This window comes from Leucoraja erinacea, chromosome 8, assembly GCF_028641065.1.
Source record: "Leucoraja erinacea ecotype New England chromosome 8, Leri_hhj_1, whole genome shotgun sequence".
Lineage (NCBI taxonomy): Eukaryota > Metazoa > Chordata > Chondrichthyes > Rajiformes > Rajidae > Leucoraja > Leucoraja erinaceus.
In genome coordinates, this window is record NC_073384.1 from 73,709,163 (window position 1) to 73,781,251 (window position 72,089).

The window sequence follows — 72,089 nt, forward strand, 5'->3', positions numbered from 1 at the left end:
GACTCCAATTATACCTCACGCTGCCTCGGCAAGGCCAGCAGCATAATCAAGGATGAGTAATACACTTGCCACTCCCTCTACTCCCCTCTTCCATCAGGCAAAATGTATAGAAGTGTGAAAACGCACACCTTCAGATTCAGGGACAGTTTCCTCCCAGCTGTTATCAGGCAACTGAATCATTCTACCACAACCAGAAAGCAGTGCTGAACTACTATCTACCTCATTGGTGACCCTCGGACTATCCTTGATCGGACTTTGCTGGCTTTACCTTGCACTAAACGTTATTCCCTTATCATGTATCTGTACACTGTAAATGGCTCGATTGTAATCATGTATTGTGTTTCTACTAACTGGTTAGCACACAACAATAGGTACACGTGACAATAAACTAAACTGAAACTGAGCCATAGAGAGTCAAAGTGATACAGCGTTGAAACAGGCCCTTCAGCCCAACTTGCCCACACCGGCCAACATGTCCCAGCTACACTCGTCCCAACTGCTTGGGTTTGGCCCATATCCCTCAAAACCTGTCCTATCCATGTACCTGTCTAACTGCCTCAGTGTTTCAGGGTCCCCACAGCTCTGGATCCCCGCAGCCCAACAGCACTAAGGACTTGGACATTCGGTAATTTTCAAGGTCCTTCTTTGCATCTATTGTCGATCCTCAACAATCCTGGACTGCCTGTTGCTTCTATTGACCCTGCCAATAGATTCATTTTAGTTATGACAGCAATGAATGTATTAATTGGATTAAATAATGTGGGCAATTTGCAAATTCATTTGTAGTCTGTCATGTTTAGAGATTGAGGGTTTAGTTTTTAGTTTAGAGATACAGAGTAAACAGGCCCTTCGGACACCAAGTCCGCGGCAACAAGCGATCCCCACACATTAATACCATCCTACACACACTAGGGACAATTTTACATTTACACCGAACCAATTAACCTACAAACCTGTACGTCTTTAGAGTGTGGGAGGAAACCGAAAATCACGGTGAAAACACTCGCAGGTCACCGGGAGATCGTACAAACCCATACACACAGCACCCGTAGTCAGGATCGAACCTGGGACTCTGGCGCTGTAAGGCACTAGCTCCACAGCTACTCTACCATGCCAGTTATCTGATCAGGAAGTACTTCTAACACAAGTGTATATGATCTGTAGGCTTATTCTCACAAAGCCCTAAATCTTCTCATAATATTCTTATCAAAAAGGTAAAAGAACAAAAATGTTTTTCTCAATTTCTTAAAATACCTCCATACCAAGTATACGTTGTAGTATTCCTGGGACTGAACCAATGACACAAAATTGTTCATTATTTGGCATGAGAGTATAGCTTTTCCAATCGATCCTTTCCAATGAGGTCTATTCCGAACTATAACCATATAACAATTACAGCACGGAAACAGGCCATCTCGGCCCTACAAGTCCGTGCCGAACAATTATTTTCCTTTAGTCCCACCTGCCTGCACTCATACCATAACCCTCCATTCCCTTCTCATCCATACGCCTATCCAATTTATTTTTAAATGATACCAACAAACCTGCCTCCACCACTTCCACTGGAAGCTCATTCCACACCGCTACCACTCTCTGAGTAAAGAAGTTCCCCCTCATGTTACCCCTAAACTTCTGTCCCTTAATTCTGAAGTCATGTCCTCTTGTTTGAATCTTCCCTATTCTCAAAGGGAAAAGCTGATCCACATCAGCTCTGTCTATCCCTCTCATCATTTTAAAGACCTTTATCAAGTCCCCCTTTAACCTTCTGTACTCCAGAGAATAAAGACCCAACTTATTCAACCTTTCTCTGTAACTTAGTTGTTGAAACCCAGGCAACATTCTAGTAAATCTCCTCTGTACTCTCTCTATTTTGTTGACATCCTTCCTATAATTGGGCGACCAAAATTGTACAGCATACTCCAGATTTGGTCTCACCAATGCCTTGTACAATTTTAACATTACATCCCAGCTTTTATACTCAATGCTCTGATTTATAAAGGCTAGCATACCAAAAGCTTTCTTTACCACCCTGTCTATATGAGATTCCACCTTCAAGGAACTATGCACGGTTATTCCCAGATCCCTCTGTTCAACTGCATTCTTCAATTCCCTACCATTTACCATGTACGTCCTATTTTGATTTGTCCTGCACCTCACATTTATCAGCATTAAACTCCATCTGCCATCTTTCAGCCCATTTTTCCAAATGGCCTAAATCACTCTGTAGACTTTGGAAATCCTCGTCATTATCCACAACACACCCTATCTTGCCTAACACTGCCCGACAATTACTACATTGACTGCTTTGTATTGGACAATCTGAGTTTAATTTTGTAAAAGATAGAGTGGCTGTCAAGACCAATTAGAGGTCGCAGGTCGAGAATGTGGAAGGTAGATTTTATGAAGGATACTCTTTCTAAAGGATGGGACAAAGAATGGTTACTGGGAGAATATAAATGGATGTGAGAAATTGTGTACCGTCTGTATGACGGGGCATAGTCCTCCTGTCCATCGACTCTAATTGGAGGAACAGCATCTCATATTTCGCTTGGGCAGCTTACAGCCCAGTGGTATGAATATTGATTTCCCTAACTGCTGGAAGCCCCGGCATTCCCTCTCTCTCCATCCCTCCCCCACCCAAGTCGCACTAGCTTCCCATTTTCACCCTACAAACAGCTATCAATGGCCTGTTTCCTTTATCATCGTTACCTTTTTGCACATCTTACATTCATTGTTCTTTATCTCTCTACGTCACTGTCTAAACCTCTCGTTTCCCTTATCCCTAACCAGGTCTGAAGAAAGGTTTCGACCCGAAACGTCACCCATTCCCTCTCCAGAGATGCTGCCTGTCCCGCTGAGTTACTCCGGCTTTTTAATCTTTGAAAAACGTTTTTTACCCAGAGAGTTGTGCATTTGTGGAATTCCCTGCCACAGAGGGCAGTGGAGGCCAAATCACTGAATGGATTTAAGAGAGAGTTAGACAGAGCTCTAGGGGCTAGTGGAGTCAAGGGATATGGGGAGAAGGCAGGCGCGGGTTATTGATTGGGGACGATCAGCCATGATCACAATGAATGGCGGTGCTGGCTCGAAGGGCCGAATGTCTTCATGTCCATATCTGACGATTGATGCTTTCGAGCAGGTGCCTCATCAGACAATAAAAAGGTTGGCTCCATTTGCAACTCCAGGGATTCCTCTCCGGAGAAGTGAAAGTATTGCCAGTGGCAGCATCAGTTCCACAGTGCACGTTACCTACGGATGTCCTTGCAGTACCACCATTATTGGTCCCCATATTGAACCTGCTGCCAACGGCTTGGATTTGCTGCAAACTGAGCTCCACGTGTGTTCATGGTTGTACACTCGGGGTTGTTGCTAGGCAACCACTGAGTGCCTCTAGTGCAGCCTGACTTGCCAGGTATCCTTGTGCATCTCCCTTAGTTCTTCCAAAAGCCGTAAGGAGGAATCTCATTCAATAGTGCATTGTTCAGTTTAGTTTATTGTCATGTGTACCGAGGTACTGTGAAAAGCTTTTGTTGCGTGCTATCCAGTCAGCAGAAGGGCAATATGTGATTACAATCGAGCCATTTACAGTGTACAGATACATGATAAGGGAATAATGTTTAATGCAAGGTAAAGCCAGCAAAGTCCAATCAAGGATAGTCAGAGAGTCACCAATGGGGTATATATTAGTTCAGGACTGCTCTGGTTGTGGTAGGATGGTTCAGTTGCCTGATAACAGCTGGGAAGAAACTGTCCCTGAATCTGGAGGTGTGCGTTTTTACACTTCTGTACATTTTGCCTGATGGGAGAGGAGAGAAGAGGGAGTGGCCAGGGTGCAACTCATCCTTGATTATGCTGCTGGCCTTGCCGAGGCAGCGTGAGGTATAAATGGTTGGTTTGTGTGATGGTCTGGGCTGCGTCCACAATTCTCTGCAATTTCTTGCGGTCTTGGATGGAGCGGTTCCCAAACCAAGCTGTGATGCATCCTGATAAAATGCTTTCTACAGCACATCTGTAGAAGTTGTTGTGAGTTGTAGGGGACGTGCCAAACTTCCTAAGCCCTCTAAGGAAGTAGAGGCATTGGTGTGCTTTCTTGGTCGTTGCTTCAATATGGGTGGGCCAGGAGAAGTTGTTGGTGATATTGACTCCTAGAGATTAAAACATTTCAACCATATCGTCTTTGTGCAATTATGCAAATACAATGGACACTCTAAACATCAGGCATTTGCCACAAAGCAATGAGCAGGTCCATGAGAAGTGATCAAAAATCGGTAAGAAATATTCATGACTCCGGGCAATTGAAATTGCAGCTCTAATTCTGCAAAGGCGTACATCTAAATCTTATCGTCGTGTGTGATTTAAACTATGCAACTATTATTCCACTTCCATTGTCACTTAAATATCTGAGCAGGTAAATAAGTGGTTGATGAAATGTATAGAGATCCAGAAATAACCTCTATTTCATATGTGTGGAATGTGTATATGTGTGACATCTACGAGTCAGTCTTTATCCCTGGATAGAGGAGCCTAAAGCTGGAGGGCAGAGGTTTAAGGTAAAGGGTGAAGATTTAAAGAGGACCTCAGGGACAGGTTTTTCACACAGAAGAGGGTAAGGGAGACACAAAATTCAAGTTCAAATTAACATTATTGCCACATGCACCAATTAAGGTACAGTGGAATTTGATTTACCATGCAGCCATACAAACAAAATAACACAATACACAATAGAATATAACATAAACATCCACCACAGTGGAATCAACATTCTTCACTGTGGTGGAAGTATATAACGGTCAGTCAGTCCTCCTCTTTTGTTGATCCGTGATCGGGGCCATGAACCCTCCGCAGTTGCCGCTATGGATGGCCCGATGTACAGGCCCTCTCGCCGGGATGCTCGAAACTCCGACGTCCGGACGGACGGACGGACGGACACTCCGTGCTTGGAGGTCCCGAATTGGCCACTTCCTACCGGAGACCACGGCTTCACAATGTTTTTGGCCGCAGGACGGCAGTCGGAGCTCTTCTACGGCGAGGGATCCCAGAATCCGCGATGGAAAGTCCACGCCGTGCCCGCGGCTGGAAGCTCTGCAGAGCGCGGCTTCAGGATGTTATAGTCCACGGGCCAGCGATCGGAGCACTTCTAGTGACCCCCGGCCAGGGATCGCCCGGCTCCACGATGGAAAGTCCGCGCTACGCCCGCTGCTGAAGCTCTGGGCCCGACTCCGGAAAAAGCCGCACCAATCCAAGTTGTTAGGCCACGACGGAGGGCAAAAATGCTATTCCCCACCCCCCACACTGAAACACACTTTTAGACATACTACAAACAAAAAAAGGTCGAAATCAAGAACAGCTGCTGGCGAGCTGCTGGCGCCATCTGTTGGATGGAGTAACTCAGCTGGGGTAACTCAGCGGGACAGATTGCATCTCTGGAGAAAAGGAATGGGTAACGTTTCGGGTCAAGACCCTTCTTCAGACTGGCTAGGGATAAGGGAAATGAGATATATCGACGGTGATGTGAAGAGATAAAGAACAATGAATGAAAAATAAGCAAAAAAGTAAAGATGATAAAGGAAACAGGCCATTTCTAGCTGTTTGTAGGATGAAAATGTGAAGCTAGTGTAACTTGGGTGGGGAGGGTTAGAGAGAGAGAGGGAATGCCAGGGTTACCTGAAGTGAGGTTAGGTATATGGAACAAATAGCCAGAAGAGAGGGTAGAGGTGCGTACAATTATAATGTTTAAGAAACATCTTACCACCATCTCCTCCACCCCTTCTCCTCCCCCCTCTCTTATCTTCCTTTCCTCCGCCACCATCTCATCCCCCTTCTTCCCCCCCCCCTCACTCCCTCTCTCTCCCCCACTCTCTCTACCCTCTCCTTCCCCCTCACCTCCACCCCCGTCACCTCCCTCCCTCCACCCCATCACCAACCCACCCTCTTACCACTTCTCCCGAGTCCCGCTGAGTTACTCCAGCATTTTGTCCCTCTCTTACCACCATCTCACCGCCACCATCTCCTTCCCGTCATCTGGTTCTCTACCCTCTCCTCTCCCCCTCTTACCCTCTCTTTCCTCTCCCCTCCCTCTTCTCCTCCCTCCTCCCTCCTCCTCTTTCTAACCCCTCCTTCTCTCACCCTCCCTCTCTCTTCCCCTCACCCCTTCTTTCAAAATTACTCTTCACCAACGTCGACCAACATCAGTCATCTGCCCTAAAATCACTTTGTATAACTGATCCCCAATTTTCACCTGGCATTTAATATATGATTTAATTTGATAGGATGGATGAACTTTGGATGATGGCGTGCAGTGGGAAAATGGAAGTTCGGGAAAATAGAGAAGTTACCAAAAGAGAATGTAATTTCATTTGAACCTATGTTTAAATGACAATAAACGGCATTCTGATTCTGATTCTGAATATGTTCATTGAAAACGCTCAAAAGATAGCGGAGTCAAGGGATATGGGGAGAAGGCAGGAACGGGGTACTCATTGGGGACGATCAGCCATGGTCACATTGAATGGCGGTGCTGGCTCAATTGAATGGCCTACTCCTGCATCTATTGTCTATTGTCTAAATCAATTCTAAAAGTTGCTATGATTATATGCGACAGCATTAGTATCTAGACAGAATTACACCACAGAAATGTCAAGAGGAGGTGGCATTAAAATTCATAGTATACATTATTTTTAAATATGTTTCGATACATGCTATGTTATAAAAATGAGTGATGCAGATCAGTGCCCAGAGTTTGTTACATAAAATAAACTGTTATTTCACTTGGATAATGGAGTCTGAAGTCGACTTTTCAACAAATCAAATAGAATACAAAGCAAGTAAAAGCTGGTTAGAATAAAGTTTGCATAATATTATTACTTTCTTAATCAATGTTTTATCATGTATAGCTTGTTTAAATGCATTTGTAAATACTGACAGTATTATTATTTGTTACACGGTGGCGCAGCGATAGAGTTGCTGCCTCACAGCGGCAGAGACCCGGGTTGGATCCTGACTACGGGTGCTGCCTGTACGGAGTTTGTACGTTCTCCCCGTGATCTGTGTGGGTTTTCTCCGAGATCTTCGGCTTCCTCCCACACTCCAAAGACGTACAGGTTTGTAGGTTAATTGGCTTGGGATAAAATTGGAAATTCTCCCTCGAATGTATAGAATAGTGTTTATGTACAGGGATCGCTGGTTGGTGAGGACTCGGTGGGTCGAACGGCCACTGAATTAAACTAAAATAAAATCCTTCAGTTGCATTTCTGGCTCTTTCCTTTTCCCCATGTCATAAATAGAAAAGATTTAATGTAGAATCTGAGGGGTATCTGTTTTCACACAAAGGGTGGCGGGTGTATGGAACAAGCTGCCAGAGGAGGTAGTTGAGGCAGGGACTATCCCAATGTTTAAGAAACAGTTAGGTACACAAAAATGCTGGAGAAACTCAGCGGGTGCAGCAGCATCTATGGAGCGAGGGAAAAAGGCAACGTTTCGGGCTGAAACCCATACATGGTTAGGACAGGTTTGGAGGGATATGGGCCAAACGTGGGCAGGTAGGACCAGGTGTGGACGTTTGGTCGAAGGGCCTGTTTGGCCGAAGGGCCTGTTTCCACGCTGTATCTCTCTATGAAGCATTTTTGCGTTCCCAGATGGTAAGAAGGGAAGGGATAAATGGACATCTTCTGTGGTTGCACGAAGACAGGGCACTAAGATGGAAAGAGAAGAGCAGAACAGAGAAAGGAAGGCAAGATGTCAGCCAGGATAACATTGGATTCATGAAGCCTAAAGTAACACGGGCACGGTGAGATTTACTACAGCAGATGAGCTGAGGTCCATTCTCTTTCTGTCAATTGAAACAACAGTATTATGAATAGTCAGACGTTACCAAAGAGAAGAATGGAGTTAATAGCTCGTGTAGATGCATGGAACTGCAGATTAAGTTTAATTTAGAGATTTTAGTTTTGAGATACAGGAAGCCAGGAAACAGGCCCTTCTGCCCACCGAGTCCGAGCCAACCAGCGATCCCCACATACTAAAGCTATCCTGCACACACCAGGGACAATTTACAATGATACCATACCAGTTAACTTACAAACCTGTACGTCTTTGGAGTGTGGGAGGAAACCAGAGACTCTGGAGAAAACCCACGCAGGTCACGGGGAGAAGGTACAAAATCCATGCAGACAGCAACCGTAGTCAGGATCCAACCTGGGCCTAATTAATATTCGTGGTGAGAAAAATGAATTTGATGATTCTAGCACAGCAGCAATGTGCTCACCACTTGTACATAATGGGAACAGCTGTCATGCAGAGGTTTAGGAATCTCTCGGTGGTGTCGATGTAGTGTGAAAAGGCTATGGCCTGGTTTGACAAATGTGGAATGAGTGTTACAATAGACAATAGACAATAGACAATAGGTGCAGGAGGAGGCCATTCGGCCCTTCGAGTCAGCACCGCCATTTAATGTGATCATGGTTGATCATCCACAATCAGTACCCCGTTCCTGCCTTATCCCTGTATCCCTTGACTCTGCCATCTTTAAGACCGCTATCTAACTATCTCTTGACAGCATCCAGACAATTGGCCTCCACTGCCTTCCGAGGCAGAGAATTCCACAGATTCCCAACTCTCTGGGTCAATTTTCCACGTCTCCGTTCTAAATGGCCTACTCCTTGTTCTCAAACTGTGGCCCCTGGTTCTGAACTCGCCCAACATCGGGAACATGTTTCCTGCCTCCCTTAATAATCTGATATGTTTCAATAAGATGCCCTCTCATCCTTCTAAATACCAAAGTGTACAAGCCCAGACGCTCCATTCTATCAACATATGACAGTCCCGCCATCCTGGGAATTGACCTTGTGAATCTATGCTGTACTCCCTCAATAGGGAGTCCTGGGCCAGGCTGTTACTGAAAGGCTCAGAGCTCACTGTTGTACAGGGCTCAATGCAAGGGATGAGGCGGATTCAGAGGCACAGGCTGGGCGGGATAGGAAGATATCAAGTGGTGGTTTGGTGAGTTTCCAAGTGGCCCAGTTAAGGTGCATGGGATCAGGAAGAAGGGTCGCCAATATTTAAAATGTTGAAAGGAGACTGATTGGGTCAAGGTGCGTGCACTGAAACTCAACCTGCCCAACGGCATCCCGATCCCACAAAGGCTGCAGTGGCTCGGAGTCAGGAACGGCCGGGTATAGATATCCACAGGCACAGTTTGGAACTAAATGATCCAATGTGTGGGTCGCATGGGGAATTGCATCATCCTGTGCATGGCTCTCTTTCAAGTTACTGCATCAATGCAATGTTGATTCGCGGTAGGTAGTGCAGAGTGGCAGGTTGTGATGCGGTATGTTCTCATAAGGTCATACGTGATAGGAGCAGAATTAGGCCATTCGGCCCATCAAGACTGCTCCGCCATTCAATCATGGCTGATCCATCTCTCCCTCCTCACCCCATTCTCCTGCCTTCTCCCCATAACACCCCGAATCCCATACTAATCAAGAATCTATCTATCTCCGCCTTAAAAATATCCATTGACATGGCCCACACAACCTATTGTCTATTCTGTGGCAAAGCATTTCACAGTACTCATAGTCAGGATCGAACCCGGGACTCTGGCGCTGTAAGGCAGCAACTCTATGGCTGTGCCACCATGCCTGTTGTGGTATGACTCTGGGCGTCATGGGTTATGGGGAGAAGGCAGGAGAATAGGGTTGAGAGGGAGAGATAGATCAGCCATGATTGAATGGTGAAATAGACTTAATGGGCTGAATGGCCTAACTCTGCCCCCTTTCACATATGAAATGAGTTGGCTGTATTGACATTCCACTCTCAAAATTTAAAACATCTGATTTGTGTTAAAAAACCCAACACTTCTTGACCATACTTCTAGTTCTGAAGAAGGGTTTCGGCCCGAAACGTTGCCTATTTCCTTCGCTCCATAGATGCTGCCGCACCCGCTGAGTTTCTCCAGCACTTTTATCTACCTTCTAGTTCATGATTCCTTACATCAAAACTTTGACTTTCAAATCCATTTTACCCTTTCATTCCTTCATGTCAGAAAACTTCCTTTCCCAGTTCTGTGACTGCCATGAACATCCTGTTTTGATCCTAAATGGCCTAAAGCTGCCACAGAAATGTCAAGAATGCACAAGCTTTAAACGATAGCTGAAGCTGTGCCTCTTCTCACGGTTGCTTCCCAGTACATCAGAATACATTGTCAATTGATCTGAATTACATTCCAAGGGCGGCACGGTGGTGCAGCAGTGGAGCTGCTGCCTGACAGCGTTCGCAGTGCCCAAGACAATAGACAATAGGTGCAGGAGTAGACCATTCGGCCCTTCGAGTCAGCACCGCCATTCAATGTGATCATGGCTGATCATCCACAATCAGTACCCCGTTCCTGCCTTCTCTCCATATCCCCCTGACTCCGCTATTTTTAAGAGCCCTATCTAGCTCTCTTGAAAGACCTGTTTGAACCTGACGACTGGTGCTGTCTATTGTATTGTATTGTATATCTTCATTGTCATTTTCCTGAGTATTCACATACCCAGAGGAAACAAAAAAACGTTGCTCAACCAGTGTCCATTCAGTGTGCATTAAAAATAAATAGAAATAAAAATACATATATCATGAACAAATTAACACTCTACTAAACATCAACAGGCGTTCTGATCGGCAGCGGCACGACAGTGGCTCTGCTGCAGTGTGTCCAGGTTGGTGGTTGGTGCGCGAGTCTATACGGAGTTTGTACGATCTCCCCGTCAGTTTTCTCCGAGATCTTCGGTTTCCTCCCACACTCCAAGGACGGACAGGTTTGTATGTTAATTGGCTTGGTATACCGTAAATGTAAAATTGTCCCTAGTATGTGTAGGATAGTGTTAATGTGCGGGGATCACTGGCTGGTTGGGTTCGATTGGCCAAAGGGCCTGTTTCCGTGCTGTATCTCTAAACTAAATTCCAGTTTCGATGTTTTTGATAGATATAACAAATATTATAAAACATTTCTACTATCTTCACCTTGTTAAGAAGATTAGGATTTTTGATTTCAAAGATTTTTGATTTCCGTTGTTTTTAGCCATCACAAACAAATAAATTACCTGGATTTGAAATATATTTAAGATGAAAATAAAGGTTTTTGTATTTTATTGATCATGATGGATGAAGAAATGGTTTATGGATATATAATGTTGACTCCTTTCTCTCTAAGTATATTTATAAAAGTTATGGATTCTCCTTAATTTTATCTGCCAGAGCTACCACAAGTCCTCTTTTCGCCCCCCAAATGTGTTTAAGTATGCCCCGTGTGCTTCTCCAGGGATACACTTCATCTCAGCTGCCTAGTTATACCTGGCTCATGCATCCTTCCTTTTCCTGACCAGAGCCTCAATTACTCATAACTTCCTTACCTTCCTTCCCTGTCTTGTCTTTCACTTTAACAGGAAAATGAACTCTTTCTCCTTTCCATCTACCTAACTAACCTTCGCTCCATAGATGCTGCCTCACCAACTGAGGTTCTCCAGCATTTATGTCTAACTAATCTATCTACCCACTTATCAAGCCAACTACTATCTTCCCATTTGGTGACCCTTGGACTATCCTTGATCGGATTTTGCTGGCTTTACCTTGCACTCAACGTTATTCCCTTATAGTCCGAGAATCATCATAGAGGTAGATAGTAGTTCAGCACTGCTCTCAGGTTGTGGTAGGATGGTTCCGTCGACTGATAACAGCTGGGAAGAAACTGTCCCTGAATCTGGTGCTGTGCGTTTTCACACTTCTATACCGTTTGCCTGATGGGGCAGGGGAGAAGAGGGAGTGGCCAGGGTGCGACTTGTCCTTGATTATGCTGCTGGCCTTGCCGAGGCAGCGTGAGGTAGAAATGGAGACAATAGACAATAGGTGCAGGAGTAGGCCATTCGGCCCTTCGAGCCAGCACCACCATTCAATGTGATCATGGCTGATCATCCACAATCAGTACCCCGTTCCTGCCTTCTCTCCATATCCCTTAACTCCGCTATCCCTAAGAGCTCTCTCTAACTCTCTTGAGAGCATCTAGAGAACCGGCCTCCACCGCCCTCTGAGGCAGAGAATTCCACAGACTCACACCTCTCCGTGTGAAAAAGTTTTTCCTCATGTCCGTTCTAAATGGCTTACCATTTATTCTTAAACTGTGTCCCCTGGTTCTGGACTCCCCCAGATTTGGGAACATGTTTCCTGCCCCTACCCATGTCCAAACCCTTAATAATCTTATATGTTTCAATAAGATCCCCTCTCACCCTCCTAAATTCCAGAGTATACAAGCCCAGCCACTCCAATCTATCAACATATGACAGCCCCACCATCCCGGGAATTAACCTTGTAAACATATGCTGCACTCCCTCAATAGCAAGAATGTCCTTCCTCACGTTTGGAGACCAAAACTGCACAAAACTGCCAATACTCCAGGTGTGGTCTCACTAGGGCCATGTACAACTGCAGGAGGACCTCTTTGCTCCTATACTCAACTCCTCTTGTTATGAAGGCCAACATGCCATTCACTTTCTTCATTGCCTGATGTACCTGCATGCTTACTTTCATTGACTAATGAACAAGGACCCCCATATCCCGGTGTACTTCCCCTTTTCCCAACTTGACACCATTTAGATACTAATATGCATTCCTGTTTCTGCCAATAGAAGTCAATTGAAGGGAGGTTGGTTTGTGTGATGGTCTGGGCTGCGTCCACAATTCGCTGCAATTTCTTGCGGTCTTAGATGGAGCTGTTCCCAAACTAAGCTGTGATGCATCCCGATAAAATGCTTTCCAAAATGCTCCATTCCTCCCTCCACAGGTGCTGCCTGACCTGCTCTGAATTTTCTTTATTTTTTTAATTATTTAGGTTTCCAGCCTCTGGGATATTTCCCTCTTGTTTGGTTCCTTAAGCCCAATCCTTTAGCTTATTTACTTCTTCTCTTACCACCCGTTTTTGTCTTGTATTGTAATTTGTTGATTTGTTCTCCATTATGTTCCTTTATTCTCCCCTCTTCAACTTATAGATCACCGCTTAGCCCTTGAAGATGGACACAAAATGCTGGAGTAACTCAGCGGGACAAGCAGCATCTCTGGATAGGAATGGGTGATGTTTCGGGACCAGTCCGAAGAAGGGTCTCGACCCGAAACATCATCCATTCCTTCTAACCAGAGATGCTACTTGTCCCACTGAGTTACTCCAGCATTTTGTGTCTTATATCCCATGTGAGCCAGCATCTGCAGTTCCTTCCGACACATTTCATCCACTTAGACCTTACTGTTCCAAGAAGAACGTTCAGACATTTCCATATGATCATGGCTGATCATCTAAAATCAATACCCCGTTCCTGCTTTCTCCCCATATCGCTTGATTCCTTTAGCACTAAGAGCTAAATCTAACTCTCTGTTAAAAACATCCAGTGAGTCAGCCTCCACTGCCTCCTGTGGCAGAGAATTCCACAGATTCACGACTCTCTGGGTGAAGTTTTTCCTCATCTCAGTCCTAAATGGCCTACCCCTTAATCTTAAACTATGACCCCTGGTTCTGGACTCCTCCAACATGTTTTCTGCATCTAGCCTGTCCAATCTTTTAAGAATTTTATGCGTTTCTTTCAAACCCCTCTCATCCTTCTAAATTCCAGTGAATATAAGTACAGTCAACCTATTCTTTCATCATATGTCAGCCCTGCCATCCTGGGAATTAACCTGGTGACCATCCCTCAATAGCAAGAATGTCCTTCCTCAAATTAGGAGACCAAAATTGCACATAATACTGCAGGTGCGGTCTCATCAGGGCCCTGTAAAACTGCAGTAGGACCACCTTGCTCCTAAACTCAAATCCTCTTCCAATGAAGGCCAACTGGCATTCTTCACTGCCTGCTGTGCCTGCAAGCTTACTTTCAGTGACTGATGTACAAGGACACCCAGGTATCGTTGCACCTCCCCTTTTCCTAATCTGACACCATCCAGATAATAATCTGCCTTCCTGTCCTTGCCACAAACGTGGATAACCTCACATTTATCCACATTATTCTGCATCTGCCATGCATCTGCCCACTCACCCAATCTGTCCAAGTCACCCTGCAGCCTCATAGCATCCTCCTCGCAGCTCACACTGCCATCCAGCTTTGTGTCATCCGCAAACTTGGAGATGTCACATTTAATTTCCTTCATTAAATCGTTAATATATATTGTAAATAACTGGTGTCCCAGCACTGAGCCTTGCGGCATCCCACTAGTCACTGCCTGCCATTCTGAAAAGGACCCGTTAATTCTTACTCTTTGCTTCCTGTCTGCCAACCAGTTCTCTATCCATGTCAATATCCTACCCCCAATACCATGTGCTCTAATTGTGCACACTAATCTCTTGTGTGGAACCTTGTCAAAGGCTTTTTGAAAGTCCAGATACATCACATCCACTGGCTCTCCCTTATCCATTCTACTGTTACATTCTCAAAGAATTCCAGAAGATTAGTCAAGTATGATTTCTCCATCATAAATCCATGCTGACTTTGACTGATCCTGTCACTGCTTTCCAAATGCACTGCTATAACGTCTTTAACAATTGACTCCAGCATCTTCCCCACTACCGATGTAAGGCTAACTGGTCTATAATTCTCCGTTTTCTCTCTCCCTCCTTTCTTAAAAAGTGGTGTTTCATTGGCTACCCTCCAGTCCACAGGAACTGATCCAGAGTTGAGAGAACATTGGAAAATGGTCACCAATGCATCCAGGATTTCTAGGGCCACCTCCTTGAGTACTCTGGGATGCAGACCATCAGGCCCTGGGGATTTATTTGCCTTCAGTCCCAACAGTCTACCTAACACCATTTCCTGACTAATGTCAATTCCCTTCAGTTCCTCCCTCCCACTAGATCCTCGGTCCCCTAGTATTTCTGGGAGATTGTTTGTGTCTTCCTTAGTGAAGATAGAATCAAAGTACTCATTTAGCTGCTCTGCCATTTCTTTATTACCCATTATCAATTCACCTGTCTCTGATTTTAAAGGCCCTACCTTTGTCCATTAATCCTTTTCTTTTTACATATATAAAGAAACTTTTAGATTCAGTTTTTATATTCCCTGCAAGCTTTCTCTCATGCTCTTTCTCCCCCCTCTTAATTAACCCCTTTGTCCTCCTTGGTTGAGCTCTAAATTTCTCCCAGTCCTCTGGTTTGCTGCTTCCTCTGGCCAATTTATATGCCTTTTCCTTGGATTTAACACTATCGTTGATTTCCCTCGTTAACCACGGATGAGCCGCCTTCCCCGTTTTATTTTTTCGTCAGACAGGGATGAACAATTTCTGGAGTTCATCCATGCAGACTTTAAATCTTTACCATTACATCTCCACCCTCAACCCCTTTAAGTGTGATTTGCCAGTCTATCCTAGCCAATTCCCTTCTCATACCTTCAAAGTCTCTTTTCTTTAAGTTCAGGACCCTAGTCCCTGAATTAACCATGTCACTCCCCACCTTAATGCAGAATTCCACCATATTATGGTCACTGTTGCCCAAGGGGCTTTGCACAACTAGATCGCTAACTAATCCTTCCTCATTACACAATACCCAGTCTAGGATGGCTTGACCTCTAGTCGGTTCTTCGACATCACATCGGTTCTACTACATCTACATTCTTTACACCAAAGATAGACACAAAATGTTGGAGTAACTCAGCATCTCCAGTCCGAAGAAGGGCCTCGACCCGAAACGTCACCCATTCCTTCTATCCAGAGATGCTGCCTATCCCTCTGAGTTTCTCCAGCATTTTGCGTCTAACATTGCGTCTGTAATAAGGTAAAATGTCTAGGGCATATTATTACAGAACAAATGTCAGATGATGAGGATATTTATAGGCAACGACGCATGCTGTATGTACAGGCAAATATTCTATTGCGTAAATTTGGGGCGTGTGCAGATGTGGTGAAGGTGTCGCTATTTAGAGCATACTGCACACCACTCTACACTGCGCACCTGTGGTCGAACTATGGAAAGACATGTTTGCAGAGACTAAAGGTGGCATATAACGATGCCATGAGAACACTGCTAAGGAAACCTAGATGGTGTAGTGCCAGTAATATGTTTGTGACTGCAGGAGTCAGTACTTTAGAAGCTATCCTAAGACATCACATGTATAAATTCATTTGCAGGATAAATGACTCTAAAAATGTGCTTATTAGGTCCTTGTCAAACATAAGGGCTAGCACTACACGCTACAAATCCCAGCTGCGGAGACACTGGTATCGTTGTCTCGTTTTAGGATATTGATCATTCTTTTAATCTGGATTTTTAACATGTATTGTGGTTTAAAAAATATATAATTTATGATGCTTTTGTAAGTGATATACTAAGATTTCATATGTATTTATGATATTTAATATGCATTTTTAATGTAATGTTGCCCCTTGTCTGGACCTCGTGTCCGTAATAAAGTGTGTTATTATTGTTATTATTAACATCTTTCCTGAGGTATGTTCCCAGAATTGTTCCCAATACTCTCACTAAAAGAATCAGTGGTCCACATGTAAGGGAGTTATAATGGCATTACAGGTGGAAATATTGCATTCACTTCTCTTTCATCTAATGGCTACAAGATTTTTGTGTTAAGCTTTTTATTATCTGTATTATGCCACTGTTGCTCTGTATAATGTCACAGGAGGATAAAATAGTCACATTATATCACATCAGGATAGTGGGAAAGTAACGGACGTGCTCCTACATAACACAAAGCAAAATACTTAAAAGGCAATTTTGCACACACAAGGAATAGATACTGACACTTCAATGAATAATTCCTATTTATGTGCGCTCAAATTAAGTCCCATCTCTCAGAACTGCAGGTCACCCCTAGAAAGCTCCAGCCCACTAACTGCTATGCTTATTCCGCAGATGCTGACGGATATACTGAGTATTCTGTTACTTCTGGTTTTATTTGAGATTTTCATAACCTGCATATTTTGTTTTCTTTCTCGCTTGCATTTCCCATTCTATAATTGTCTTAACCCGAATCCACTTCATCTCTATCATTCTACAACTGTTCCAAGCGGGTATGTTGAGAGATGGCCAACAGCAGAAAATGATGCCTCTTCTTTAGGTATTTATAGATGCACAAGGTTCTCCCCTCCTTTTGTACAGCTTTTGGAGAGGGAGTTGTGGAAAGGTTAAAAAAACTGGACCTTGACTGGAAATAATTAATTCTCACAAGATAAGCTAGAGTCGGGCTGATGTAAAACCCCTTATGCTTTATTAGTACTCTTCAGGGATTGCCATCCTACCCAGTCCGGCCTATATCTGACTACAGACTCCCAATAACGTAACACACAAACGCCCACTTAAATTGTCCAGTCGGTCAAAGAGTTGGTGCCACAACTGGCAGATTGACACAGACCAAGAATAAAATCAGATGGACCTCCCGACATCAACGTTGGCACTAAATTCAGGACGGTTCAACTTGGAGGGGATCTTCACGTTCACAAGTTATAGTAGAATTAGGCCATTCGGCCCATCGATTCGACTCCGTCATTCAATCATGGCTGATCCCTGCCTCCTCATCGCATTTTCCTGTCGTTGTGCCTTGTACCCATAACCCTTCACACCCATTCTAATCAAGAATTTGTCTATCTCTGCCTTAAAATTATCCACTGACTTGGCCTCCGCAGCCCTCTGTGGCAATGAGTTCCACAGATTAACTACCCTCTGACTAAAGAAGTTCCTCCTCATCTCCAGTCTAAAAGAGCACCCTTTAATTCTGAGGCTACGACCTCTAGTCCTACACTCTCCCACCAGTGGAAACATCCTTTCCTCATCCACTCTATCTAAGCCTTTCATTATTCTGTAAGTTTCAATAAGTTTCAATTTGACAGCATTGGGCCTGTACTCGTTGGGGCTTAGAAGGTTGAGGGGGCAACCTTATAAACTCCAGTGAGTACAGGCCCAGTGCTGTCAAATGCTCATCAGATGCTGACCCACCCATTCCTGGAATCATTCTTGTAAACCTCCTCTGGGCCCTCTCGAGAGCCAGCACATCCTTCCTCAAATATATAGTCTAAATTTGCTCATAGTATTCCAAATGCAGCCTGACCAGCACCTCGTAGAGCCTCAGAATTACATCTCTGTTTCTGTATTCCAGTCCTCTTGATATAAATGCCAGCATTGAGTTTGCATTCCTTACTTCTGATTCGACTTGGTATTCCAAGTAAGACACTAAATGCTAAAGGCATTCACCACTGCCTGGTCTGCTGAGTTACTCCAGCATTTTGTGTCTTCCCTTGGTAAACCAGCATCTGCAGTTTCTTGTTTCTGCAGGTGTTCCAGGAGTACCTTCACCAATAGGACTGCAGCACTTTAAGAAGGTTGCTCACCACTATCTTCTAGACCAGGGCCTCCCAACCTTTTTCGTCCCCTTTACCTCTGGCAACTTTAATAGCACAAAACAATGTTATTTCATTTTATTATGAACAACCAATGATGAACAGATATACCCGTATACCAGAACCAGTTAGTCAATGAGAAAAAATATGCACAAATCCAGAATCAACAAATTTACCCCCGGAGGTAAATTTACCCCAGGTTGGGAACCCTTGTTCTAGACGGTAGTGCGATGGTAGTGAGGTTATCCATTTGGTGGCAAGAACAGGAAAGCAGACTATTATCTAAATGGTGGCCGATTGGGAAAGGGGGAGATGCAACGAGACCTGGGTGTCATGGTACACCAGTCATTGAAAGTAGGCATGCAGGTGCAGCAGGCAGTGAAGAAAGCGAATGGTATGTTAGCTTTCATAGCAAAAGGATTTGAGTATAGGAGCAGGGAGGTTCTACTGCAGTTGTACAGGGTCTTGGTGAGACCACACCTGGAGTATTGCGTACAGTTTTGGTCTCCAAATCTGAGGAAGGACATTATTGCCATAGAGGGAGTGCAGAGAAGGTTCACCAGACTGATTCCTGGGATGTCAGGACTGTTTTATGAAGAAAGACTGGATAGACTTGGTTTATACTCTCTAGAATTTAGGAGATTGAGAGGGGATCTTATAGAAACTTACACAATTCTTAAGGGGTTGGACAGGCTAGATGCAGGAAGATTGCTCCCGATGTTGGGGAAGTCCAGGACAAGGGGTCACAGCTTAAGGATAAGGGGGAAATCCTTTAAAACCGAGATGAGAAGAACTTTTTTCACACAGAGAGTGGTGAATCTCTGGAACTCTCTGCCACAGAGAGTAGTTGAGGCCAGTTCACTGTGTAACTGTGTAAATCTCTGTGTAAATAAACTAAATCCATACATCTCCTTTCTGCTTTGCCCCTCTCACCTTAAAGCTATGCCCTCTTGTCCTTGACATTTCCACCCATGGAAAAATGTTATTTTTGTCCCGCTGAGGTACTCCAGCTTTTTGTGTCTATCTTAAGAATACGAGGTAGGCCATTTCGGACTATGATGAGGAAAAATGTTTTCATCCAGAGAGTTGTGAAGCTGTGGAATTCTCTGCCACAGAAGGCAGTGGAGGCCAATTCACTGGATGTTTTCTAGGGAGTAATGCCCCTGTCCCACTTAGGAAACCTGAACGGAAACCTCTGGAGACTTTGCGCCCCACTCGAGGTTTCCGTGCAGTTCCTGGAGGTTTTTGTCAGTCTCCCTACCTGCTTCCACTACCTGCAACCTCCGGCAACCACCTGCAACCTCCGGGAACCGCACGGAAACCTTGGGTGGGGCGCAAAGTCTCCAGAGGTTTCCGTTCAGGTTTCTGAAGTAGGACAGGGGCATGAGATTTAGCTCTTAGGGCTAAAGAATCAAGGGATGTGGGGAGAAAGCAGGAACGGGGAACTGATTTTGGATGATCAGCCATGATCATATTGAATGGCGGTGCTGGCTCGAAGGGCTGAATGGCCTACTCCTGCACCTATTTTCTACGTTGCTATGTAAACCAGCATCTGCAGTTGCTTCCTACACATCTCACAGTACAGTTTCTAGGAGGAAAGTTATTCGTACAAGCACATGCAAGACACCAGTGGGAAAGCTTCAGAATTTCTTGCCAAATGTACCTGGCAACGCAAAATGTTAAATTCCAATATTTACACTGTCACAACCAAGTTGAAGCAATATTTTATCCCTGATCTCTCCGCATCCTGAAGCTGTGGGATTTCTAGGTTAATTGCACAATGAGTGTGTGCCAGAAAGTTAAGCTTCAAAATGAACAGCTTAAGCACCCTATTAGTGATGTGATAATTACGAATAAGTGCCATTCAATCTCGCTGGCCTTGAAATTCTTTGCCATCTGCCAATGTATGTACAGTGAATGTGGTGGTGTGGGCTGGGGCCAGGCAGCCATTCATTTGGCCCCCACTGCATGTTCCACAGATCTATTTCAAGATGTAGATGAGTCGTGCACACAATGCACTGAGCAGTCACGGTGGCACAGCGGTAGAGTTGCTGCCTTACAGCAAAATGCAGCGTGGGAGACCCGGGTTCGATCCCCACTGCGGGCGCTGACTGTATGGAGTTTGTACGTTCTCCCCGTCGCCTGCGCGGGTTTCCTCCGAGATCTTCGGTTTCCCCCCACATTCCAAAGACGTACAGGTTTGCAGGTTAATTGGCTTGATAAATGTAAAAAATTGTCCAGTATAAATTGTCCAACTTCCAGTAGAGTCCCTGGTGGACTCTTCAGAAGGTACAAGGTGCATTACAAAGGAAGATGTTTCTGGGAGGTAGTAGGTGGGAGGGGAAGAGAGTTGGTGCACAAATGGAGAGGTGCCTTAGGATAATCATAAGGTCATGTGATAGGAGCAGAATTAGGCCATTCGGCCCAAAAAGTCCACTCCGCCATTCAATCACGGCTGATCTATCTCTTCCTCCTAATCCCATTCTATTCTCCTGCCTTCTCCCCATTACCCCTGACACCCGTGCTAATCAAGAATCTATCTATCTCTGCTTTAAATATATCCATCAATGGCCTCCACAGCCTTCTGTGGCAAAGGACACCACAGATTCACCACCTTCTAAAGAAATTCCTCCTCATTTCCTTCCTAAAGGAATGTCCTTTAATTCTGAGGATTTGATGGACCTCAACAAAGACCATTGCATCCTTTTCCAGACCTTAACACATTCCAGAAGTGGGTGGATGATGGTCTTCTCCCCACTGGAGCAGCAGCTTGCATTTCCATCCAGACTCTAGGAGCACAAAAGATGATCTGAAGGAGAGAAAACCTCACCTCCAGCCACGCAATGTCGAGGGCGACACGGTGCCACAGCGGTAGGTTTGCTGCATTAAAAAGCGCTTGCCGCCTCGGAGGCCCAGGTTCGATCCCGACTACGGAGTTTGTACGTTCTCCCCGTGACCGCACGGGTTTTCTCCGATATCTTCAGTTTCCTCCCACACGCTTACCTGGGCACTCCAAAGACGTACAAGTTTGTAGGTTAACTGGCTTGTGTTTGTATATTTGGTCTGAGTGTAAATTGCCTCTAGTGTGTGTAGGATAGTGTTAATGTGCGGGGATCGCTGGTCGATGCAGACTCGGCGGGCCGCATGGTCTGTATCCGCACAGTATCTCTTAAAAAAAAACTTGTTCTGGTAATGAGGCATTATTTTGAACGTTTCTGAGAGTCTACTTGGGGCACCAAGTGACAAGATTCACCATCTCCTTGTCACACATGGTCCTGAAGACATTCTGCAAAGACCACTTACGGACAAGTGGTTAAAGGTGAAACTTTCCTACAAGGAGTAGATGCTGCAGTCAGTTCAACCCAATGGAAAATTGTGCAGAAACATGACCAGACCCACCCTTCTCAACGGCGGCAACTGATGCAATCTCAGCATCTTATGAACTTAATGGTTGAGTACCCAATACAGGTCATTAGACTGAGGGCTTCATTGGTAAGTGTAGGAAGGAACTGCAGATATTGGATAGACACAAAAATCTGGAGTAACTCAGCGGGACAGTCAGCATCTCTGGGGAGAAGGAATGGGTGATGTTTCGGGTCAAGACCCTTCTTTAGACTGAGAGTCAGGGTCTGCAGAAGGGTCTCATCCTTAAAGGTCACCCATTCTTTCTCTGCAGATATGCTGCCTGACCCGCTGAGTTGCTCTAGCATTTGTACAGTACATCTGGCCCACCAGATGAAATGGAAGATGGCTCAGGCAAAGAACAAGGAATGAGCCACATCTGCATTGCATTACCCCGGTTCACCCTCATACCAGCCCACGCTCCTATTAAAGCCCCTGTCCCACTTAGGTGATTGATTTTGGCGACTTCAGGCTAGTAGGCCCTCGCCACATGGTCGTGGGGTGACGCCCGTATGGTTGTGAGTCGTCTCCTCAAGTCGCCCAAAGAGTCGTAACGTTTTTCTGGTCGCCGCTGGATTTTGAAATGTTCAAAACCTTTTGGCGACTGTGGGCTTGGCGTAGCTTGTCTTCTCCTGTCGTAGGTGCTGTCGCCGGTTGTCGCCAGGATAACGCAGGTTGTCGCCAGGGGACGTTGGTTGTCACCGGGTGCTGACTTTGGTGAATTCCATTGGCGACTTCCTACGTCAACCCACATCAACCGGCGACTGAATTGTCTTCAGTTGTCCCCGACAGGGTCGTTGCTTGTCGTAGCTTGTCACAGGAGGATGTAGGTTGACTTCAGTTGTCGTAGGTTGTTGTAGGTGTGGTCGTAGGTGGACGTCCTAATGGGTCGCCGGTTGTCGCTAGCTTGCCGTAGCTTGCCGTCGACTAGGTGATAGGCTGTCGTAGCTTGTCGTAGGGGCGGCCCAGTTGCCACTTTTTCGGCGACCTGCTATGACTGTGACAGTCGCCGAAAAAATCACCTAAGTGGGACAGGCCCTTTAGAGACGATACTGTGTTGAGCCTTCTACCTGTTGATTAAGTACACTGACATGGGCACACTAGTAAAATTCCACTTCTGCACTGTGGTGTAGCGGTAGAGTTACTGCCTTACAGTGCCCACAGCGCCAAAGCCTCGGGCTCAATCCTAACTACAGGTGCTGTCTGTACGGAGTTTATACTTTCTCCCTGTGACCGTGTGGGTTTTCTCCGAGATCTGTTTCCTCCCACACTCCAAAGGCGTACAGGTTTGTAGGTGAATTGGCTTGGTGTAAATGTAAATTGTCCCTAGTGTGTGTAGGATAGTGCTAGTATGTGGGGGTCGCTGGTTTGTGTGGATTCGGTTGGCCAAAGGGACTGTTTCCATGCTGTATCTCTAAATTAAACAATGAGACGTCCAGTCAATATTGGGAAATTAAAATCTTCCACTAGTATTACCTTATTATTCCTACAACTATCTGCAATCTCCGGACACAAATAATCCTCTAATTTTGCTTACCATTGGGGACTCATTAATGCAGTCCCATCAGAGTGATCATTCCCTTCCTGATTTTAAGTTTCGTTTCATAAAACCCAAGTAGACAATTCCCCAAGAATATCCTCGCTGACCATTTAGTTATGTCCTTCCTGATCAGGTATGAGATCGTTCAAACGCTAATTTCCTCAATCAGTCGAAGGCTGTAGTAGCACATGGAAGATCATGGTGAATTTCACCCTCAATGTCCTGCCTTCACTGGGATAGAACTTCCAAGTCATAGAACTTCCAAGACCCAGAGAACTTCTGCAGTAACTCTTCCGTTGCGGGACAATGGGAGAGTTGCTGCCTTACAGACCCAGAGACTACAGGCACTGTCTGTAGGGAGTTTGTACGTTCTCCTCGCGACCGCGTGCGTTTTCTCCAGGATCTCTGCTCTCCTCGCACGCTCCAAAGACGTGCAGGTTTGTAGGCTAATTGGCTTGGTGACATTGTAAATTGTCCCTAGGGTGTGCAGGACAGTGTTAGTGCGCGGGGATCGGTAGTCAGTGTGGACTCAGTGGGCCGAAGGGCCTGTTTGCGCGCTGTATGTGTAAACTAAACTAAACTAAACTAAATATGAGAAGTCGTCTACATTTTCCAAGGCCACACTCTGAACGACAGTGTTGTACTGTAGGGTCAGATTATGTTGAGTAAATCATACATACTCACTGGTACAACAGTATCTATTGAGTAACTCATATAACACACCTACAGCATACACCGACTGCCCATGTTGGGTTGTGATGATATGAATAGTGTGGTAGGCGGCGGAGCTTATGATAACAAAGCATTACATTGGTTAGTAAGTAAAGTGACCAATCTACAAGTTTCCTTGTAAGAATAAAAGTGAAACACATCTAAATTAAAGTGAATAAATACGAATAAACACATCACTAGGTGCTGACTGATTAATACAGTAACCAAAATGCTAAGATTCGCATCTCCTCGCTTCACCGGCGAAATAACCGGGGACTGATGAACTCGGCGAGGCAGGTGAGCGGGGCACCAAATGTGGTGGTGAGGGATTGGGGGCACAACCAATGGTTGGTCTGCAGCAGCAGGGCGCGAGGGAAGAGACATGTCCGACAGAAGATGGGTAGATCGGACGCGTTGCATCAGGATACGGGACAGCAGGACGTGGTTCATTCACAGGAAGGAGATGTTGACGGTTGCGTCTGTAGATCCCTCCGTCTGCACTCACCAGGTATGAGCGCGGCTCTTTTGCGGGACTGTGGATGTAACCCAAACGGCCATAGCCCTTGTTGGTTTGAAGGCGAACGACTTGCCCACTGGAGAGAGGTTTAAGTGGTTTGCTGAACTTATCAAAAAATCGCTTTTGGGTGTAGCAAAGTGGCCGAAGTGTTTACAATACGTTCGGCATTTCTGATAGCGACTACCAAGAGCTAGCAGCGCCTCCTTCAGTTTCACTCCCCGAACATGAAGATGACAGTCAGAACATAAACTCCCTGGTTGCTTCCACTAACAATCAACTCGACCCTGAAGTCTCACTTTGTGTCAACAATACCATTAATGTTGCAAAGATCGACATTGGAGCCAAATGCAATGTCATGTCATTATCGACATTTACAGGGATCAGAAATGCCAAACATATTGTAAACACTTCGGCCACTTTGCTAGCCTACAGAGGAGGGGAGGTGCTCCCACTTGGAGAAGCTGAGCTGAACTGCCGCCTGGAGTCACAAGTTCACAAGCTGAACTTTTTCATTGTCCGTGGGAAAGTTGCAACTCTGCTTGGCATTAACGCTGGCCAGGATCTAGGACTGGTAACTTTTGGGCCTGCTGTCCATCAAATATCTCCTGCCGAGGGCTCCACCCAGCAGATACTTTCCCAATACAAGGAACTATTTGACGACAAGCTTGGGAAGCTACCCATCAAATACAACATCGTCACTGATACAAATGTCCTACCATTGGTTCAAGCACCACACCGCATTCCACATGCTATATGCGACAGAGTACACAATGAGCATGAGCAGGTGGTGCCCCTGCGAGTCATGCCGCCATGGTGTTTGCAACAAAGAAGAACAAGGAAGAAATCCAAATCTGTATCAACCCCAGAGACCTGAACACAGCAATCAAACGCCCGCACTACCCAATGCACACAGTGGAGGAAGTTGCTGCCCAGCAAGGCAGTGCCTCCGTGTTTTCTGTTCTGGATGCCAAAAGTTTGTTCAAGCAGATCCCACTTCTGACACCATGTTGAGTAAATCATACATACTCACTAATCTGATCCATGAATATTTATTGAATAACTCATATCACACACTACAGCATGTTGCTTCAACTGTATAGCAGCACTGACTGACTGCCCATGTTGGGTTTGCGATGATATGACTGGTGTGGTAATTGGCAGAGCTTATGATAACAAAGCTTTACATTGGTTAGTAGGTAAAGCGGCCAATCGACAGATTATGAGGATCTTTTGTCTTGCAGATGCCAATCCTCTTCTATATTTTGGTGTAGAAGTTTAGTTTAGTTTAGTTTAGAGATACAGTGTGAATAAAAGGCCCTTTGGCCCGGCAAGTCTGCACCGACCTGCGATCATTCATACATATGTTCTGTCTTACACACTGCAGACAATCAGCAGAAGCCAATTAACCTACAAATCTGAAGCAAGACACAAAAAGCTGGAGTAACTCAGTGAGTCAGGCAGCATCTCTGGAGAAAAGGAAAAGGTGATGTTTCGGGTCGTGACCCTACTTCAGAGTGTTCCTATTCCTTTTCTCCAGAGATGCTGCCTGGCCCATTGAGTTACTCCAGCTTTTTGTGTCAGCCTTCAGTTTAAACCAGCATCTGCAGTTCCTCCCTGTTCTCGTCTTTGGAATGTGGGAGGAAACCGGAGCACCCAGAGAAAACCCACGTGGTCACAGGCAGATCATATAAACCCTGTACAGACAGCACCCGTAGTCACGATTGAACCCAGGTCTCTGGCGCTGCAAGGCAATAACTCTACCAATGCGCTGCTGGGCCACCCTTGATAATAGTTTGGAACATGTCCCTTAGCCACCAGCAAATACGGATGTATAGATACCACAGTTAAACTGTTCAGTTGGGATGACCTTGGCTTTGGAGTGTGGTCACAAGACATTGAATAGCTTCCATTTGTTCTAATGATTAAGTTCACTCCCACGTAAGAGTTGGCCGAGCGGAGGTGCAACATTGCAAAAGGTATCGTGGCAATGAAACAGCCTTGTTTAATAGCTCACTTCAACGAGACTGCTCCTAGTTGTAGATCCCATTCATTGCGATCATGTGCGCACTCTGTTCTGAAGCAAGGTGGAGATGGAGATAAGATGGAGATGAACGTCACGGGACAGCGGAATCTGAGGAGAATGTTTCACAGTCCCTCCCAGATAACGGATTTAAATGCTTAACTAAGATTGAAAAAGGCTGTGTACACTGGCTGGGGCTACACCCTGTGTTTCTCTTGGAGTCGTGTAGTGAAGGTCATACTCACTGCACCTCTGGAAGAACTGAATCCTTACTGTGATTCCGGGATTAGCTCTTCGCCCTTTCAGTCATAGAGTGATACAGCATGGAAACAGGCCCTTCAGCCCATCTTGCCCACACCGGCCAACATGTCCCAGCTACACTAGTCCCACCTGCCTGCGCTTGGTCCATATCCCTCCAAACCTGTCCTATCCATGTACCTGTCCAACTGTTTCTTAAACATTGGGATAGTCCCAGCCTCAACTACCTCCTCTGGCAGCTTGTTCCATACACCCACCACCCTTTGTGTGAAAAAGTTACCCCTCAAGATTCCCATGATATCTTTTCCCCTTCACCTTAAACCTATGTCCTCTGGTCCTCGATTCCACCTACTCTGGGCAAGACCTTATATAACTTATATTAAAAAATGAATCCACCAACAATCTCCTGTGCCCTCCCAGGTGGTCTGGCCCCATAACCCAGCCAGTTTTATTTGAAGCATGATTTTGAGTGATAGTTGAACGATTTAACTTTCTGGCTGAGGAATTGAGCAGCCCAGCTGGTAGTGACATAACTGATCGCACTCTCTGGCAAGTGCCAGGGTGGAAACGATCTCACCATAGGGAGGGCATGTTCTAACAGTTATCAAGTTGTCCGACATGCATTCATGTTCCCCACAGCCAGCATTTCTCCCCCTGGCAACAGCATCCTGTTGGTTTGTGTGTGTTTTTTTTCCAAAGGAGAGCTCCATTTAACTGGAAACAAATGATCAGCGCCAAGCATTTGTTGGCAACGTTAGAACGAATATGGTCGGCACATAAAACAAAGCACAGTTCAATGCCAGTAAAATATTGCCGGCCAAGTGCAAATGGGGCAGACTGATAAAACAGACTAAACAGCATGGGAAAAATGCCAAAAACACAATCATCATTACATGCTGGTTTAAACAGTGACCAGCATGAAACATTAAATATTGATAAAAGTGGAAGTGGCCTGGTGCCAGTGGGCAGTGAGTCCGAGACACCAGCAGTAAAAGATGTAAAGGTTAATTTGCTATAATTATTATTATACACTTTAGAAAGAAGGCAATTAAGGCTGGAGCTGGATCTAATTTTGTAATATGAACAGATGAACTGCGAGCGAGTTATTAATAAGGTAATTAATTTATTAATCAGGTCCAGGCTTATGAAAGCATTTGAAAATTATAATTGCAAGGTGAAGTTTAGACCACGCAGGCAGGAGTCGGCAGTTTAACTCTTGGTGCAGGGTTTTAGGTCCCTGAAGCTGTTGGAAATAATACATTTAATATATTAAAAATAAATTACCATGAGGTAATGCAAGGATTTTAAAATCATCACGGCTTCTTTGCAACTGGACCATTGGGTAAATGTACCTTGGAAATGCAAAAAAAAAAAAAAAAAAAAAAATTGCTGAACTAATCTGAAATGGATTGTGTGTTCATTATATCAGACACCACCGCACTTCACACAGCTGAGATTGCAGAGGCAAAAATGCTTCCAAGGTCATTTGCAGTAAGCATTTGCAACGAAAATAGTCTGGAACACATAGTCAAAAATATCTAGAGGAAAATGATTTTTTTTACAGCATTTTCACTGTATGATGTAGAAAGGTCTGAAACAATTCTGTGAAAGGATTTATATACATTTTCAAAGGCAGGCTCAGGCAGGCAACTTTAATCATTTACTGAGGGAAATGTTATTTCTTTCGATAAGGAGAGCAGAAGAAAGCTTTCACAAAGAAAGATGACATTCCATTTGAGATGATGTCCAGCGCAACACAGAGATGAAAAATCACTCTGCGTTATCTGTAAGTCGAAAGGCACGAGCTCTGGATCAAACGTTAGGGAAATCATTCATGTACGGTACAAATAAAAGTAGGCCAAGGACAGAGCCCTGAGGGGTGGCAACTAATAACTGATAGAAGCTGCTCAACGCTGGATATATTACGTGCGAGAAAGAACTGCAGATGCTGGATAAAATCGAAGGTAGACACAAAATGTTGGAGTAAATAAATCAGCGGGACAGGCAGCGTCTATGGAGAGAAGGAATGGGTGACGTTTCGGGTCAAAACACCCCCCCGACTAGTGCCGGGGGGGGTTGGCGGGGGCGGGAAAAAGATCAAAAGTGGGCGGAGACAGTAGGACTTGTAGGAGAACTGAGAAGGGGGAGGGAAAGGAGGGAGAAAGCAAGGGCTATCTGCAATTAGAGAAGTCAATGTTCATACCGCTGGGGTGTGAACTACTTTACGTCCTGCAGTAATCCAGACTTGGAGCAAATCCATCAAGAGTGGACAAAGCAAATAGTAACTCTCCTGCCAATATCAGTGACTGATGGCATCATAGAGATATACAGTGTGGAAACAGGCCCTTCGGCCCAACTTGCCCACACTAGCCAACAATGTCCCAGCTACACTAATCCCACCTGCCCGCGGTTGGTCCATATCCCTCCTATACATGTACCTGTCTAACTGTTTCTTAAACGTTGAGAGTCCCAGCCTCAATACCTCCTCTAGCAGCTTGTTCCATACACCCACCACCCTTTGTATGAAATAGTGGGAATAAATTATACAAAAATACTTGAGGATAATCTGTGAATGCGTGAGGGAACATAGATTACAAAATAAAAAACTCTGCAGGGAGAGTTGCCTTTAAATACCATTGGCAAATATTAATCCATAATAATATTCAATCATGTGTGAAGCCCCTGTCCCACTTAGGAGACCTAAACAACAACCTCTGGTGACCTTGCCCGCCACCCAAAAAAAAAATCAAGGTCGAGGTGACCTGCAACCTCCTACCACCTCCCGCATATATGTTGAAAACCTTCCTCGACTATGAAGAAAACCGGCTTCGACTAGACCTGCGACTAAAAAACTATCGATTATTAAAACGGCAACCTATTTTTAGGCGAGGCCGGTTTTAATCATGATGAAAAAATAGCAGCAACCTAGATGAAGCCTCGACCACACGGAAACCACTTTCGACCATTAGGGAGAGTGACCAAAACATCACGTGACCTCATGGAAACCTTGGGTGGCAGGCAAGGTCACCAGAGGTTGCTGGTTAGGTCTCATAAGTGGGACAGGCCCTTAAGACTGAACTGCAGATGCTGGTCTACACCATGGGTAGACACAAAAAGCTGGAGTAACATAGAAACATAGAAACATAGAAATTAGGTGCAGGAGTAGGCCATTCGGCCCTTCGAGCCTGCACCGCAACAATATGATCATGGCTGATCATCCAACTCAGTATCCCGTACCTGCCTTCTCTCCATACCCCCTGATCCCCTTAGCCACAAGGGCCACATCTAACTCCCTCTGAAGCCAATGAACTGGCCTCAACTACCCTCTGTGGCAGAGAATTCCAGAGATTCACCATTCTCTGCGTGAAAAAAGTTCTTCTCATCTCGGTTTTAAAGGATTTCCCCTTTATCCTTAAGCTGTGACCCCTTGTCCTGGACTTCCCCAACATCGGGAACAATCTTCCTGCATCTAGCCTGTCGAACCCCTTAAGAATTTTGTAAGTTTTCTATAAGATCCCCTCTCAATCTTCTAAATTCTAGAGAGTATAAACCAAGTCTATCCAGTCTTTCTTCATAAGACAGTCCTGACATCCCAGGAATCAGTCTGGTGAACCGTCTCTGCACTCCCTCTATGGCAATAATGTCCTTCCTCAGATTTGGAGACCAAAAACTGTACGCAATACTCCAGGTGTGGTCTCACCAAGACCCTGTACAACTGCAGTAGAACCTCTCTGCTCCTATACTCAAATCCTTTTGCAATGAAAGCTAACATACCATTCGCTTTCTTTACTGCCTGCTGCACCTGCATGCCTACCTTCAATGACTGGTGTACCATGACACCCAGGTCTCGCTGCATCTCCCCCTTTCCCAATCGGCCACCATTTAGATAATAGTCTGCTTTCCTGTTTTTGCCACCAAAATGGATAACCTCACATTTATCCACATTATACTGCATCTGCCAAACATTTGCCCACTCACCCAGCCTATCCAAGCCACCCTGCAGTCTCCTAGCATCCTCCTCACAGCTAACACTGCCCCCCAGCTTAGTGTCATCCGCAAACTTGGAGATATTGCCTTCAATTCCCTCATCCAGATCATTAATATATATCGTAAATAGCTGGGGTCCCAGTACTGAGCCTTGGGGTACCCCACTAGTCACTGCCTGCCATTGTGAAAAGGACCCGTTTACTCCTACTCTTTGCTTCCTGTTTGCCAGCCAGTTCTCAGTAACAAGCGAGACAAGCATACTGACACCAGAGATGCTGTCTGACCCGCTGAGTTACTCCATCTTTTTGTGTCTATCATTATGTTTAATCATATTTGTTTCTCCCAATGTAAAACTTGGTTTTGCATTGATCCTGGATCTAGGAAAATATCTGTATAAATCTAAATATTATAAATCCAGGATGTATTCTGGGAAAGAGAGGAAAATGTGTTGATGTCTCCACACTTTAGGGAAGTCCCTTTGCTCCATCTATACATTTGAAAATATTTATGAATTAACACCCAGTGAGAATCCAGTGCTCGATTCACATTCATAAATGATGGAAGCACAATTAGGCCATTCAGCCCATCAAGTTCACTCTGTCATTCAATCATGGCTGATCTATCTCTCCCTCTTAACCACATTCTCCTGCCTTCTCCCCATAACCCCTGATTCCCGTACTAATCAAGAATCTATCAATCTCCGCCTTAAAAATATCTATTGACTTGGGCTCCACAGCCATTTCAGTTCAGTACAGTTCAGTTCAGACTCCCATTCCTTCTTCAGAGATAAGAGTCAAGAGTTTTATTGTCATATGTCCCAGATAGAACAATGAAATTCTTACTTGCAGCAGCACAACAGAATATGTAATCTGTGGATTGTCACCTTGTCTTCGTGGAGAAGCTTGTGTGGACCTGAGGTCCTGAGATCCTGAGAGCGATGCCGACTGGAGCTATGCTCCTGGTAGGGCCACCCATGGCAGTAAGGTTGAGGGAGAGGTCTCTGACATAGAGCAATCCAACCAAGACCTCAAGGGTGGAACAGACGGGGGACGATGGCTGACCTTAGTGGAGCGTCGCAACGGCTGGGAAGGCGGATGAAGGCTGCAGCAGAAAAGGGTCTCCGGTCGTCTTGGACTCCATGCCGCTGGAAGCTGACCCAGATACGTCAAGGACCATGTGGTGGCTGTCTGTGCACCAGTCTCCCCACGTTAAACAAAGTCACACACAGGCGTCCTCCAACCCTGGAGTCACCCATGGTCAGCCATGGCCGAGAGGGGTCTAAGTCCACAATATAATAACCGAGAGAGAGTATTTATACACATACTCACAAATACACATATATATATAGATCATATATATATATATATATATATATATATATACACACACATGCACACATATGCACACACACAAAACAACCTAGAATAGTGCAATGATAGCAATACCAGTCTATGTAGTTCAGAGCCTATTTGAGGTGGTCATGTTTAATAGCCATGTGGTTGCAGGGAAGAATTTGACTGGAAGAGAATTCTCACCATATTTGCTGTTATAGCCCTGTCCCACTGTACGAGTTCATTCCAAGAGCTCTCCCGAGTTTAAAAAAAATCAAACTCGTGGTAAGCACGGAGAATGAACGTAGTGGGCAACTTCGGAGCTCGGGGACGTCTCTTAGCGGCTCGTAACGCTAACGGCAGGTACTCGGGAAGACTCGCTAACGGCAGGTAAGCACGGGAAGACTCGTGAAGATTTTTCGACATGATGAAAAATGTCCACGAGAGCCCCGAGTACCAACGAGTGGCCATTACCATAAATCTCCGAGTTCGAATCAGGGCAAACTCGGGAGAGCTCTTGGAATGAACTCGTACAGTGGGACAGGGCTTTTACAATATTTCTCCAGGGGCCTGCATGGTTTCTTGTAAGTGACTATAATTGTTTCGTGTTTTACTGTGGGAAACTGGAGACGAGCCATGATTAACACATGCCTGTAATGGAAGCATTAGGCACAGATTCAAACTGTTTACAGCTCAGTGTTTGCTGCTTGGACTCGATATGACTGCTCTGTTCCTGCTAGTCTCCTGCTCCACTGGCCCAACTCCCCCTTATACCTTTACGTTATGAAGGACACAATCACCATTCAGTTTCTCCCCAGTATTCATAGCTGCAACTGACTAGGGAGGCACGGTGGCGCAGCGGTAGAGTTGCTGCCTTACAGCACCAGAGACCCGGGTTTGATCCTGACTACTTGTGCTGTCTGTATGGAGTTTGCACGTTCTCCCCGTGACCTGCGTTGGGTTTTGAGATCTTCGGTTTTCTCCCACACTCCAAACACATACAGGTTTGGCAGTTAATTGGCTTGGTATAAATGTAAAATTGTCCCTAGTTTGTGTAGGATATTGTTACTGTATGGGGTGATCGCTGGTCGGTGTGGACTCGGTGGGCTGAAGGGCCTGTTTCCGGGCTTTATCTCCAAACTAAAACTCAAACTGCCACCTATGTGGTTCCGCCTATGGTTTACATAGGTACTAAATAGGTAATTTGGAGTAGGTGGGTATGGATTGCAACCTTTCTAACACACTGAATGTGGTGGGGGAGAGGTGTAAGGCAAATGTGGCAGCAAGAGGATAATGAGTGGCAAATGAAGAGCAATATTTCATAGAAACATAACAAATAGGTGCAGGAGGAGGCCATTCAGCCCTTTGAGCCAGCACCGCCATTCATTGTGATCATGGCTGGTCGTCCCCAATCAATAACCCATGCCCGCCTTCTCCCCATATCCCTTCATTCCACTAGCCTCTAGAGCTCTATCTAACTCTCTCTTAAATCCATCCAGTGACTTGGCCTCCACTGCCCTCTGTGGCAGGGAATTCCACAAATTCACAACTCTCTGGGTGAAAAAGTTTTTTCTCACCTCAGTCTTAAATGGCCTCCCCTTTATTCTAATGCCCTTGTCCCACTTACGTGTCCTTGCAACGCTAATTACGCGACCTCGTGGTCGTGTTGAGGCGCGACGGTCCAGCGAAGGTCGCACGCGACTTCATTCGACCACACAGCCGTCTGGAGCGCGTGACGTCATTTGAAGATGGACACAAAATGCAGGAGTAACTCAGCGGGACCGGCAGCATCTCTGGAAAGAAGCAATGGGTGATGTTTCGTGTCGAGACTCTTCTTCAGTCTGAAAGAAGGGTCTTGACCCGAAACGCCATCCATTCCTTCTCTCCAGAGATGCTGCCGGTCCCGCTGAGTTACTCCAGCATTTTGTGTCTATCTTCAATTTTCTTGGCCCCGCTCTGGGAGTAGAAGTGGGGGTGGATCCGGACCGCAACGGCCGTGAGCCCCAGGCCGAGCTCGCTGATCATTTGCCTGCTTCTACTGCTGTTGGAGGTGAGATGTTGAGCTGCGCCAGGGTCTTGGGCCTGTCCCACTTTGGTCGTCAGTTACGCGACAAGTCATTGGCGCGCAAAGATTTTGTTCGCTAAAAAAGCTCGGAGCCCCGCGCGATGTCGCGCACGACTACATATCCCTCCGCGCTTCTCAGTGGGACCGGCCCCGCGCAGCCACACGATGCCCATGCGCCTCAACGCAATGACGAGGTCACGTAATTTGCGTGCCAAGGACTCGTAAGTGGGACTGCCCTTAAGGCTGTGGTCCCTGGTTCTGGACTTGCCCAACATTGGGAACATTTTTCCTGCATCAAGCTTGCCCAGTCCTTTTATAATTTTATATGTTTCTATAAGATCCCCCTCATCCTTCTAAACTCCAGTTCATTGGAAAATGGAGAGGAAATAATGATGGAAGTCAGACGGGTTAGAATGTTTTTATTTGCTTACAGAAGTGATGTAGCAGGTAGGCAGAATATAAAAGGGTAATTTTCATACAAATATATACTTAGGAACTATGATTTCTGGCCCTCCATTGGTTATTTGTTTTCTGGCTTCAAGAGTTTGTGTTTGCTTGGAGAATGTTTTGAATGTTTGGGCATTTTTAGAATGTATGGATCCCACACAGGATGTGATTACTCTGTGAGCAGTCTTCTCTTGAACAAGGGATGGAAAAGTGTTGGTATTTTTGTGCGTATGTTTCGTTTAGTTTAGAGATACAGCGCGCAAGCAGGCCCTTCGACCCACAGAGTCCGCGCCGACCAGCGATCCCCGCACACGAGCACTATCCCACACACACTTATACATTTTATATCAAGTCAATTAACCTACAAACAAGTACGTCTTTGGAGTGTGGGAGGAAACCGAAGCACCCGGATAAAACCCACGTGGTCACTGGGAGAATGTAAAACTCCGTACAGACAGGATCGAACCCGGGTCTCTGGCGCTCCAAGGCACTAACTCTACTGAGTGTGAGTGTGTGTGCATGTGTTAGTGTGTGTGTGTGTGAATCAAATGGCTGGCAAATTAGAACAATTGTATGTCTATGTGAGGCTTGAGAGTGCTGAACTCTGAGAAAAATGTAAGTTGCGATAATGCCTGAATTGCAAGATGGGATTTGTGGCCAATTCCCTTCAACCAGTAATCAAACATCCTATGCACTGCATGTCCCTAGTGCTTCACTCCTTGCTGTCAATTCTTCCTCCATGTCCTCTCCAAATTCGAAGGCCTCACACTCATGACCCCTGGCATCCTGCCTCTTCCAGAGGTATTGACCTCTTCTACCAGAATGTCCGACACCTGTGAACCTAGGCCGTTAGCAAAAAGTTGTAAACACTGCCCAGTCCATCATCGGCTCTGACCTCCCTACCATCGAGGGGATCTATCGCAGTCGCTGCCTCAAAAAGGCTGGCAGCATCATCAAGGACTCACACCATCCTGGCCACACACTCATCTCCCCACTACCTTCAGGTAGAAGGTACAGGAGCATGAAATCTGCAACATCCAGGTTCAGGAATAGCTGCTTCCCCACAGCCATCAGGCTATTAAACCAAACTCAAACAAAGCTCTGAACATTAATTGCCCAATGCACTTTATCTGTTCATTTATTTATGTGTGTGTATATATATTCAATGGTATATGGACACACTGATCTGTTCTGTATGTATGCCTACTATATTCTGTTGTGCTGAAGCAAAGCAAGAATTTCATGGTCCTATCTGGTACACATAACAATAAACTATCTTGAATCTTAAATCTTGAAACCTAGGCTGCCATAAGTTCATAAATGATAGGAGAAGAATTAGGCCATTCGGCCCATGAAGTCAATCATGGTTGATCTATCTTTCCCGTAATCGCTGACACCCATACTAATCATCCTTGTGCAGGCATCACAATGCTGAGAAAGATTCAATCGATCGTTCAGTATGTGCATTATTTGTTGCATATTCAACTGCACAGTGAAATTATTTTTGCATATATTGCACATGCGGGCACTGCCATTTTTAACGCCTTTATGCAAAGTCCCATGACCGGTTGGCCCGCGTGCTCGATGTACTGGAGCAGTTCCTGTGAACCGATGTTCCTCTCCTCTCCTCTCCTCTCCTCTGCTCTCCACACCCGGCCATCATTGGGTCCTGGGGGAGCCTCCTGCAGCCAACATTGAAGGCGCTGGAGACATCGCCCTCCTACTGGTCCTCGTTCCTCATGTCCGACTTCTCCAGCTCCCTCTTGGTCACGCCGATAGATGAGCCTTCGGGCGGGTTCCCGGTTACGCCGACCACCGAGCCTTTGGATGGGCATTACTGCCGCGGCTCCTCGGTATGGCGTCCAGCTCTGCCGCCATGCCTAGCCAACCTGTGGCGTGACTGAGGGCTCAGCTCCCCTTTAAGAACTCCAGTCCTGATGGCAATCAGCAATGATTCATTCCACAAGTATTCAGTAAATTAGTTTAGATTAGAGATACAGCGTGGAAACAGGCCCTTCGGCCCACCGAGCCTGTACCGACCAGCGATCCCCGCACACTAACACTATCCTACACACACAAGGGACAATTTACATTTATACCAAGCCAATTAACCTACAAACCTGCACGTCTTTGGAGCATGGGAGGAAACCAGAGCACCCAGAGAAAACCCACGCGGTCACGGGGAGAACGTACAAACTGCGTATAGACTGCACCCGTAGTCAGGATCGCATCTGGGTCTCTGGAGCTGTAAGGCAGCAACTCTACCGCTGTGCAACCCAAATTCAAAGTAGAGAAAATAATGATTTATGATCCTCAACTTCTCACATTCCTGAACTAGTGACAAGACAAAAAATTGCACTTCCGACAATGGGGTAAACTGGTACAGTGCAGCCTGGCACAACTATCTGAGGGTAACATTTCATGCATTTTTACACCTTTCACCATTAGCTTTTTTTAAAACCGATTGACACTTTTCTGCAAATGCTGGATCACAATCAATTGAATCTGCGAATATTATTTCTGGAGCCCACTGTCTTGGAAAACCAATTGGGGGAGAAAACTGATACGCCTCCAGCAATCTGATACTGATTGCTGGTACTATCTGAATGCCAGCCATTGGTTATATTCACCTTTGCATGGTCATTTTCATTTACTTTAAACACAGAAGATTAGTACGGGTGTCATGGGGAGAAGGCAGGTGAATGGGGTTAGGAAGGACAGATAGATCAGCCATGATTGAATGGCAGAACAGACTTGATGGGCCAAATGGCCTAATTCTTCTCCTATCACTTATGACCTGATAAATTTCTCCCCAAAGAATGGTTGACCAGTTGAGAACCGTCAGTGTTTTAACTATTCTACATGTTCCTTCCCTCATCCCCTTTGATGTCTCATTTTTACACCTTACCCTTGCTTATCTCTATGTCTCCCATTCCCCTGAGGAAGGGTCTCGACCCGAAACGTCACCCATTCCTTATCTCCAGGGATGCTGCCTGACCCGTTGTGTTACTCCAGCATTTTGTGTCTATGGTGTTTGATTGCCCTGGCTGTAGGGACAGTTCATTGAATAGCTCCGTAAGATACATTATCTAAATGGTGGCCGATTGGGAAAGGGGGAGATGCAGCGAGACCTGGGTGTCATGGTACACCAGTCATTGAAGGTAGGCATGCAGGTGCAGCAGGCAGTAAAGAAAGCGAATGGTATGTTAGCTTTCATTGCAAAAGGATTTGAGTATAGGAGCAGAGAGGTTATACTGCAGTTGTACAGGGTCTTGGTGAGACCACACCTGGAGTATTGCGTACAGTTTTGGTCTCCAAATCTGAGGAAGGACATTATTGCCATAGAGGGAGTGCAGAGACGGTTCACCAGACTGATTCCTGGGATGTCAGGACTGTCTTATGAAGAAAGACTGGATAGACTTGGTTTATACTCTCTAGAATTTAGAAGATTCAGAGGGGATCTTATAGAAACTTACAAAATTCTTAAGGGGTTGGACAGGCTAGATGCAGGAAGATTGTTCCCGATGTTGGGGAAGTCCAGGACAAGGGGTCACAGCTTAAGGATAAGGGGGAAATCCTTTAAAACCGAGATGAGAAGAACTTTTTTCACACAGAGAGTGGTGAATCTCTGGAACTCTCTGCCACAGAGGGTAGTTGAGGCCAGTTCATTGGCTATATTTAAGAGGGAGTTAGATGTGGCCCTTGTGGCTAAAGGGATCAGGGGGTATGGAGAGAAGGCAGGTACGGGATACTGAGTTGGATGATCAGCCATGATCATATTGAATGGCGGTGCAGGCTCGAAGGGCCGAATGGCCTACTCCTGCACCTAATTTCTATGTTTCTATGTTTCTATGTTTCTATACACCTTTCTTTACATCATGCTATGAATCAGTTTTACTTTCATTGTTTCTCCCCTTTCAATTGAATTCATTGCTTTGGCCTTTCAGTTCTATTTTTCATTGCCCTGCTATTGAATTTTTTCTTTGCAATACCTGCGATTGTTCTAACAGCCTCCAACACATCCACTGGGCTGCATTCACCCACCAGTTCCTTTTGTTCTCATTCAATTTGTATTCAGTTCCATTTCCTTTTACTTTCCTGAAGAATACTCAGACGTGAACCTCAAAGACTTGTAAATGAAGGGGGAATCGTGTGTGAGTGAGAAAGAGTGAGTTGTGAAGGTCACTCCCATGAACTGAATATAAAACCATCTTCCAACACCTGGATGAAATATGACCTTTAGTTTAGCTTAGTTTAGAGATACAGCGCGGGAACAGGCTATTTCGGCCCACCGGGTCCACGTCGACCAGCGATCCCCGCACATTAACACTATCCTACACCCATTAGAGACATTTTTTACATTTATTCCAATCCAATTAACCTACAAACCCGTACGTCTTTGGAATGTGGGAGGAAACCGAGGATCTCGGAGAAAACCCACGCAGGTCACGGGGAGAACGTGCAAACTCCGTACAGAAAGCACCCGTAGTTGGGATCAAACCCGGGTCCCCTGCTCTGTACGAGCTGTAAGGCAGCCTGCTAGTTAGTTGCTTTCTAGTGACGAAGAACCTGCATGTGAGGTAATGTTACGTCTACACATTGGAGGAAAACTTGGAGGAGTTGCACCCGCGTTGTGCCAAACTGAGGAATCAGAAATACGAGGGAAATTGGGGCATTCGCTGTAAGGCAGCAACTCTACCGCTGCGCCACCGTGACCGCCCTTAATATAAATAATTATTTTCCAGCAACGAGAATATTTGGGTCATTTTCTAGGACTGTTTGCAAAATAAAAACGACACAATCCAATTGATTGGACTAAAATATGACACAAAAGATCATTTGTTTCAACATAGGAAAGCTATATCCATACAACCCCAGAACGGTTAAGGTGAAAGAATTCTCCCAGTGTGTGTGCGTAGAATTGTATCAATATATAACATGAGAAGAAAGGGCAGCTCAGAATCTCAGCTGATAGAGATGCTGCCTCACCGCCCCAGGCATCTGTGTTGAATGCTGACTTTCAAAGTTGTCTATGTGGATTTTGCACATTGTCCCTGGGATCACATGAATTTCTCCTGGAAGCTCAAGCCTGCTCCTACATCCCTTCATTGAGGTGAAGGGGGAAAGATTTGATAGGTGTAAAAGATCATGAGAGGAATAGATCGAGTAGATGCACAGAGTCTCTTGCCCAGAGTGGGTGAATCGAGGACCAGAGGTCAAGAAGGGTCTCGACCCAAAACGTCACCTATTCCTTCGCTCCATAGATGCTGCCTCACCTCACGCTGAGTTTCTCCAGCAATTTTGTCTACCAGAGGTCATAGGTTTAAGATGAAGGGAAAAAGCTTTAATAGGAATCCGAGGGGTATCTTTTTCACACAAAGGGTGGTGGGTGTACGGAACAAGCTTCAGGAGGAGGTGGTTGAGGCAGGGACTACCTCAACGTTTAAGAAACCATATAACCATATAACCATATAACAATTACAGCACGGAAACAGGCCATCTCGACCCTTCTAGTCCGTGCCGAACACGTATTCTCCCCTAGTCCCATATACCTGCGCTCAGACCATAACCCTCCATACCTTTCCCATCCATATAACTATCCAATTTATTTTTAAATGATAAAAACGAACCTGCCTCCACCACCTTCACTGGAAGCTCATTCCACACAGCCACCACTCTCTGAGTAAAGAAGTTCCCCCTCATGTTACCCCTAAGCTTCTGTCCCTTAATTCTCAAGTCATGTCCCCTTGTTTGAATCTTCCCTACTCTCAGTGGGAAAAGCTTATCCGCGTCAACTCTGTCTATCCCTCTCATCATTTTAACGACTTCTATCAAGTCCCCCCTTAACCTTCTGTACTCCAAAGAATAAAACCCTAACTTGTTCAACCTTTCTCTGTAACTTAGTTGCTGAAACCCAGGCAACATTCTAGTAAATCTCCTCTGTACTCTCTCTATTTTGTTGACATCCTTCCTATAATTAGGCGACCAAAATTGTACATCATACTCCAGATTTGGCCTCACCAATGCCTTGTACAATTTTAACATTACATCCCAACAGTTGGAGATGTGCATGGATAGGACAGGTTTGGAGGGATATGGGCCAAATGCGGGCAGGTGGGACTAGGGTAGCTGGGGCATGTTGGCTGGTGTGGGCAAGTTGGGCCGAAAGCCATGTTGCCACACTATGTTTCCACTCTATGACTCTATCCCACAGATGTGTGGGATGACAGCTTAATTGGCCACTATAAATTGCGTCTAGTGTTTAGGTGTGTGTGGTAAAATCTGGAGGCAGTTGATGCGAATGTGGAGAGAATACATTGAATTCCATGCAGGATTGATGTAAGAGGGTGGCTGATGTTGGCTGTGGACTCGGTCATAAGGTCATAAGTGATAGGAGCAGAATTAGGCAATTCTACTCCACCATTCAATCATGGCTGATCTATCGGTGAGTCTGTGGAATTCTCTGCCTCAGAGGGCGGTGGAGGCAGGTTCTCTGGATGCTTTCAAGAGAGAGCTAGATAGGGCTCTTAAAAATAGCGGAGTCAGGGGATATGGGGAGAAGGCAGGAACGGGGTACTGATTGTGGATGATCAGCCATGATCACATTGAATGGCGGTGCTTGGCTCGAAGGGACAAATAGCCCACTCCTGCACCCATTGTCTATTGTCTGTTGTCTATTATCCCTCCCTCCTAACCCCATTCTCCTGCCTTCTCCCCATAGCCTCTGACACCCATACTAATCAAGAATCTATCAATCTCTGCCTTAAAAATATCCATTGACTTGGCCTCCACAGCCTTCTAGGTTGATAGTCATAGAGTGATACAGTGTGTAAACAAACCATTCAGCTCAACGTGCCCACACCAGCAAACATGCCCCAGCAACATTAGTCCCACCCGCCCGCGTTTGTTCCATATCCCTCCAAACCTGTCCTATCTATGTACCGGTCTTAATTGTTTCTTAAATGTTAGGATAGTCCCCGCCTCAACTACCTCCTCTGGCAGCTTGTTCCATACACCCACCGCCCTTTGTGTGAAAAAGTTACCCCTCAGATTCTTATTAAATCGTTTCCTCGTCACCTTGAACCTACAGTATATCCGCTGGTCCTCGATTCACCTACTTTGGTGAATTCTGTGGCAAAGAATTTCACAGATTCACCACCCTCTAACTGAAGAGATTCTCCTCACCTCCTTCCTAAAGGGATGTCCTTTAATTCTGAGGCTGTGACCTGTGATCCTAGACTCTCCCACCCTCTCCATATGCACTCCATCCAAGCCTTTCACCATTCGATAAGTTTCAATGAGGTTTCCCCCTCATCCTTCTAAATCCAGCGAGTACAGGCCCAGTGCCAACAAACGTTCATCTTGTGTTAACCCACTCATTCCTGGGATCATTCTTTACGATCACCTCCAGAGGAGGCCTTGACCCTGGGCTGAAAGGTGCTGTATCTCTAAATTAAATTAAATCTAAACTAAAGTACACTCAGCAGGTCAGCCAGTAACTCCGGAAAACATGGATAGGTGATATTTTGGGTCAAGACCCTTCTCCAGCCACAAAATTCCTAATCAGATTTGTGAGTGACCATATTTGTTGCCACTGGTGGTGGTTAACTCCCATGGAAGCCCTTTCTTAGCACCTAACCTATCAAAATCTGTTCATGATATCAGCAGTTGGATAATGGCCTGATGATCAGTATTAGAGATAGTGATGAATTATTGTTTATGACAAGTGTCACAGTCTGCCCTCTCCTCATTCTCATCCACTTCACCTCCCAGTACTTTTCCACCGGTCCCTCCTTCAGATTCAGATTCAATTTTAATTGTCAGTGTACAGTACAGAGACAACGAAATGCATTCAACGAAATCCTTCTCCTCGCCTGCCTGCCACTCCCCTATCATCAGCCCAACTCTCCTCACCTGTTGCACTCAGTTGCCTCTGATCACCAATTAACCCGGTATATAGAGTCTCCTCACCGTTCACACAGTGCCAGATTGTTCTCAGCATTCATGCAAGACTCTCCAGCGACTTCCCGACTGACTACACGGATTCGAACCTGCCTGCCCCGACCATTCCGTCCTGTCGTCTTCCCGGATATCACCTCAGCCTTCTGTCCCCGACCACGGCCTTCGTCCCGTACCTCCTGGTTTCTGTCTGCCTCTCTCCTGGGCTGTTTGGTGTATCCCTGCAACGGCTCCTCGACTTCCTGCCTGGCCTCGACTCCCCTTTCATCTGTCCCTCGCTGGTTTGTTTGCATCGTGTGTTGGATCTCCTGGTTACCGGACCTTCCGCTACCCCGACTACGTCTCCTGCCTGCCCCTCTTCGGAACCCTCGCTCAATCCTGAGCCTCTGTGTGAGTACGGTGTACCCATTCCTGTGTTACTACTCTGTGTTACAGTTTTGTAATAAAGTTCATGACCAATTATACCTGCCTGATTCTGTGCTGCTATTGGGTCCAAGCTATACCCGTTACAACGAGGATAGATACAAAAAGTGGAGAAACTCAGCGGGTCAGGCAGTGGAGAAAAGGAATAGATGGTGTTTCGGGTCGAGACCCTTCTTCGGACTGGGAGTCAGGAGAGAGGGAAACGAGACAAAGACGGAGATGCAGATCAAATGAATGAAAAATATATGTTTAGTTAATTCACCAAGAATAACTGCCCGGCTCGTGTGCAATATGAGGGCGGCACGGTGGGGCAGCGGTAGAGTTGCTGCCTTACAGCGCCAGAAACCTGGGTTCAATCCTGACTACTGGTGCTGTCTGTATGGAGTTTGCACGTTCTCCCCGTGACCTGCGTGGGTTTTCTCCGAGGTCTTTGGTTTCCTCCCACACTCCTACAAATCTGTATGACTTTGGTTAATTGGCTTGGTATAAATGTAAAATTGTCCCTAGTGTGTGTAGGATAGTGTTAATGTGCGGGGATCGCTGGTCGGTGCGGACACGGTGGGCTGAACGGCCTGTTTCCGTGCTGTATCTCTACACTAAATTAAAGCAAACAGAAAGGCTACATATTTTTTCCTTTACCGCTCTGGGGTCTTCATTTGTAGAATACCATCAGATTACCACGATTTACACACGCACAATCTAATCATTAAAACACATACTTATATTTGAGCCAAACTCTTTATAATGTAGGCCATTAGCTTAAATACATTGAACGGTATAAGTATGTTGATATCAGAAAAAGACTGACAGGCATTTTGGAGCGCGGATGTGGGTACGAGTGCTTGGCTGTAACACTCCAAAGACGTACAGGTTTGTAGGTTAATTGACTAAATGACACCACGACTGCTGGGCTCCCTCGCGGACTGTGAGGAAGGCTGTCATAGTATGCAGCAGGATGTACATCTGCTACAGAAAAGGGCGGGGAGATGGTAGGTGGAGTTTAATGCTGACCGGTTGCATCGTGACTTGGTTCAGCAACTTGAGCGCCCAGAAGCAGAAAAGACTACAAAAAGTAGTAAACACTGCCCAGTCCATCATCAGCTCTGACCTCCCTTCCATCGAGGGGATCTATCGCAGTCGCTGCCTGAAAAAGGCTGGCAGCAAGATCAAGGACCCACACCATCCTGGCCACACACCTCATCTCCCCGCTATCTTCAGGTAGAAGGTACAGGAGCCTGAAGACTGCAACGTCCAGGTTCAGGAATAGCTACTTCCCCACAGCCATCAGGCTATTAAACTCGGCTCAGACAAAACTCTGAACATTAATAGCCCATTATCTGTTTATTTACACTTTATCAGTTTATTTATTCATGTGTGTGTATATATTTGTATAATGGTATATGGACACACTGATCTGTTCTGTATTCATGCCTACTATGTTCTGTTTGGCTGAAGAAAGGAATAATTTCATTGTGCTATCAGGGACACATGACAATAAACTCTCTTGAATCTTGAATCCCAGAAAGTGTGAGATATTAAATTTTGGGAGGTCAAATGTATGGGGGAAAATATCCAATTAATGGCATGACCCTTAACAGTATTGATGTACAGAGGGATCTTGGGATCCAAGGCCATAACTCCCTGATAATGGCAACACAAAAACATTGGGTGGTAAAGAATGCATATGGTCTGCTTGCATTCATAGGTCGAGACATTGAGCAGTAGAGGCAGGAAGCCACGATGCAGCTTTAGAGGACTTTGGTTAGGTTGAGGAGAGACCTGGTAAAGGTGTATACAATCATGAGAGTCATAGATAGGGAATACAGTCAGCATATTTTACCCAGGATAGAAACATCAATTACTACAGTACAGGGCATAACTTTCAGATGAGAGGGACAAAGTTCACAGGAGATGTCAGGCAAATTATTTTACATAGAGGGTGGTAGGTGCCTGAAATGCATTGCCACGGGTAACGGTTGGAGCAGTTACATTAATGGCATTGAAAATACTTGTGGATATGCAGGGTATGGAGTGGAATGTGTTAAGTGGTATGTGCAGGCAGACAGATAATGGTCTCGGCATTGTGTTTGGCATAGGCATTGTGAGCCAAAAAGTCAGTGTTTGTGCTGTACTGTTCTATGTTCTATAGATTTTGCAGTAAAGTTGTTGAAATCAATGAGTTTAGTATAGTTTAGAGATACAGCGCGGAACCAGGCCCCTCGGTCCACCGAGTCTGCATCGACCAGCGATCCCCGCACACTAACACTATCCTACACACTCTGCATCAGAGGGCGGTGGAGGCCGGTTCTCTGGATACTTTCAAGAGAGAGCTAGATAGGGCTCTTAAAGAGAGCAGAGTCAGGGGATATGGGGAGAAGGCAGGAACGGGGTACTAATTGGGGATGATCAGCCATAATCACATTGAATGGCGGTGAAGGCTAGAAGGGCCAAATGGCCTACTCCTGCACCTATTGTCTATTGTCACACAGTAGGGACAATTTTACATTGTAGGTTAATTGGCTTGGTATCAAAGTTGTATGACTTTGGAGTGTGGGAGGAAACCGAAGATCTTGGAGCAAACTCACGCTGGTCACGGGGAGAACGTACAAACTCCGTACAGACAGAGCCCATAGTCGGGATCGAACCCGGGTCCCCTGCTCTGTACGAGCTGTAAGGCAGCCTGCTAGTTAGTTACTTTCTAGTGACGAAGAACCTGCATGTGAGGTAATGTTACATTTACTCATTGGAGGAAAACTTGGAGGAGTTGCACCCGCGTTGTGCCAAACTGAGGAATCAGAAATACGAGGGAAATTGGGGCCAAAATGCAAACGCAGCCAAGATTGTGAGTTGGATTCTGACATCGGCCTTATCTGAATTTACATTAAGAGGATTAAAATTGATGAAAGCAGGTTCTCTTAATAATAAGTGGAGCATGGTGGCGCAGTGGTAGAGGTGCTGCCTCACAACGCCAGAGACCCGGGTTCAATCCCGACTACGGGTGTTGTCTGTACGGAGTTTGTATTTCTTCCTCGTGAACTGCATGGATTTTTTCTGAGATCTTCGGTTTCCTCACAAACTCCAAAGACATACAGGTTTGTAGGTTAATTGGCTTGGTATAATTGTAAATTGGCCCTAGTGTGTGTAGGATCGTGTTGGGGATCGCTGGTCCGCGCGGTCTCGGTGGGCTGAAGGGCCTGTTTCCACGCCGTACCTCTAAGCTAAACTAAAAACTAAAAGCTGCGATGGTTTTGTTTCCATTTAAAAATGGACTGTCATGTAAGTAAGTTTATTGGACAAGTATTCACATACAAGGAATTTGCCTTTGTGCTCCGCCCACAATTAACAAATGGCAAATGGCACCACTATGGACTAAAAGGCACATTGATTGCTCTCTGTAAGTTTTCCTTGTCCGAAAACACTTTATTCTTCAGCAATCAACATTAAATATTTACTGGGAATTGTACGCATCAACATGCAAAGGGATGAGTGTTGTTACTGAAGGCTGGACCTTCATGTGAAGCAACATCATTTTAGCCCCAGTCTTGCCAGTGTGAAGATGCATTAAACCCGAGGCCCAATGCATTATTCATGATGTACCGGCTGCACTTGTGCAGCAAGGAGAAGGGTTGAGAATCTTTCCATGTAGCATCACCGTGGGGCTAGCTGGGTTAAGCCGTGAGCAACGGCATTCACCTTTTGTAAGGAGTTTACAATGAATTAAAAATTAGAGTTCTGCAATAAAACAAATAATTTGGTGAAGACGCAACTGCCGCATGGGTAGAGTTGCTGCCTCACAGCGCCAGAGACCTGGGTTCGATCCTGACCACGGGTGAATGAATGAATACTTTATGGTCACAGTGAAATTCTTTGCTCGCATACCCAAGGTATGCAAATAGTCGACTTTAGAGGGTGCTTATAAAGCACCTGTGCTGTCTGTGTGGAGTTTGCACGTTCTCCCCTGTAACCCTGTGGGTTTTCTCCAAGTGCTGCAGTTTCCTCCCACACTCCAAAGACGTGCAGGCCGACTGAATTTGGACGTCGCATGGCGTCGGGCGGTGACGTCATCACGCAACGGCACGCCGGGTGGTGACGTCATTGCGCATCGCCACGCGCTAGGCATACGCCATCAAGACGGTGCGTATGGCGTCAAGACGCTGCGTACGCCCTCAATGCGCCTGCGGGCCAACAGGCAGTTGGCGTGTGGAATTTTCGGACAGTGCAGGATGTCGGGACCAGCCCCGCACAAATCCAGACGCCTCTGCGGTTGGAAGTGGGACCGGCCCCGCGCGGCTGTACGCCTCAAGCGACCATGTTTGGTCACGCTAGACGCATGCAATTGCATGCTGGTGGGGCAGGCCCTGAAGGAATTGATTCAACATTTACCTGTTTAACATTGCTTTGAACATAATAACAACATTACATTGGAGGAACAGCACCTCATATTTCACTTGGGTAGCTGACACCCCAGCAGTATGAACATTGACTTCTCTACCTTCCAGTAGCCCTTGCTTTCCCTCTCTCTCCATCTCCTTCCCCTTCCCAGTTCTCCCACCAGTCTTACTGTCTCCGACTACATTCTCTTTGTCCCGTCCACTCCCCTGACATCAGTCTGAAGAAGGGTCTCGACCCGAAACATCGCCCTTTCCTTCTCTCCAGAGATGCTGCCTGACCCGCTGAGTTACTCCAGCATTTTGCATCTACCTTCGAATTAAACCAGCATCTGCAGTTCTTTCCTGCATTCCCAAATTAAATCCTCATTTGATTTCTCACTAACGATTCGATGGTCAGTTTTAAAACGAGCCACAAATGGATCAGAAAACATTCTATATATTTCTTGAAAGAATTGTTCTCGTACTCCTGATTTGTGCAAGTTGAAGACATGATTGTGATGTCACTATCTATTACATTACTGATGGGTCAGGTAATATTATACATGAATACAAATGATACAATCCTCATGTTAGCTGTTGTGTCTTTCTTGCCAAGTTTGATGCTGCCAAGATTCATTGATGTAGTGCACGACTCATGGATTTGCCAAATCAATGACAGCTCCAACTGGTTCTAAGCATAATTCAACATGATGTCACCATTTATGTTGAGTGGAAATTATTATACATGTAATAGCTCCACAAATAATTAAACTTAGTTGATAAATGTGAAATATTGATGAGTACTAGGCTGTGGACCCGTTGGGTCCCTGTCACACAGGAGGCTTGGCCCCCCAACGCAATATTCCACCACTCACCCATACCCCCCAGCTGCACAGGCACAGCTCATTTCCCCTCATCCCTAGCACTCTCTCCCACTCCCCTTCACCCTCCCTCTTCTTTTCCCTCTCCTCCTCCCCTCCCCATCCCTCCCTCACCTCTCTCTCTCCCTACCCTCAGTCACTCCCTCCCTCCCTCCATAACTCCTCTCCTCTCCCTACCCCCTCCTATCCCTCTATTCCCCCCCCCTCCACCTACCCCTATCCCCCACATTATCCCTCCTCACCTCCCCCACTGCCCTCCTCTCCTATTCCCCACTCCCCTACCTCCCCCTTTACTCCCCCACTCTCCCTCCCCACGATCTCGAGGTTTCCGCTCCTCTCCCTTCTTGTGTGCCCCAGAGGAGCATCAGCCGTCGGCACCCTTAGAGCCAGGCCTCGGATCCTCGGCTCGGCCTGGAACTGCACCAGCAGCTACAGCCACGCTGTCGTGTATGCAGGAAGTCTACAGGGTTCCCCACTGGATGAGCTGCCATGATTCCAATAAACAATAGACAATAGGTGCAGGAGTAGGCCCTTCAGCCTTTCGTGGCTGATCATCCGCAATCAGTACCCCGTTCCTGACGTCTCCCCATATCCCCTGACTCTGCTATCTTTAAGAGCCCAATCTAACTCTCTCTTGAAAGTATCCAGAGAACCGGCCTCCACTGCCCTCCGTGGCAGAGAATTCTACAGACTCACTACTCTCTGTGAGAAAAAATGTTTCCTCGTCTCCGTTCTAAATGGTTTGCTCCTTATTCACAAACTGTGGCCCCTGGATCTGGACTCCCCCAACATCGGGAACATGTTTCCTGCCTCTAGCGTGTCCAAACCCTTAACAATCTTATTTGTTTCAATAAGAATCCCTCTCATCCTTCTAAACTCCAGAGTATACAAGGCCAGCCGCTCCATTCTCTCAGCATATGACAGTCCCGCCATCCCGGGAATTAACATTGTAAACCTACGCTGCACTCCCTCAATTGCAAGAATGTCCTTCCTCAAATTAGGTGACCAAAACTGCACACAATACCCCAGGTGTGGTATCACTAGGGCACTGTACAACTGCAGAAGGACCTTTTTGCTCCTATACTCGACTCCTCTTGTTATAAAGGCCAACATGCCATTCGCTTTCTTCACTGCCTGCTGTACCTGCATGCTTACTTTCATAGACTGATTTCAACTGGGAAGCTTGTCTTGATTTGGGCCCTGATAATCTGAAGTCGGCCTCAAAGGAGAATCATGAGAGCACAAGAATATTACAGTGGAAAAGAATGAAGAGCGTCAGGAATGTCCAACCATCAATAAAGATCATGCTTACCTTGCACTAAACGTTATTCCTTTATCATGTATGTGTCCACGGTGGATGTCTCGATTGTAATTATGTACTGTATTCCCGCTGACTGGTTAGGACGCAACAAGAAGGTTCTCACTGTACCTCGGTACACGTGACAATAAACTAAACTGTAATGATACAGTAGAAATAAGAAATAATACAACTCTTTAGCTGTTGATACAGTTAAGTATTTGATATTAGATGTACACTATCCACTGTCGCTAGTGAAGGCAGGAAGAAGGTGAGTCGAGTAGGTTAACTGGTACGGAGATACTTAGCACAACACAGCACGGTGGTGCACTTGCTGCCTTACAGCACCGGAGTCCCGGGTTTCGATCCCGACTACAGGTGCTGTCTGTACGGGGTTTGTGCGTTTTCCCCGTGACCGTGTTAGTTTTCTCCAGGAAGCTCCAGTTTCATCCCATAATCCAAAGACGTACAAGTTTGTAGGTTAATTCGCATGGTATAAATGTAAATTGTCCCTAGTGTGTGTAGGGTAGTGTTGTTATGCGGGGATCGTTGGTCTGCGCGGACTCGGTGGGCCGAAGGGCCTGTTTCTGCGCTGTATCTCTAAACTAAACTGAACTGAACAGATAAATTAACTTAATTTTACAACTTGCTCAGTTGTTAATGCTAATTGAGAGAAAATCATTTTAATTCCAGCAGTCTGGATAGCAGCCTGTCTATGATTTGTGTCAGTACCTATAACTTGAACATAAATAAACTGAAAGTGAATTGTGACTATCACCGTAGAAAAATCATGGGGAAAAATAATCTCAGTAGTCTTAACATCAGGAAGAATAAATGGAAATACAATAGCATTTATTTCAAGAGGGCTTGCGTATAAAAACAGGGATGTAATGCTGGGGCTCTATAAGGCGCTGGTAAGGCCACATTTGGAATATTGTGAACAATTCTGAGCACCATATGTGGGGAAGGATGTGCCGGCTCTGGAGGGGGTCTGGAGGAGGTTTACAAGAATGATCCCAGGAATGAGTTGGTGAACATAAGGTGAGCGTTTGTCGGCACCGGGCCTGTACTCGCTGGGGTTTAGAAGGATGAGGGGGCACCTCATTGAGCCATGCAGAATAGTGAAAGGCTTGGATAGAGTGGATGTGGAGAAGGTGTTTCCATCAGTGGGAGAGTCTAGGACTAGAGGTCATAGCCACAAAATTAAAGGATGTTTTTATAGGTAGGAGATGAGGGGAAATGTCTTTGATCAGAGGCTGGTCAACCTGTGGAATTCTGTGCCACAGAAGGCGGTGGAGGCCAAGCCAGTGGATATTTTTAAGGCAGAGATAGATAGATTCTTGATTAGTAGAAGTGGCCGAGGTTACGGGGAGAAGGCAGGAGGATGGGGTTAGGAGCTAGAGATAGATCAGCCATGATTGAATGGCGGAGTGGACTTGATTGGCCGAATTCTCCTATTCCTTATGACCTTATGTCTTTATGAGCTGAGAAGCTCGTTTGCAGTTGTGGTTATGAATCCAGCAACAGCCTTATGGATCTAATGTAGAGATACAGTGGTGAAATAGATAATTCAGTTCACCAGCTCCATGCCGACAAGTAGGACCCCATCCATATTAATCCCATCTCGCAGAACTGGGCCAATTTCCTTCAATGCCCAGGCAAATTAAGTACACATCTCGATTATAGAGGCCACTAGGGCCTTTAACTCCTAGTTCTGATCAAATGGGCCTTGGTCAAGATTAAATGTATATTTTCCCATGCTATTTATGGAAAAACCAACAAACCTGTACATCTTTGGTGTGTGGGAGGAAGCCGGAGATCCTGGAGAAAACCCACGCAGGTCACGGGGAGAATGGACAAACTCACTCCGTACAGACAGCACCCGTAGTCAGGATCAAACTCGAGTCTCAGGCGCTGTAAGGCAGCAACTCTACCGCTGTGCCACCGTGTCACACAGTTGATGGGCATGGGAGAGAGAATAAATTGGAAGGCTCTTGGGAAGCAAAGAGAGCGCTGTCTGTACGGAGATTTACGTTCTCCCCACGACCTGCGTGGGCATTCTCTGGGTCCTCCAGTTTCCTCCCACACTCTAAAGACGTACAAGTCTGTAGGTGATTTGTTTGGTAAAATTGTAAATTGTCCCTAGTGTGTGTAGGATAGTGTTAGTGTGCCGGGATCGCTGGTCGGTGCAGACTCAGTGGGCCGAAGGGCCTGTTTCCCCCACTGGATCCCTCAACGAAACTAAACTAAAACTATTTGCAGTATTTTTCCAGCGCTTTGAGGTGGCTTCTATGGTAGTCCACCTACCAAAAGCATATGGGTGAAGAGGGATGACTACTGCTCAGTAGATCATTAGTTTCATGCCAGATCAGAGGCTTTGCCCTACAATTACTCTTTTGCTAAAGGGGCTGTCCCACTTGGGCGACCTAATTGGCGAGTTTAGAAAAGTTTGAAAAAATGACGTTGAAGACCCCCTTTATCTATGTTGAAGACTAGCTACGACTCACTTCGGGAAAATTGGACACCGAATAGTTGAGAGTGAAGACGACCTCCTTCGACCTCCCTTCGACTATGATGAAGACTATCTACGACTACCTTCGACTACCCTCGAGTACCTACGACTAACATGCCGACCTTCTACGACCTACTACGACTAAACCTACGAGTAAAAAAAGTATTGATTTTTTCCATGGCGACCTTTTTTTACTCGCGGGCATTTTTTTAACATAAGTTTTTAAATGCCGCGACCTAGCTGAGGCCTCGAGTACGCGGAGACCACTCTCGAGCATGAAGGAGAGTTCCGAAGACCTCCTACGACCTCGTGTCGACCATGCTGCATGTATGAGTCGAGGGCAAACTTGCCAGAACTCGTAGATTAGGTCGCCCAAGTGGGACAGCCCCTTAAAGCAACCAGAGGCTGTGCTGGTCCATTGAAAGTGATAAAGAATTTCATCAATATCTTGCTTCACCAAGCGCCTGCTGCTGAGAAATGGGATGGGTGCATGTTTTCCTGGGTCTCATTGCAAACCTTTATAGCTGGATGGAAATATGATGTAGCTTGTGCAGTTCAGTTCAGGGACCAGGTTCTGCAGATGTTGGATGTAAGGCCCAGCCTCTCTTGTCTTTCAGTGAGAGAACTGAGGAAAGACTAGGGCTGGTGGGGTGGGAGAACCTTGCGGACCAGACCTTGTGGGTCGGAGCCCAGAGCTTGGAGTCGGCGCCACGGAAGCGTCCGGGGAGGACCCGGTGGCGTTAATGGAGAGGTCGGTGTGGCGGTCGATGATGGCGCCGACGAACGGATAAAGAACGGACACGTGGAAGTGAGGACGCCGCTTCCGAGGGAAGGAACAAAGGAGGACCTGGCATGGGGGGGGAACCGACATGAGGGGGGTGGGGTAAGAACAAAGGGGGAACAGGCACGGGGGGGGGGGGGGGGGAGAAGGGGGGGAGCAACTTTGTACCTTTGTAAGTGCACTAATGCAATTATCAAGAAAGCTCATCAGCGCCTCTACTTCCTAAGGAGATTACGGAGAGTTGGTTTGTCAAGGAGGACTCTACAGGTCTACAGTAGAGAACATGCTGACCGGTTGCATCGTGGCTTGGTTCGGCAACTTGAGCGCCCTGGAGAGGAAAAGACTACAAAAAGTAGTAAACACTGCCCAGTCCATCATCGGCTCTGACCTTCCTTCCATCGAGGGGATTTATCGCAGTCGCTGCCTCAAAAGGCTGGCAGTATCATCAAAGACCCACACCATCCTGGCCACACACTCATCTCCCTGTTACCTTTAGGTAGAAGGTACAGGAGCCTGAAGACTGCAACAACCAGGTTCAGGAATAGCTACTTCCCCACAGCCATCAGGCTATTAAACCTGGCTCGGACAAAACTCTGATTATTACAATACAATACAAAATACAATACGATACAATTATCTGTTATTTGCACTTCATCAGTTTATTTATTCATGTGTGTGTATATATTATGGTATATGGTCACACTGATCTGTTTTGTAGTAAATGCCCACTATGTTCTGTGTGCTGAAGCAAAGCAAGAATTTCATTGTTCTATCAGGGACACATTACAGTAAACTCACTTGAACTTGAACTTGAAGGGCGACTATTTGCATAACTTGCCAAGGTATGCATACTAAGCAAAGAATCTCATTGTGACTTGCCACATCTGGCAATAAAGTATTCTATTCTATTCGACTTGGAGCTCAGCCCTTGAAGGGACATCCTGCAACTTGCCGACTGAGGTTCGGCTAATCTTTGTTCTGCAATGTAACCCACCTTGGCGTGACTAGTGTCCCATTGGTTCTGAAGATGAGCTCTACTATAGTGCAACCAAAAATGTATTCAACACACTTTGACATGAACAAAATGCTGCACATTCTGAGCCTGAGCCTGCAAGGAACTGAATTGAGACTGTTACAAATACCTTTCACGTAGAATCCTCGTGCTCAGAGAAGAGTGGAGACTTTCAGCCTGTTAGTCTGGGCTAGATTTGAACCCTCAACCTCCAAATGCTGCAATTGAAAGCTTTCTTTATAAGTAGCCAGTTTTGTATCGACCCACTTGAACGCTTCAAGGTTGTTTGCTCAGCTAATAGACAAAATGAATCGAGGAACATTTGTTACTATGGAGAAGGGTTCAAACACCAGGGAGCACATGTTGAAATTGAAGAAATTGGAAGTAAGCAGGGAGCATTGTTGTATAGTGTTACTGAAGTATAAACGGTTTGCTGACTGATAGCCAGGAAAACCATTAGCATGAAGAGCTCAAGACCTATGTTTTCTGGAGGGAAAGGATTGATAAATTCAGTGCAAGGGATGTTAAACAGCCTGCACAGGTCTATTTGCTGGGGTGGAAGATTGCAACCTTCACGTGGTCCGCCCTGTTTCGACAAATGCAATCAACCCGGCATGCACAAACAAATAAGATCAAATAGAACAAGTTGTCCTACAACTTTAGGCTGTGCACGCCATACGCTAGAAGAAGAAGGTCTATTTGCTGTAAAGAAAACAAACGCTTTGTTTATAGATTCATAGAGTCATACAGCGTGGAATTAGTCCAACTTGCCCACACTGGCCAACATGTCCCAGCTACACTAGTCCCACCTGCCCGCATTTGGCCCATGGCCATTTGACGGCACTGGGCCTGTACTCACTGGAGTTCAGAAAAATGAGGGGGGACCTCATTGAAACACACTGAATAGTGAAAGCTTTGGATAAAGTGGACGTGGAGAGAATGTTTCCACTAGTGGGAGAGTCTAGGACCAGAGGAAAGAACATTCCTTTAGGAAGGTGATGAGGAGGAATTTCTTTAGTCAGAGGGTGGTGAATCTGTGGAATTCTTTGCCACAGGAGGCTGTGGAGGACAAGTCAATGGATATTTTTAAGGCAGAGATAGATAGATTCTTGTGTTCAAGAAGGAACTGCAGATGCTGGAAAATCAAAGGTACACAAAATTGCTGGAGAAACTCAGCGGGTGCAGCAGCATCTATGGAGCGAAGGAAATAGGCAACGTTTCGGGATGAAACCCTTCTTCAGACTGGTGGGGGGGGGGGAGAAGGAAGGAAAAGGGGAGGAGGAGGAGCCCGAGAGCAGGCGGATAGGAGGGTGGGAGGAGACAGCTCAAGGGTTAAGGAAGGGGAGGAGACAGTAAGGGCTAGCAAAATTAGATAGATACTTGATTAGTATGGGTGTCAGGGGAGAAGGCAAGAGAATGGGGTTAGGAGGGAGAGATAGATCAGCCATGATTGAATGGCGGAATAGACTTGATGGGCCGAATGGTCTAATTCTGCTCCTGTTATTTATGACCTTATGACCCTCCAAACCTGTCCATGCACCTGACTAACTGTTTCTTAAACATTGGGATAGTCCCTGCCTCAACTACCTCCTCTGGTAGCTTGTTCACACTTTTGAAAATCAGTGTTTTCCTGTTCGTAGAAGAAATCTTAGAGCTACGGATAATGCTGGACTGTTAGAAGGAACAGCATTTTTATAGTGTATATGATAAGGGAATAACATTTAGTGCAAGGTAAAGCCAGCAAAGTCCGATCAAAGATAGTCCGAGGGTCACCAAAGAGGTAGATAGTTCAGCACTGCTCTCTGGTTGTGGTAGGATGATCCAGTTGCCTGATAACAGCTGGGAAGAAACTGGAGGTGTGCGTTTTCACACTTTTGTGCCTTTTTCCAGATGGGAGAGGGGAGCAGAGGGAGTGGCCAGGGTGCAACTCGTCCTTGATTATGCTGTTGGCCTTGCCAAGGCAGATTGTGGATACAATCGGGATGAAAGGGTGTTTCTGCTTTGAAACGCAGCAATCCATCCATTCCCTCTCTGACTCTCAAAGAGATGAACACAACTTTATAACATTGAAGAGGCCACCATTCTCACCAGCTATTGACAGGGTACTTGAATGGCCTATGCGTTGGATGCTAAATTATACCTTCTGATCACTGGTGAAGTTAAACATGTTTTTGGAGTAATGGGGCTGTCCCACCTACGCAACTTTTCTGGCGACTGCCGTGACCCATCATAGGTCATTGCATGTCGCCAAAAATTTCAACATGTTCAAAATCCAGTGGGGACTAGAACAAGGTACGAATCTTTGGGCAACTGCTCATGACCATACAGGCGTCACCCCGCGACATGTCGCCAGGGCTTCGCCTTATGGTCGTGAGTAATCTCCTCAGTCGCCCAAAGGGTCGTAACGCCTTTCTGGTCACCGCTGGATTTTCAACATGTTGAAAATTTTCAGCGACCTACAACGACCTATCCTGGGTGCCGGCAGTCGTTGAAAAACTCGCGTAAGTGGGACAGGCCAATTAGTTTGGATACTTTGCAGGAAGTAGACTACACACGCTGAAGTAATTTACTATTCATTTAAAAGCTTGAGCTAATGATCCAGGGTCCTTTTTCAGCCCCCCTAGTTAGCAGATCTTGCTAAACGACTACTTTCCTCCAGAGCTTTGCCACCAATCTTCAAACCTGTTATCAGCGGTCCTCATCAAACATTGTAGTATTGATCCAGCCTTTTTTTCTCATGCTGTTAGCTTCTCAGCAAGCAATTTTTGTAGTCCAGCTCCAGGGAGTTGGGTTTCATCCTCACCCCAATAATAGTCTGTTGAAACCTGCATGCTCCCTGTGGCTGAGTGGGTTTCTGCATTGGGCGCTCATGTTCCTCCCCACATCCCAAAAGACATTATGTGTAGGAAGGAACTGCAGATGCTGGTTTACTCTAATGCTGGAGTAACTCAGTGGGACAGGCAGCATCTCTGGATAGAAGGAATGGGTGACATTTCGAGTCGAGACCCTTCTACAGAATGAAGAAGGGTCTCGACCCGAAACGTCACCCATTCAATAGACAATAGACATAGGCCATGGGTGCAGGAGCAGGCCATTTGGCCATTCGAACCAGCACTGCCATTCAATGAGATCATTCTATTCGACATCCACAATCAGTACCTCGTTCCTGCCTTCTCCCCATATCCCTTGACTCCGCTATCTTTAAGAGCTCTATCTAACTCTCTCTTGAAAGCATACAGAGAACCGGTCTCCACCGCTCTCTGAGGCAGAGAATTCCACAGACTCACAACTCTCTGTGTGAAAAGGTGTTTCCTCATCTCTGCTCTAAATGGTTTACCCCTTATTCTTAAACTGTGGCCACTGGTTCTGGATTCCCCCAACATCGGGAACATGTTTCCTGCCTCTAACATGTCCAAACCCTTAATAAACTTATACGTTTCAATAAGATCCCTTCTCATCCTTCTAAATTCCAGAGTGTACAATCCCATCCGCACCATTCTATCATCATATGACAGTCCCGCAATCCCTTGTGAACCTACGCTGCACTCCCTCAATCTCCTCAATCTTCCTTCTCTCTAGAGACGCTGCCTGTCTCACTGAGTTACTCCAGCATTTTGTATCTGTCCCAAAGACATAAACTGGCTTCTGCAAATCGCCCCTAGTTACAGGTTAGTGGCAAAAGAATCAAAGGAGAGTTTAGATTAGTTTTAGTTTAGAGATGCAGTGCGGAAACAGGCCCTTCGGCCCAACGAGTCCACACTGACCAATGATCCCCACACACTTACACTTATCTACACACACTAGGGCCAATTCATAATTTTACCAGACCAATTAACCTACAAACCTATATGCCTTTGGAGTGTGGGAGGAAACCGGAGATCCTGGAGAAAACCCACAGGTTACGGGGAGAACGTACAAACACCATACAGACAGCACCCGTAGTTAGGATTGAACCCGGGTCTCTGGCGCTGTAAGGCAGCAACTCTACTGCTGCGCCACCGTGCCACCCTGTTGATGGGCATGTGAGAGAGAATAAATTGCAAAGCTCTGGGAAAGCAGGAATGTGATAGAATTGATGGGCCCAAAGGCCTTCTTTTGTGTTATAACAAGGAAGATATTTAATGAGATAATGTCTCATCTTTTCCATGAGATGTTTTCCAAATCCATGTCCCTTTCCACGCAATTCCATGTTTGAGTTCCTCCATAGTTGACATAGTTCTGTCATCTAAATTTGCAGATTAAATCCTAATCATTTTATCTCCCCATCCCATTCCCCATGCTGACCTTAAATTAAATTCTCCAGTTTCAATAATAATACCCCAACCTGCACCCCCCCCCCGCTTATCTCCCCATCCCCCCCCTCCGCACCCACCAGAGTATGTTCACATTTCTCCCACCATTCCTGTTCCTTTCCCTGCCTCCTTGCGCTCATCTCCAAATCCTTCATTATCCCCCCCCCCCTTTCTCCCTCCCTGTTCCCTTCCACCCATATTCCTTCCTCCATTTTCAGTTCAGTTTAGTTTATTGTCACGTGTACCGAGGTACAGTGAAAGGCTTTTGTTGCGTGCTGTCCAGTCAGCAGAAAGACAATACATATTACAATCGGGCCGTTCACAGTGTACAGATACGTGATAAGGGAATAACGTTTAATGCTAGGTGAAGCCAGCAAAGACCAATCATGGATAGATCAAGGTTTCACCAACGAGGTAGATAGTAGTTCAGCACTGCTCTCTGGTTGTGGTAGGATGATTCAGTTGCCTGATAACAGCTGGGAAGAAACTGTCCCTGAATCTGGAGGTGTGCGTTTTCACACTTCTATACCTTTTGCCTGATGGGAGAGGGAAGAGGAGGGAGTGGCCAGGGTGTGATTCACCCTTGATGATGCTGCTGGCCTTGCCGAGGCAGCGTGAGGTATAAATGGAGTCAATGGATAGGAGGATGGTTTGTGCGATGGTCTGGGCTGCGTCCACAATTCACTGCAATTCCCCACAGCTTTACATTTCACTCCTCTCCTTATCTAACATACTTTCGACATAATCACCCCTAGCCTAATTCTCTTACTTCAACCATCTGATAATTAACCCTCACCCTCATCTTGGTGGCTCTCTCTTGCCAAGCTCACCCCACCCCCACCCCAACTCTCTTTTTCAGCTTTCTCCCCACAACTGTGTTAGTCTGTCGGGAGACTCAAAACGTCAACTGCCCATTTCTCTTCACAATCACTGATAGACCTACAGTATTCATTTCCTCCAGCTCTTTGATTTTAGCTCAAGATTCCAGCATTAAGGGTGACACGGTGGTGCAGCGGATGAGTTGCCGCCTTACAGCGCCAGAGACCCGGGTTCGAACCTGACTACGGGTGCTGTCTGTACGGAGTTTGTACGTTCACCCCGTGACCTGCATGGGTTTTCCCCGAGATCTTCAGTTTCCTCCCACACTCCAAAGACGTGCAGGTTTGTAGGTTATCTGGCTTGGTATAAATGTAAATTATATCAAGTGTGTAGGATAGCGTTAGTGTGTGGGGATCCCTGAGATAAAGGGCCTGTTTCTGTATTATTGTATCTCTAAACTAAATTAAATTAAATCTGCAGTTCCATGCATCTACACGAGCTATTAACTCCATTCTTCTCTTTGGTAACGTCTGTCTTTGAATCAAACTCTTCATAATACTGTTGTTTCAATTGACAGAAAGAGGATGGACCTCGGCTCATCTGCTGTAGTAAATCTCACCGTGCCTATGTTGCCTTTAGGCTTCATGAATCCAATGTTATCCAGGCTGACATCTTGCCTTCCTTTCTCTGGGCTGCCCTGCTCTTTCCATCTTAATGCACTGCCCTCGTGCAACCACAGAAGATGTCTATTTATCTCCTCCCTTCTTACCATCCGGGAACGCAAAAATGCTTCATAGAGAGATACAGCGTGGAAACAGGCCCTTCGGCCCAACGTCCACACCGGCCAACGTGTCACAGCTACACTGGTCCCACCTGCCCACGTTTGGCCCATATCCCTCCAAACCTGTTGTATCCATGCACCTGTCTAACTGCTTCTTAAACAGCCTCAACTACCTCCTTTGGCAGCTTGTTCCATACACCCACCACCCTTTGTGTGGAAAAAGTTACCCCTCGGATTCCTATTAAATCTTTTCCCCTTCATTTTAAACCTATGTCCTCTGGTCCTCGATTCACCGAGCCTGGGCAATCTACTTGATCTATTCCTCTAATGATCTTATACACCAAGGGCATTTTGTTTTTAATTGTGGGTGCCAGGGGTGGTGATGGAGGCTGGTATAGAGTGGTTTTTAAGAGGCCACCTCAATAAGATCACCCCTCATCCTCCTGCGCTCCAAAGAATAAAGTCCCAGCCCACTCAACCTCTCCCTATAGCTCAGACCCTCTGGTCCTGGCAACATGCCCGTGAATCTTCTCTGTACCATTTCCAGCTTGAATCCTCTGTGTACCTTTTCCAGCTCTCAAGTAAAGCTGCCAATCACTTGTCCTTGTACTGCACTGCATGTTGTCAAGCTGGAAAGGATTCAGAGGCGATTCTGAGCATGTGCCAAGGCTGCGTTCTCAGCCCCCATCTTTACTCCTTGTACACCCACCACTGTGCAGCCAAGTGCAAATCCGATTCCATTTTCAAATCCGCAGACGACACCACCATTGTGGGCTGGATATCAAATAATGATGAGACGGAGTCTAGGAGGGAGATCGAGAACCTCGTGTTCTGGTGTGGAGACAACCTTTCTCGAGAGAGAGAGAGAGAGACACACACACAAAAAGCTGGAGTAACTCAGCGGGTCAGACAGCATCTCTGAAGAAAGGAAATAGGTGACTTTTTGGGTCGAGAACCTTCTTCAGACGGGTCGGGTCTGGCCTCGTCCCAAAATATCACCTATTCCTTTCTCCAGAGATGCTGTCTGACCCGCTGAGTTACTCCAGCTTTTTGTGTCTATCTTTGGTTTATACCAGCCTCTGCAGTTCCTTCCTAGACAACCTTTCTCTCGATGTCAACAAGACAAAGGAGAAAGTGATTGACTTCAGGAAGTGAAGTGGTCACACAGCCCAGTTTGCATTGACAGCGGCAAAGTAGAGGTGGTCGAAAACTTCAAATTCCAAGGAGTCAAAATCACCAACAACTTCCCCTGGATATCAGGCAACTGAATCATCCATCATCCTACCACAACCAGAGAGCAGTGCTGAACGACTATCTACCTCATTGGTGACCCTCGGACTATCCTTGATCAGACTTTGCTCTCTTTGCCTTGCACTAAACGTTATTCCCTTATCATGTATCTATACACTATGAATGGCTCGATTGTAATCATGTTTTGTGTTTTTGCTGAATGGTTAGCACAGAACAAAGGCTTTTCACCGTACCTCGGTACACGTGACAATAAACTAAACTCAACTCGACTACATTCATGTGCTCTCATCCCGTCACAGAAACTTCCTTGGACCCATCCAGCTATCTCTCCTCCCCTTTTCTCTCCAGCCTTATCTGCTGCTGAAAACAGATTTAGAAACATCGAAAATTGGTGTAGGAGGAGGCCATTTGGGCCTTCGAGCCAGCACCGCCATTCATTGTGATCATGGCTGATCATCCCCAATCAATAAGCCGTGCCTGCCTTTTCCCCATATCCCTTGATTCCACTGGCCCCTAGAGCTCTATCTAACTCTCTCTTAAATCCATCCAGTGATTTGGCCTCCACTGCCCTCTGTGGCAGGGAATTCCACAAATTCACAACTCTCTGGGTGAAAAAGTTATCTCTCTTTGTATTCTCTCTTTCCCATTACTGACAAAGGGTTTCAGACCTGAATTTAAACTGTTTCTATTTCCACAGGTGCTGCCTGACCGACTGCGTGTTTCCAGCATTTTCTGTTTTAACTTTAGCTTCCCAGCATCCGCAGTTTTTGAAATGTTTTGTTAAAGCTCACGTCTGCTTAAATTATTGATGATATGTGTCGTGATATCTCCTCATAAATCAAACGTTAAACATCAGAAGCTGCTGGCATCAATCTTCTGGTAACATGTCCAATCCATTTGATGTCTCAAAGGAAATTTCCCGATCACCTATTAATGGGGAATGAGCCAAAATCTAATAGGATCAACATCATCACTGCTAATTCACCGAACTAGACTGATTCCAGCTGGATTCACTTAGAAATACCATTTGATGGTCTCAAATGAAAAATAGTCATTTGTCAATTTTAGGAAAATCGCTGCTTGCTTCAAAGACTTAGGCTTGAGTCAAGAGGGTGGTGAATCTGTGGAATTCTTTGCCACAGAAGGCTGTAGAGGCCAAGTCAATGGATATTTTTAAGGCAGAGACAGATAAGATTCTTGATTAGTAGGGGTGACAGGAGAATAAAGGGGAAGTCTTGGATTAAAGGGGGAACTTTTCCACCCAGAGAGTTGTGAATTTGTGGAATTCCCTGCCACAGAGAGCAGTGGAAGTCAAGTCACTGGATGGATTTAAGAGAGAGTTAGATAGAGCTCTAGGGGCTAGTGGAATCAAGGGGTATGGGGAGAAGGCAGGCACGGGTTATTGATTGGGGACGATCAGCCATGATCACAATGAATGATGGTGCTGGCTCGAAGGGCCGAATGGCCTCCTCCTGCACCTATTTTCTATGTTTCTAATAGGGTTAGATCGGCCATGATTGGATGGCGGAGTAGATTTGATGGGCTGAATGGCCTAATACTGCTCCTATCACTTATGACCTTATGATCCTGACTTCAATACAACAATAAATAAGATGAGTGTAAAACAGCAGAACCGTGCTAAATCGTGGTGAAAAATCCAAGTGCAAAAGTATAACAACAGGATGACAAGTAACATGGAATTAACCGTAAGAGTATCTGGCTGCATAGAAACATCGAAAATAGGTGCAGGATTAGGCCATTCGACCCTTCGAGCCAGCTCTGCCATTCATTGTGATCATGGCTCATCATCCAAGATCAGTACCCCGTTCCTGATTTTCCCCCATATCCCTTGATTCCGTCGGCCCTAAGAGCAAAACCTAACTCTCTCTTGAAAACATCCAGTGAATTGGCTTCCACTGCCTTCTGTGGCAGAGAATTCCCCAGATTCACAACTCCCTGGGTGAAAAGGTTTTTCCTCATCTGAGTCCTAAATGGCCTACCCCTTATTCTTAAACTGTGACCCCTGGTTCAGGACTCCCCCTAACATCGGGAACAATTTTCCTGCATCTAGCCTGTCCAATCCCTTAAGAATTTTATATGTTTGTATAAAATCCCCTCTCATCCTAAATTCCAGTCAATATAAGCCTAGTCGATCCATTCTTTCATCATATGCCAGCCCCACCATACCGGGAATTAACCAGATGAACCTACGCTGTCACATCTAATTCCTTAAATCGTTAATATATTGTAAATCACTGGGGTCCCAGCATCGAGCCTTGCGGCACCCCACTAGTCACTGCATCTTCAGCAATGCGATGTAAATGTGCGAGTGGGTCTGGACTACAAAGGCACTGGGGGAGAAGTTGTTCTTAAGGTTGGATGTGTGAGTTTTCAAGTTCCTGTAGAGAGGGAAATGGAAGGACAGAGTTTGGGCTCCCTTGATGATACTTCCAGCCATCCTGATGCAACAGACAGTGACGATAGATTAAATGGAGGGAAGTGACAAAGCCTGGGCTGTGTTCATCATTGTCTGGAGGCGCGGTGACAGACATTAGATAGGGCTGTTCGGTGAACCGTTGTAACTTCGTCGGCGCCAAAATGTGGCGACACTTGTGTTCTGCCTAAGCTTAGTTTAGTGTTTTAGTTTGGCGATGCAGCGTGGAAACAGGCCCTTCGGCCCACCGAGTCCGCGCCGACCAGCGATCCCCGCACATTAACAACACCCTACACACACACTAGGGACAATTTTACATTAACACCAAGCCAACTAACCTACAACCTTGTACGTCTTTAGAGAGTGGGAGAGGAAACCGAAGATCTTGGAGAAAACCCACGCAGGTCACGGGGAGAACGTACAAACTCCATACAGACAGCACCTATAGTCAGGATCGAAACCGGGTCACTGACGCTGTAAGGCAGTAGCTCTACCGCTACGCCACCGTGCCGCCCCGATGAAGTCTGCTACATATGCGGTAGAGTTGCTGCCTTACAACTCCAGTTGCTTGCAAAGCCAGAAACACGGGTTTGATACTGACTACGGGTGCTGTCTGTACAGAGTTTGTACGATCTCCCTGTGACCGCGAGGTATTTGGTTTCCTCCTACACTCCAAAGACGTACAGGTTTGTCAGTTAATTGTCTTGGTATAAGTGTAAATTGTCCCTAGTGTGTGTAGGATACTGTTATGCCCCTGTCCCACTTAGGAAACCTGAACAGAAACCTCTGGAGACTTTGCGCCCTACCCAAGGTTTCCGTGCGGTTGCGGAGGTTCCCGGAGGTTTTTGTCAGTCTCCCTTCCTGTTTCCACTACCTGCAACCTCCGGCAATCACCTGCAACCTCCGGGAACCGCACGGAAACCTTGCGTGGGGCGCAAAGTCTCCAGAGGTGTCCGTTCATATTTCATAAGTGGGACAGGGCATTAATGTGCGGGAATCGCTGGTCAGTGCGGACTCGGTGGGCCAAAGGGCCTATTCCGCTCTAACTCTGTAAACTAAAAAAAACACCTAAAAAATACGATGAGATGAAATATTAAGGAGCCTTAAATGTGTGGAAATAAACTGGCAGAGCTGGTAGACATCCTTCCGATGGAAGGAAACATGTCTATTTGAAGTGTACACAACTACAAACAAATGTTCGGCAGATAAATCTCAAAAGAATGAAGGGAGGAACATTGCGGAGATAGGAGAGCAGGTTTTACTTTGGGAATCATTGTCAGAGTTGGACATCATAGTTGTGTGAACGCTGTATGTAAGCTGGGAACCCAAAGCAAAACGCCTGAGGGGATGGTGCATCCAATAAATGACAGGGCTCGAGTAACTGAAACACTCACTTTAATTATTCCGAAAATGTCGGCCTGCAGCTCCGCTTGAATATTCATGATATCCGTGGCCTTGAGAATAGACAATTTAATTATAGCTAGACATTAAGAATCTTCCAGTCAGTGTTCCTTCCAAGGGCATCTTGTTCTGGGTGAGCTTTTATTTGGGTTCAGGAAATGAACTGTTACCCTGACAAGTTCCTGTTCAAGTCAGCACTTACAAATAATCAATTATCATCTTTAATTACAATTATATAAATATATGATTACCACTGCTGCATATCTCTCTTCTCTCGTTTCCTCTTCAAAGGACTCACCATATTGCATCATTCTCATGGCCACTAAAGTGCAGGAAAGGAGAGTGTTAGAGAGTTTTAGATTTAGCTCTTGGAGCTAACTGAATCGAGGGATATGGGGAGAAGGCAGGAGCAGGGTACTGATTGTGGATGATCAGCCATGATCATATTGAATGGTGGTGCTGACTCGAGGGGTCAAATGGCCTCCTCCTGCAACTATTGTCTATGTTTCTGTGATTTAGTGGGTCAAATGCCACTGTAGCTCCTGCATTGATCAATGTTGTGACACGTTCACTTGAACTTTTTGACTGGAGTGAATCCAATGGGCAAATGTGCAGTGATCAGCGCTCATGCCTACTGTATATAAATGCACTGCTTTCATGGCCTGCGTTGATCTTCCACCCTTCTTAAGTAAAGTTAACCCAGCAGCCTGTACTCTCAATATTTATTTGCAACAAATTTGCTCACTGATTGTCCTGTGTTCTCTGACATGCACTGGTTCTCAGTCTATGAATGACTTTGATTTAAAATCCCTATTCAAGTCGAGTCAAGTCAAGTCAAGTCAAGTTTATTTGTCACATGCACATACGAGATGTGATTAATTCTTCTATTCTGCTAACTGTATGCATAATGACCTTTATACTTCAACTTCACTTGTCACACAATTTACCAAAAACATTATCATGTTACTTATATCTAAATATATATACATACATATATATACTAGACTAACTGGGACCTGGGTCCCATGTTAACACAGGAGGGCTGGTCCCCCAACGCAATATTCCACCTCTCCACCAATTCCAATATTGGTGGTCAGTGGTGGGGGTGGGGTGGGGGGGGGGAGGCTTTCTGGAGCGCTAGTATGGGTGTTGTGGGCTGAAGGGACTGGTTTCCAGAGGGCTAGTATGGACATTGTGGGTCAAATGGATTCTTAGGCTGGCAGCTCAGGCCTGGTGGGCTGGCAGTTCACTCACGGCTATTCCTTGAAATTCCATTTCAAGCAGAGTGCAGGCCACCAAATTCATTTCATTCCATTTCAAGCAGAGTGGAGGCCACCAAATTCAAATGCAATTTCATACCATTTCAAGCAGAGTGCAGGCCACCAAATTCAAATGCAATTTCATACCATTTCAAGCAGAGTGCAGACCACCAAATTCAAATGCAATTTCGTACCATTTGGGCTTTATACTCCCCCCCCCCCCCCCCCCCCCCCCCCCCCCCCCCAAAAAAAAGGGGGTGTTATCTTCATCATGGTGATTGACAGGCGAGAGGACAAATCAGCAGATCTCAAGATTTCATAACTTTTTTATTTTTCATTGATCAGAAAAATCCTCGGGGCTGTGTCAGCGGAGGAAGACTGTGAGGAAGATGGCCAAAACTCATTGCGATATAGGGTAGTGTTTTTTCTAAAATCAATATACCTGGAATTTCTTGGAATGTATGCGGGATAGTTTTCTAAACCAACATGTAGAGGAACCAACGAGAGAGCAGGCTATTCTAGACTGGGTATTGAGTAATGAGGAAGGGTTAGTTAGCAGTCTTGTTGTGCATGGCCCCTTGGGCAAGAGTGACCATAAGATGGTTGAGTTTTTCATTAGGATGGAGAGTGACATAATTAATTCAGAAACAAGGGTACTGAACTTAAAGAAAGGTAACTTTGAGGGTATGAGACGTGAACTGGCAATTGATTCTTAAAGGGTTGACGGTGGATATGCAATGGAAGGCATTTAAAGACTGCATGGATGAACTACAACAATTGTTCATCCCGGTTTGGCAAAAGAATAAATCAGGGAAGGTGGTGCATCCATGCATAACAAGGAAAATCAGGGATAGTATCAAAACAAAAGATGAAGCATACAAATTAGCCAGAAAAAGCAGCCTACCAGAGGACTGGGAGAAATTCAGCAAAGTCCAGCAGAGGAGGACAAAGGGCATAATTAAGAAAGGGAAAACAGATTATGAACGAAAACTGGCAGGGAACATAAAAACTGACTGCAAATGTTTTTGTAGATACGTGAAGAGAAAAAGATTAGTTAAAACAAATGTAGGTCCCTTGCAGTCAGAAACAGGTGAATTGATCATGGGGAACAAGGACATGGCAGACCAATTGAATAACTACTTTGGTTCTGTCTTCACTAAGGAAGACATAAATAATCTGTCGGAAATAGCAGGGAACCGAGGATCAAATGAGATGGAGGAACTGAGTGAAATCCAGGTTACCCTGGAAGTGGTATTAGGCAAATTGAATGGATTAAAGGCCGATAAATCCCCAGGGCCAGATCAGCTGCATCCCAGAGTACTTAAGGAAGTAGCCACAGAAATAGTGGATGCATTAGTGATAATTTTTCAAAACTCTTTAGATTTTGGAGTAGTTCCTGAGGATTGGAGGGTAGCTAATGTAAACCCACGTTTTAAAAAGAGAGGGAGAGAGAAAACAGGGAATTACAGACCAGTTAGCCTAACATCGGTAGTGGGGAAACTGCTAGAATCAGTTATTAAAGATGGAATAGCAGCACATTTGGAAAAAGGTGAAATCATTGGACAAAGTCAGCATGGATTTACGAAAGGTAAATCATGTCTGACGAATCTTATACAATTTTTCGAGGATGTAACTAGTAGAGTGGATAAGGGAGAAGCAGTGGATGTGTTATATCTGGACTTTCAGAAGGCTTTCGACAAGGTCCACATGAGAGATTAGTATAGAAACTTAAAGCTCACGGTATTGGGGGTTCAGTATTGATGTGGATAGAAAACTGGATGGCAGACAGGAAGCAAAGAGTAGGACTAAACGGGTCCTTAAGGAATGGCAGGCAGTGACTAGTGGGGTACCGCAAGGCCCAGTGCTGGGACCCCAGCTATTTACAATATATATTAATGATCTGGATGAGGGAATTGAATGCAACATCTCCATGTTTGTGGATGACACGAAGCTGGGGGGCAATGTTAGCTGTAAGGAGGATGCTAGGAGGCTGCAAGGTGACTTGGATAGGCTGGGTGAGTGGGCAAATGCATGGCAGATGCAGTATAATGTGGATAAATGTGAGGTTATCCACTTTGGTGGCAAAAACAAGAAAGTAGACTATTATCTAAATGATGGCCGATTAGGAAAAGGGGAGATGCAACGAGACCTGGGTGTCATGGTACACCAGTCATCGAAAGTAGGCATGCAGGTGCAGCAGGCAGTGAAGAAAGCGAATAGTATGTTAGCATTCATAGCAAAAGGATTTGAGTATAGGAGCAGGGAGGTTCTACTGCAGTTATACAGGGTCTTGGTGAGACCACACCTGGAGTATTGCGTACAGTTTTGTTCTCCTAATCTGGGGAAGGACATTCTCGCCATAGAGGCAGTACAGAGAAGGTTCACCAGACTGATTCCTGGGATGTCAGGACTTTCATATGAAGAAAGACTGGATAGACTTGGCTTGTACTCGCTAGAATTTAGAAGATTGAGGGGGGATCTTATAGAAACTTACAAAATTCTTAAGGGGTTGGACAGGCTAGATGCAGGAAGATTGTTCCCGATGTTGGGGAAGTCCAGGACAAGGGGTCACAGTTTAAGGATAAAGGGGAAATCCTTTAAGACCGAGATGAGAAAAACATTTTTTACACAGAGAGTGGTGAATCTCCGGAATTCTCTGCCTCGGAATGTAGTTGAGGCCAGTTCACTGGTTATATTTAAGATGGAGTTAGATGTGGCCCTTGTGGCTAAAGGGATCAGGGGGTATGGAGAGAAGGCAGGTACAGGATACTGAGTTGGATGATCAGCATGATCATATTGAATGGCGGTGCAGGCTCGAAGGGCCGAATGGCCTACTCCTGCACCTATTTTCTATGTTTGTATACAGCGCCGACAGGAAGTGGTGAAGATGAAACCATTAGTTATATCGATATATGTGTGTATGTGTGTGTGTCTATCTTCGGTTTAAACCAACGTCTACAGTTCCTTCCTACACAATTAATTACATGACATTGCTTCTTTAAACAATAGTAGCCCTTCTGGTCTTAAAGTAACAGTCGCACTTTGCAGCTAATTTACATGGGTGAGATACAGTGTAAATAATTATGTTTTTTGAGCGTTAGTGAGGAATGTTCTTCCACATTTTAGCATGCACATATACATAACACACTGAGATTCACAACTGTCTTACTGATTAGCTCGAGCAGGGGCCTCCAAACTTTTCAGCATGAGTGCCACATCATTTTTGTGGGCCGTAGGAAACAAAATTAAAAATAATAGACAATAGATGCAGGAGTAGGCCATTCGGCCCTTCGAGCCAGCACTGCCATTCAATGTGATCATGGCTGATCATCCACAATCAATACCCCTTTCCTGCCTTCTCCCCATATCCTCTAACTCCACTATCTAACTCTTTCTTGAAAGCATCCAGAGAATAGACCTCCACTGCCTTCTGAGGCAGAGAATTCCACAGATTCACAACTCTCTGCGTGAAAAAGTTTTTCCTCATCTCCCTTCTAAATGGTTTACCCTTTATTCTTAAACTGTGGCCCCTGGTTCTGGACTCCCCCAACATCAGGAACATGTTTCCTGCCAAACCCTTAATAATCGTTTATGTTTCAGTAGGATACCCTCTCATCCTTCTAAATTCCAGTGTATACGAGCCCGCCATCCCGGGAATTAACCTGGTAAACCTAAGCTGCACTCCCTCAAAAGCAAGAATGTCCTTCCTCAAATTTGGAGACCAAAACTGCACACCAGGGCCCTGTACAACTGCAGAAGGAAAGAAATGTCAGTTTTGCTGTACGGACTTGATCTTGGAGGGAATATTCCAATTCCGATGCGCAAACAGGGGTAGTGGATGGACAAGGTAGCCGATGGCATCCGCGGGGTGGACTTTGGTCACTTGCGTTTTCGCTGAATCGGAGATCGAGACGGCGAGAAAGCGAAGGGGAGCGTCGGGGCTCGAGCAGAGGAAAGTGAGTGTTGGTTGGAAACTGGCAGTGCGGGAGATGAAGCGTTAAAGTGGTGAACGAGAGCAGGAAGCAGCATCGATACAGATATGATGTACCTGAGAGAGAGGTGAGGGAAGGGTCTGGCAGCAACTGAAACAACGAATGATCTACATATTCTACAGGAAGAGGGACCGAGCTGCAACTCTCTGAGTCAACGGACTTTGGGACCCGGGGGAGCCCGGAGCTTTGAGCTTGCTGAGGGCCAGATAAAATCTCGTGGCGGGCCAGATGTGGCCCGTGGGCCATAGTTTAGAGACCCCTGAGCTAGAGAATGCTTTGCTGAACTGCTAAGATGGCCTGGTTGGAAATGTAAATCAGAATTTTATCAATGAAGATAAAAGAAAATAGACATTTAATCAGTGCTGATATCCAGTTGAGGTTAGATGAGCAGTTTTCTAAATAAGGGCAGCCACGGCAGCGCAGCGGTAGAGTTGCTGCCTTACAGCCCTTACAGCGCCGGAGACCCGGGTTCGATCCCGACCAAAGGTGTTTGTCTGTACGGAGTTTGCACGTTCTCCCCGTGACCTGCGTGGGATTTCTCGGAGATCTTCGGTTTCCTCCCACGCTCCGAAGGCGTACAGTTTTGCGGGTTAATTGGCTTGGTATAAATGTGAATAGTTTCTAGTGTGTATGGGATTTTGTAAATGTGCGGGGATTTCTGGCGAGGACACAGTGGGCCTAAAGGGCCTGTTTCCTTGATGTATCTCTAAACTAAACTAAACTACTCATGAATGGTTAAGAAGGAACTGCAGATGCTGGAAAATCAAAGGTGGACAAAAAAGCTGGAGAAACTCAGTGGGTGAGGCAGCATCTATGGAGCGAAGGAAATAGGCGACGCTTCGGGTCGAAACCCTTCTTCAGACTTATTCATACTCATGAATGGTATGCTTTGTTAGGATGGCATACAAAACAAAGCTTATTGCAGTATATGATAACATACATTACATGATAACAATACACCAATAGCAATTCCCCCATTTCGACATTGTCTGCCTGCTAGACGTTCTTCAACAAATCATTGGTGCCTTTGGTTGACTGGGTCATAAGTCTGCTGCAGTGTTGTGACCTAAACAGTTGACTATTCCTTGGTTTTCACAGATGCTGTTTGATCAAATGAGTTCTTGCAGTCAAGAAGGGTCCTGATCTGAAACGTCACCCATCCATGCTTTCCACAGATGCTGTCTGACACACTGAATATCTCCAGCACGTTGCATCTTAAATTCTTCCAGTTGTTATTTTTGGGCCATTTAACAATGGCAGGCATGTTTTAGTTCTCCGACAACAAATTGCTTTCTGCATTTCCAACATATATTGGGAGATAGTAACTAAAACCTACATTTTTACTGAAAGGTAATCGGGGAATGGTCTTTAACACCGATTTCTGATTGTTTCTGATATGTCTTGTTCAATACCAGCCAGCAATGTAGCTTGCATATCAGTAGGATTCTGAGGTAGACAGTATATAGTCATAGCCATTGGGGCATAGTGTCGTACTGAGCAGAAACACACCCTTCAGCCCACTGCATCACTGTGGCCCTTTTAATGCCCTTGTATCTGGACTTCCAAAAAGCCTTTGACAAGGTCCCACACAAGAGATTAGTGGGCAAAATTAGAGCACGTGGTATTGGGCGTAGGATATTGACATGGATAGAGAACTGGTTGGCAGACAGGAAGCAAAGAGTAGGATTTAACGGGTCCTTTTCAGAATGGCAGGCAGTGACCAGTGGGACCCCGCAAGGCTCAGTGCTGGGACCCCAGTTATTCACAATATATTAACAATTTAGATGAGGGAATTAAATGTGACATCTCCAAGTTTGCGGATGGCACAGAGCTGGGTGGCAGTGTGAGCTGCAAGGAGGATGCTATGAGGTTGCAGGGTGACTTGAATAGGTTGGGTGAGTGGGCAGAAGCATGGCAGATGCAGTATAATGTGGATAAATGTGAGGTTATCCACATTGGAAGCAAGAACAAGAAGGCAGATTATTGTCTGAATGGT